Source organism: Cryptomeria japonica, chromosome 3 (genome assembly GCF_030272615.1).
Source record: "Cryptomeria japonica chromosome 3, Sugi_1.0, whole genome shotgun sequence".
NCBI classification, from domain to species: Eukaryota; Viridiplantae; Streptophyta; class Pinopsida; order Cupressales; family Cupressaceae; genus Cryptomeria; species Cryptomeria japonica.
Genome location: NC_081407.1, coordinates 629009324 through 629081412, shown reverse-complemented (window position 1 = coordinate 629081412; position 72089 = coordinate 629009324). Strand labels below are relative to the sequence as shown.

Genomic DNA, 72089 nt, shown 5'->3' with positions numbered 1-72089 from the left:
ATATTTCTACCATGTGGGTATTAAATTAAATTACATATTTGAAAATTAGACTTTGAGTACTACATTTTCTATTACTAAAGTTTTTTGAGATTCAATCTCTAAGTGCATCAAATTTTGATATCAATCAATAGAAAATTTGAAAAACATAGAAAACACTTCCACTTTTTGCCCAAAAGTGGGACTCAACTTATTACAGCCACCCACAATATCCTTTGTTTTATCTCCTTTTTAATTCTAAAAGGCTTATTTCATTACTTTATATTTTCTTTGAGAACAAGTAATATAACAATTCTGTAGGTCCCGGGGACAACTGAGAGGGGGGGGGGGTGAATCAGTTGTCTAATAAATCCAAACCAAAATCTTATTAACCAACTTATTGCTTAGTACTGGTAAGACAGTTAAGTATGTCGGTAATCAATGTTAATAGAAAATTGCTATACCGGTAAGAATTAATGCATGAAACATAAACATAAAATCATCCACAACACATGACACAAATATTTGTACGTGGAAACCCTGTAAGGGGAAAAACCATGGTGGGAAACCTTACCCACAATCAGATGATACTACTGCAGATAGTAAGTGTACACGAGGGGTCTGCACATGCAGAAAGGCCAACAGCCTAGAGCTCACTGCTCAAACACAAATGGGAGTCACACTAACTACAGTTGGATGGTTAAATCCAATGAGAATGTACTGCACAAAATAACATCATATGTTGGATTCAGTACCGGTGTAATGCTGATATGCTTCTACAAAAACCTAACTTCACCTTCAAATGATATCTTCGTGTATATCTCTGCTTGATCTCGCATATACCCTTCCTTAAATCTTTTTTGCATTCCACATTTGATCTTACAAATAAGATCTTACATTTATACCATACCCTAAGACCAATTTTAGTCGGTCGGCTCTACAAGATATTACAATAAAAACCTTTTACAAATAATACAATATCCGATGCAATAATCGATTAAACATGTCGGCTTAATGCATTTACAACAATAATAAATCATCTCCATAGCGTGTCATGCTGATCTGGAAAAAGATAAACCTGTCAGTGTAACCCTATATAACCTGGACCTATTTGTCGGTAAAAGCAAATATGCAAATAAGAATATACCAATGATATTACTACAAGGAAAAGTGTCCACATGATGTCTTCGACATTACCAAGTGTCTTCCATGTCATTGCAAGTACCGATGAACATTATATCCTGTCGATTAACCATACACCGGTGATTGTTTGAACAGTTTACTGATTGCCGGTGAACGTTGTTGGATCTCCAAAGTAGGTGTATTTAGCAGGTGTTGACATCAATGACAAAACCATACCAAAATACCAATAATCTCCCCCTTTGGCATTGATGGCAACACAAGATGGAAAAACCATCAAAGTGCCAAAATAGAAATGCCAAGTACAAAAACCAATTCTCCCCCTGGGAGTAATTTGTGTTTATACAAAGATTTATTTACAATACCAATCTCAAAAAGATAATGCATTTTTTCATATATTTTTCCTTAATGTTTTTCCATACATCTCTCCCCCTTTGACATCAAATGTCAAATTCACAAAAAGGTCAAGTTCATGCAAAATACCAATCAATTCAATATACCAACTACTCCCCCTAAGAAGTAGCTTCCTCATCAAATACCAGAATAAAAGATTTGTCCATTTAATTCTACCGGTTGATGACAATCATCAACGGTCTAAGTCTCTACCGGTGGAGGTAAGACTTCGAGCTGATATCTGAGATACTCAAAAGTTTCCTTAAGCAAAGGTTTTGTAAAAATATCTGCAAGTTGTTCTTTAGTATTCACATAAACCAGTTTTATTTCCTTTTCTTCAACTTTTTCCCTTAGAAAATTCAGTTTGATAGAAACATGTTTTGTTTTAGAATGTAATACTGGATTCTTAGATATATCAATTGCTGCAGTGTTATCACAATATATAGTAATAGGTTCCTTGCATTTTACCTTTATGTCTTTCAACATTTGCTTAAGCCAAAGTACCTATGTACAGTTTGTTTCTGCTGCAACATATTCTAATTTTGCTGTTGATAAAGATGTACAACTCTATTTCTTACTTAACCAAGAAACTAATCTCTTTCCAAGAAAGAATGCTCCTCCAGTGGTGCTCTTTCTATCATCCACATCTCCTACCCAATTTGCATCTATGTATGCATATAGATCAAAATTTTCATCTTTAGGATACCATAATCCAAGATTTGTTGTGCCTTGTAAGTACCGCAAAATCCTTTTTACTGCTGATTCATGATTTTCCTTGGGATTACTCTGAAATCTAGAAACTATACATACTGCATTCATAATATCAGGTCTGGTTTGTGTCAAATACAGTAAACCTCCTATCATAGATTTGTATCTAGTTGGATTAACAGGTGTAGATTCATCCCTTTGAGATAATTTGTCATTTGTAGTCATAGGTGTGCTTACTGGTTTAGAGTTCTCCATCCCAAATTTCTTGAGTAGTTCTTTCAAGTACTTAGATTGACTCAAAAATATGTCTTTATCAGTCTGTAAAATCTGCAATCCTAAAAAGAATTTTATTTCTCCAATCATAGACATTTCAAATTCATCCTGCATTTTAAGAGAAAATTCTTTGCATAATCCATCTTCTCCTCCAAAGATTATATCATCAACAAATACTTCCATAATCAAAATGTCATCATTAGTTACTTTGTAATATAAATTGCTATCTGCATTTCCTTTAGTAAAACCAATTTTTAAAAGATACTTATCCAATCTTGCATACCAGGCTCTTGGAACTTGTTTTAGTCCATACAGAGCTTTTCTTAATCTGCAAACCATATCATTGTTATCTGTCAAAGAAAATCCATCAGGTTGTTCAATATAGACTTCCTCTTCAAGATCTCCATTCAAAAATACACATTTAATATCCATTTGATAAACTTTGTAATCCTTGTGAGCTACAAAGGCCAAGAATAATCTAACTGCCTCAATTTTGGCTACCAGTGCAAAGGTTTCATTGTAATTAACTCCTTCTTTCTAAGAATATCCCTTACACACTAGTCTTGCTTTATTCCTGACAACCTTACCATCTTCATTGAGTTTGTTTCTAAATACCCATTTGGTTCCAATTACATTTTTATTTTCAAGCCAGGGAACTAATGTCCAAGTATTATTTTTCTCAATCTGTCCTAATTCTTCTTCCATAGCTTTAATCCAAAATTTATCTTCACATGCCTCATTGATAGATAATGGTTCAATTTGAGAAATAAGACATACCTCTTCATTTTCCAATCTTCCTCTTGTCATGACTCCTTTAAATTTTCTTCCAATTATCTGATCTTTAGAATGATTCAGTCTTACATACCGGGGTGTCTTAGTCTGTTGTTGTTCTTCAATTACTATAGTATCCCCTGATGATACCGGGGTAACTGGATCATCATTCTGTATTGGTGGATTTACTGTTGGTTCATTTGTCATAATTTCTGTTACCAGTTCAGAGTCTATATACCTTGAAGTTCCTTTGAATTGTTCATCAATTTTTACATTTGTACTCTCAACAATTTTCTGTAATCTTGTATTAAAGCATCTATAAGCTTTACTCTTAGATGAATAACCAAGAAATATTCCTTCATCACTTCTAGGATCAAACTTGCCAATATACTCATCTCTTCTAATATAACATTTACTTCCAAAAATTTTGAAATACTTAAGAGTAGGAGTATTACCAAACCATAGTTCATGAGGGGTCTTACCGGTTTCACCTTTGATGTGAACTTTGTTGAATGTATAGACAGCAGTGCTTACTGCCTCTCTCCAATACACATGTGGTAGATTTGCTTTTGATAACATACTTCTTGCTGCATCCAAAATAGTTTTGTTTTTCCTTTCAACAACTCCATTCTGTTGTGGTGTCCGAGGTGATGATAACTATCTTTTGATTCCATTAACTTCATAGAATGTATTAAAATCTCTAGATGTGAATTCTCCTCCTTGGTCTAATCTTAAACATTTAATTTTCTTACCGGTTTCATTTTCAACCATTGCTTTGAATAGTTTGAACTTCCCAAGTGCTTCTGATTTTTCTCTAAGAAAAGTAACCCAACACATTCTAGAATAATCATCAATAATTAGCATGAAATATCTATCACCTTGTAAACTTTTAGTTCTAACCGGACCACATAAATCAGTGTGAATTAAATCAAGAGCATTATTGGATTTTTCTAGAATACTTTTGAAACTAGCTCTAACTTGTTTTCCAAATTGACATTCCTTGCAAATTGTATTCTGAGGTTTCACAATTTTAGGTAGATCTCTAACTGCCTTAGAAGTACTGATTTTTACCATGCAATCAAAATTTACATGACATAGTCTTTTATTCCATAGCCAACTTTCATCTATATGTGCAATTAAGCATGCCTTTTCACTGTTATTCAAATGAAAGATATTACCTCTAGTCTGATTACTGGTTGCAATTTCCAAACCAGTTCTATTCATGATTTTGCATTTTCCATTTTTAAATTGTAACTGAAAACCTTTCTCAACTAATTGACCAACACTTAAAAGATTATGTTTTAATCCTTCAACATAGTAAACATTGTCAGTGTTATGTTTACCATCAAGAGATATTGAACCCTTACCTTTGATTGAACAGGCTTTGTCATCTCTTAATCTTACTAAACCTCCATTGTATTCTTGAAAGTTCAAGAATTTTCCTTTGTCTCCAGTCATGTGATGTGAGCATCCTGATTCAATAATCCATTCATCCTTTGATTCAACTTTAGCTGCTAGTGCTTGTTCTACCAGTGGAGCAATAGGTACCAGTTGATCTTCTGTTATAGCAACAAAGACCCATCCGTTGTCTGCTGGATCCTCATCAGAATCATCAGTCACACCTTCATCAGCAATGTAACAAGATTTATCTTTGTTTTTCTTAAATTTGTATCTCTGATATTCAGGATTAGGTTTGTATGTCCTTCTAGCTTCTTCTCTTAGTCTAGCATGTCTATCAGGGCATCTTGAAGCCATATGACCAATCTTATTGCAATTGAAACATTTAAAGGGTGCTTTACCTTCATACTTACTTCCAATTGGACCTTTTGGCATTTTTCTTGCAAATAGTGCTTCAAGTTCTTCAAGCTCTTCATTCTCCTTCTTGGTTTCTTCAAGTTCTCTTGCATAAAAGGCTCTCCAATCTGATTTGTCAAAAGATGGAGCAGATGATGTTGATGCTTTGAAGGCCAAATCAGTTTTTATAGTAGCAACAGGACCAAATTCCTCAATTTCAAAAGCTGAAAGTTTTCCAATCAATGTATCCCTAGTTACTGATGTATTAGGCATTGTTCTCAACTCATTAATAGCAGTAACCTTCATTTTATATGCCGGTGGAAAACCTCTTAAGATTTTTGAAACAATCTCATCTTCACTCAAGGTTCCTCCACAACATTTGATACCTAAAACAATTTCATTTACTCTTTCCATTAAAGCAGAAATTCTTTCATCTTCTTCCATTTTTAGATGTTCATACCTAACTCGGAAGCTTTCAAGTTTTGCAATTTTGACTGTGGAATCCCCTTCATTCAGTGTTTCAAAATGATCCCAAATAGCTTTTGCAGTAGATCTATCTGATAATCCCATGATTTGTTGATCTGATAATGCGCTCAAAAGTGCTTCTCTTGCTTTGCAATCATTTTCTTCATCTTTAACTAAAGTAATAGGAGCAGGCTGACCAGCTATAGCAGCAATATAACCATTCTTAGTAACTTCCTAGATGTCTTTACCAATGCAATTTAGATGCATCTCCATTCTGATTTTCCATATTCCATAGTTGGTTCCATCAAGTTTAGGACTATCCTTTCTGAAATAATTAGTAGACACTGGATCTCTTCAAGTTGTTAAACTTCCACAAAAGAGGACTAGGCTCTGATACCAATTGTAGGTCCTGGGGACAACTGAGAGGGGGGGCGTGAATCAGTTGTCTAATAAATCCAAACCAAAATCTTACTAACCAACTTATTGCTTAGTACTGGTAAGACAGTTAAGTATGCCGGTAAATAGTGTTAATAGAAAATTGTTATACCGGTAAGAATTAATGCATGAAACATAAACATAAAGTCATCCACAACACATGACACAAATATTTGTACGTGGAAACCCTGTAAGGGGAAAAACCACGGTGGGAAACCTTACCCACAATCAGATGATACTATTGCAGATAGTAAGTGTACAAGAGGGGTCTGCACATGTAGAAAGGCCAACATCCTAGAGCTCACCACTCAAACACAAATGGGAGTCACACTGACTACAGTTGGATGGTTAAATCCAATAAGAATGTACTGCACAAAATAGCATCTTCATATGTTGGATTCAGTACTGGTGTAATGTTGATATGCTTCTACAAAAACCTAACTTCACCTTCAAATGATGTCTTCATGTATATCTCTGCTTGATCTCGCATATACCCTTCCTTAAATCTTTTTCGCATTCCACATTTGATCTTACAAATAAAATCCTACATTTATACCATACCCTAAGACCAATTTTAGTAGGTCGGCTCTACAAGATATTACAATAAAAACCTTTTACAAATAATACAATATCCGATGCAATAACCGATTAAACATGTCGGCTTAATGCATTTACAACAATAATAAATCATCTCCATAGCGTGTCATGCTAATCTGGAAAAAGATAAACCTACTGGTGTAACCCTAGATAACCTGGACCTATTTGTCGATAAAAGCAAATATGCAAATAAGAATATACCAATGATATTACTTCAAGGAAAAGTTTCCACATGATGTCTTCGACATTACCAAGTGTCTTCCATGTCATTGCAGGTACCGGTGAACATTATATCCTGTCAGTTAACCATATACCGGTGATTGTTTGAACAGTTTATTGATTGCCGGTGAACGTTGTTGGATCTCCAAAGTAGGTGTATTTAGCAAGTGTTGAAATCAATGACAAAACCATACCAAAATACCAACAAATTCTCACCCTATAAGTTAGTGATGTTGGAGCATCCCCGGTTCAGAGCACTCTTGCATCAATCAAACATATTTTCCTTTTTGTTTTTCTTTCTATTTGTAGTTTTAGCATTTCTTTCTATGTGTCCTAGATTTGGATCACCAGATCCTGTGGAGTTATAATCTACTTGAAGACTTGATCATCTTCCTTATTCCCAAACCTTAAAGCATTTGGATCATTTTCTGGCAAGTTATCGCTATCGATTTCCATGACAGTTTCTTGTTATTGGTTGCCTAGACCTATTTGCATTTGTGATCTACTAGACCCATTCTAAATCTTGCTAAGTCCTGAGTGTTGATTCCAATGTTTATTGGTGTGCGTCTGACCTTTTCCCATGATCTACACTTCATCCTTTGGATTTTTCAGAACAATTTCTTGGCAGAGGTTGACCTTGTTGATTTTTTCACGTTAGGCCTTGTTCTTCGGGTTTTGATCCCTTTTTGGATCGACCGAATCCCTTGGATCATATAAATCATTGTATTGAGCATTAGAATGTAAGAATCAAGTAGTTAGACTAAGCATAAAAGACAGATCTTAAGATTGAAGGTCCTGGTTGTGACCTATTATGTACTTTGAGCATGTTTTAGCAGGCCTATGAGCCTGCTTCTATAACTTGGTTGTTACCAGTTGGTTGTAATCAGATTTCATGAAATAAAGTAATATTTCTTGCATTGCCTCCATAATATCTTTGTGTTTCCATTGTGTTTACTCTTGCTGACCGATCCAGATTGATCTCTTTGAGGTCTCTCCTAACTTGTGACTTCTTCAAGTGGTATTAGAGTGAGTTTTCATTCCAGAGGTTATGTGTCCTGATATTTTTTTGTAGGGTGGCAAACTGTGGATCCGACCTATAGCTGCAAAAGACTAGTGTAAATGATGGAATGAAGAGGAACTAGGAATTGTGGAGTGCATGGAAAAGAAGACCCTACTATGATGGAAATGTTGTGAGGGATAGCACCCTGGTTGGAAGCTGTGGAGACAACCTAAAGAAGAGGCCAACATATTGAAGATGTAAGTGAAGATGAAGAAGAAGAAGAAGCCCCGACAGAATAAGTAGGATGAATACTTAACCTCATTTTGCCCAACCAAAATATGATGGAAAGTTGGATTCAGATGAATTGATGGATTGGATCTCAGAGATCGAGAAACATTTTGATATTGAAAATACTGTAGAAGAAAGGAAGGTGAAATATGTTAGGATAACTGGTGAAAAATGGAGAGGGGGAGATGAATTAGTTGTTAATAGATTATCAAACTTTATGCACACAAAACCTTTTACCAGAATGCATAAACCAAATACTGGAATAGCAAATATATCAATTAAGTACAAAAATAAATTATAAACCAAGTACCATGCATCCACAACACAAAACCCCAATATTTGTATGTGGAAAACCCAAAAAAGGGAAAAACCACGTTGGGAAGCCTACCCACAGTCAGATAATACTTCTGCAGTAAGTATCTTATTACAATAAGGGGCCTACACATGCAAGAAAGCCAACAACCTAGAGTGTGATGGACTTGAAAAGAACTAAGAGTTGGGGGGGGTGAATCAATGACAACAAAAATAAAACTACTTCAACTAGTAACCGGTAGATGAACTTAACAAAGATTTTAAATATAATGCATGCAATCAAAAATAATATAGCAACATTCACAATAAGTAAAACATCCACCATAACACAAGTATTTATATGTGGAAAACCCAAATAGGTAAAAACCACGGTGAGATGGAACTCACAAGTTAACTATTTGTAGAAATAGATAATTGACCGGTTAAGGTCTACAAAGTGCTCTGCTAGTAGAGAATCTTGTTAGAGATCCCAAAGCTTGATTAAAAGCTTATACCCTGTGAAAGGTAGTACCCTGTTAGGAGTAACCTTGGTAGATGATTTCTAAATCCAAGCTAATGGATCACCCTATTAGAGGATTTGAACAATGAAGCTTGTTAGAGCTTAACTAGCTAGGGGATTTTAATTCTACTATAATTGTTAGAAGACAATATGATTTGTTTGATCTGTCTGAATAGCACAATACTTTCTTGATTAGATCCTTTTAAGTGTATTCAACACTGCTTCTCAACATACTCTGCAAGTTAACACTTTTGTCTTTTCGCACACAACATATCACTTTCACTCATAAAATAATTCATTGTGATGTCAATATATAGACAATTAGATTTCATGTCAGCCTAAAGAAATCATAACACAATTACCTAGGTGCAATGTATCTAGTCAAGTGATCATAACTCATCACAAAAATATTGCCAAAAATTGGCCGTGGTGATAACTCATCACACAATCTACGAATATCAGTTGGAACACTTAATATTGGTTAGAGTTAAACCACTTGTCCTTGACACTTCTGCGATAGCCTCCGCTCGATCTTCATGTTGATGTTTTTGATTAAGGGAAAATAGGTTTTGATGGGTCCCTGAAACCCAACACATAAGGAAGATTAAGGATGAGCATTAACACATAGCTAAACAAAAGACAAACAACTAAAGAAAAGATAACTGGCATACAAAATGCCAGTAGGAAAAAGATCAGAACAGACTAAAAACCAAAAATGTTTGACAGAAGCCCAGAATTAGGTCAAATTTTGAAGCATCTCCATCGCTTCCAGCTCCAACTAATTCATAGTTTCCATAGCGCACTTGATGTCCTCTATTTCTTTGCTATGGTTCTACATCCTTTTAGTACTGGCTCTAGTTCTTCTTCTGAGCCCAGTTTCCTCATCCTCAGGGGAGTTATCTTTGACCTCAATAATACCCTTCGTAGCCTTATCCCCTTGGTAGCTCTCTATCTTGCAAACAAGGGTTTTCATACTTGCCAAGGCAGCCTTCAGGATCCTGTGGCTCTGCTCCCCAATTTTTTTAAGTGTTTTCTCAATACCATCCAGTCTGTGATCAGTAGCATCTGCTCTGTTTTCCAAGCAAGTAAAACTATTGCGATTGGCATTTATAATCTCCTCCGCATTTCCAATTGCCTTCGTTAGCTCACTAAGACAATCTGGTAGGGAGTTGAATTTCTCAAAATGTAGAGCCTGTAAGGTTTCAATTTTCCCAGCTTCATGGGCTTGATTGACTTTTATGCCCTCGATTTCCTTTTGAATCTAGTTGAGTGCTTGTTTGAAGTTTTGTGTTTCATTATTTATACAAAGGCCTATGTCCACTTGATGCTCTCCTTGGTTCTTGACATCCATGGTATTAAGATTGACCTCCAGGCTAACCTTTCTATCCTCAGTGTTTTGATCATCTTTAGTTGTCGTGTCCTCCTTCATGATGCTCTTCTACTTCAAATCAAACCTATGAGGCAACCTTTCTTCCACCTCCCTGCCTTTTGAATTCTTCTTTTTCTATTTCAGGCTCACCTGAGTTTGAGCCTCCTTGCTTCCAGTATTCATGTCATTGTCAGTCCCTTCCTCCTCCTCATTCAAACTATCATCCTCCCCTCTTTGTTTATTTTTAGCAAGCCCTCTATTTTTTCTCCCCTGTTCTGATTTTTTCTTTTGTCTGCTTGTTCCGACCATTTGGGGGTCATCTTCAGTTGCTGCTTCCGTATGATAGCCATCACCTTCTTCCTCTTCCAACTCGTAAAAATCTTCATCCGAGTCAGAAATATCTTCAATATTCATCTGGACGGTCGTGTTCTTGATATGATTATACAAAATCACCATCAAAACTTCATGCATTGTTGGGTTAATGTGGGGATTGGAAATGGCATCCTTAATCCCCGCATTAAGGGATCAGAAAAGATAGTAGGGAAGAGAAATCTTATCCTTGTGCCTAAAATGATTTACCAGAACAAAGTGGTAGTGTAGCATCCTAAAATTTTGACACTTGCAATTGCGACCGCATTTGGGTCTTCACGATGGCGACGCAACACTGAACCTGAATGGAGACCCCGAAACTTGCTTATGACATCAAAAACTGCATTTTTCCAGCACCCTGGCCTGACCCTCCTTGTACCCTGCTGTCCCGGGAGGTGGGACCAGAGCGCCCAACGCCCTAGTCCTTCAGGACTAGGGTGCCCAGCGCCCTGGTCCCTGGCCCTATTTTGGGCCCGGTCTCCTTTGGGACTTCGGGTCTTTTTGTTTGCAAATTGGAAAATTATCTTTCCTTGTCGGCCCAAGGTCAGAAAAATCAGTCTATTAACCCTAATTGGTAAGTATATAAACTACATTTCCTCTCCCATTTTGGGTAGATGAAAAAGGAGGACATATGTGTACAAGACGTGGAAACAACATTCAAACATTCAAGCATTCCTTCAAGCAATTGATCATTCTAAGTCTCCATTCAAGGCTAAGTGTTGCATTCAAGACAAGGATTCAACCATTGAAGAGGAGACCACATACTACAACATACAACATACAACAAACAACAACATCTATACCTTCGCACATAAGGATACAAACATCCTTACAACAAGGTACTAGTACTTGTTTTACATTACAATCATTTACATTTACAACATTTCTCATTTCTTGGTTAATTCCAAAACTGGGGTTTGACCTAAGGGCAAACCCCTAATCCCTAACCCCCCAATCGTCTTCGCTTTTCTGTGTGTAGGTTACAGGTACGCGACTGAAATTGAAGATCTGGAATCCTTGTGCAGAGACGAACAAATCCCCCTTCGTTTCGCGGATTTTTCGGAGGACCGTGTGCACGCCGGGCACCATCGTCCCGTCAACTTTCGCTCAAATTTGCAGGACAGCGCCATCTCGACATTTTAATGCTAATTCCAGGTCCACAGCTTCATCCTATATCCCTATCTCAGTTTATAAGTGAATCTTTCTCACTTTCTATGCATTCCTAGCTTAATAATTCTATCTACATTCTTTACAAAAGAGGGTAGCCTTGCTGTCTTAACCCTTGAAACTCATTTACAATCCAATCTTGCATTGTGTGGGATTGGATCTTGTGGGTTTCAACCCCTCTTTTGAATGTAAAGTCTCCCCTAAGTGAAAACCGTCAACCCTAGTAACCTCCCTTCTCTCTCCTTGGAGTTGGAAGAGGGGAGAGCAACTAGGGTTCGATTATTTTTCGCTTTACATTTTGGTGAACCAGACGTGAACATCCTTTCTGATTATTTATGGTTAGATCTAAAAATTGATTCCTTGATTACATTTCCATGTTTGATCTTTTGCAAATTTTAGAGGTTGATTGCATAAAAACCCTAAATTTTCTTTTTAGTAATTAAGCTTGCGAAATGTTTAATTGTTAATGCTTGTTTCAGATCTACCCTTCTATTGCAAATTATCAAATCATATTTGTGCTTTAATTTTGAAAATTAAGTGGTTAAGTGTCAAAACCTTAATTTTTGAAACCCTCTTGATTCAACCTTTGTCCGACAATTTCACTGATCAAAACATCTCCAAATCAGCTGTAACTTTGGATTCCGCAACAAAATCATAATATCTTTCATCCCTGAAAATTTGGAAAAAAGTTGCGAGGACCGTGTGCACTCCGAGCGCCATCGTCCCCGACATTTTTTCCGAAATTTCAGGAGCTAGATCTTACTGTATTTTTCTGCTAAAATCCAGAATTTTGGCTGATTTTATCAATTCTAACACTTTCAAAATTACAGTCAAAGTTGGTCTTGTGATTGCTTAGTTTAAGGCTTCTAATCATTCAAAAATTGTTGAAATTGAAATTTTGTGTCAAAATTGTGTTCTTACTATCCTGAATCTGAAAAGTGTGTTAGCATTCATTCAAAATTTCAGTGCTTTATTCAAATTCTTGCAATTTGTGACTTTTGAAATTAAGTGCTTAATTACAACAACTTTGATTTCCGCTTTCAAAATTGAATTTTGCGTGAAATTGAGTCAACTTTCAAATTTTAAAACTTGCATTGCTTTTGGTATTCCCTCTAAAATCATAAAATTCAAAATTTCAGTTTCCCTCTCTTTTTAAAAATTCAAATTTTGCATTTTTTGACAATCTTGGTAGGGTTCAATTTTGAGGTTGCAACTTTAATTTGGCCTATCTACAGATCATAAAATCACTCAATTTTTTCAGGTTAGCTTTAAAATCATCATAACTTTCATCCCTGCAAATTTTGAAAAAAGTTGCGAGGACCGTGTGCACTCCGAGCGCCACGATCCCTGACATTTTTTCTGAAATTTCGGGAGATTGTCGTGATTGCATTTAACAGCTTAAATCTAGGAGATTGGCTGATTTTACTGAAATTTGCTACCTCTAAATTTAAAATCTCCTCTCCCTCTCTAGTGCATGAGTTTTACAACAATAAGCCCTACTTACACTATTCCTGTTAGACGAAGCCTTAGAATTAAGTCTTTCCTAGGTTTAATTACTGAGGAGATGGAACCTAATTTGAATAGCCTTTTTAACGAGGACATGGGTAATTCCTCTAATCCTCCTAATGATGAAGAAGCTCTCCATGAGGTTTCTGTAGAACAACTTGCGAAATTGGATAACCAATTTGACGATTTTCGACAATGGATGTCTCAAGAATACCCCGATAGTCAAACTCTTCCTTTAATTGAGGGTCTAAAACATACGCTTCAAAGTGATAAGAATGGAATTGATATTTTGCATGGTATTGCACACATTGTTGATTCGAATGTGATGCCTATGAAGAGTTGTGCTGAAACTTTAGGTTATACACAACCTCCCAGTCAAGTCAATCATTCTATTCCTTTGACAACTTCTATTGCTAGCATACCTACTTTTACATCCAACATAATGGCTACTTCAATACAAGACATTCCTCCTATGATCACCAGTCATGGGGGCAATCCTTCTTCTTCAATTAACCCTCTTACTTCATTCATTCCTTCAATGAGTGTCCCTATTACATCTCCTCAAATGAACATGACGCTAGGGGGCAATTCATTCAACCATTCCATTCCTCCTTGTAGTGTTCCTCCTTTCCAATCATCTCCTATGACTAACTATCATAGTGTCCCGCCACCTTACTCTTTACCTTCTTTCAATAACATAACACCTCCATCTCAATCTAACACATCTAATATGAACTCTTCGACTGAAGCAACCATTAACAATCTTGCACAAACTGTCTCTTCTTTACAGCAACAAATTGCATCTATGAATCAATCTAAGTTTAGTGTGCCCACATTTGATGTTGCGAGCCCACTTTCTCTTGACATTGTTCGAGCTATCCCTCCTAAACATGTTGAAATACCGCATTTGGAGCTTTATAATGGTAAAGGTGATCCTCTAACACATGTTAAGACTTTTCAAACAATATGTACTGATTTTGCTTATGACCAAAGGTTGCTTGCAAAACTGTTTACTAGAACATTAAGAGATAAAGCCCTACAATGGTATTGCTCGTTGCCTTCTTATTCTATTACTTCTTTCGAACAACTTGCAAATGCTTTCATTCAACAATTTCAAAACAATATAAGTCCTAAAGTTACTTTGATTGATTTAATGCATTGTAAATAAGGTGTTAAAGAAAAAGTGACTGATTTCATTGGTAGATATAAGCATTTGTATGCTCAAATTTCTTTTCCAGTGCCTGACAATGATATTCAAAGAATCTTTATTTCTAATTTACAAAAAGATATTCAAGACAAACTTATGTTTTCTGAGTTTACTTCTTTCCAACAGTTGTGTGCAACTCTTCACAATTATCAACTGACTGTGAGTCAAATGGAACAATCACATCCTATGGCTCCGAGTGATAAGGGTGATAGCAGTCAACAATCATTTGGAAAGTTTAAACCGAACAGAGATTCCATCAAATTCAATGAAAACATCATCAACAACAATGTGAATGCAGCATCAGGTGTGCCTCCTATTTCTAAGTTTTTCAAGAAAGAAAGAAAGTATACTCCTTTGAATGAATCATTGCATAGTATTATGAATAAGTTATTGGAACAAAATGTGCTTACTCTTCCACCTATAAGGCAAATTGATTCTGCAAAGATTAATTCACCTTATTTTGATAACAAATCTTTTTGTCAATTTCATCATCAACCTGGGCATGATACTGAAAAATGTTTTGCTTTAAAGGGTAAAATTCAAGATTTGATTGATAATAATACTATCTCTGTTTCTAGAGTGAATGATAAAGGCAACACATCTGTAGCTCCTCCTAACCAAAATCTTCAGATTTTTACTGATCCATTACCTTCTCATACCTCTAATGCGATTGAGACTAATGATTCCTCTTTCTCATCTGATGGTCTTGTGTCTATGACTCCAAATGTGATTAACTTTGTAGAGCAGCAAGAAAACCCTAAAGAACCTTCCGTCACATTTGATTCTAGTGAAACTATCAGGGCACCTGATGGTCCTTTATATATAGTTGCAAAAGTCAAGAATACACCTTGCCATGGAGTGCTTATTGATCCTTCTTGCATGGTTAATGTTATTACTGAAGAATTTCTTTTTACTTTGCAATTGAATCAAGTGATCTATGACAAAACAGATGTGATTGTGAAATTATTTGATGCATTTTCTTCTCCTGCAATTGGTTCTATTACATTACCTATTGAACTTCATAACAAATCCCTTGATGTGAACTTTGCTATTATTCCTTCATCCGAACAATTTCGTGTGAAGCTTGGCTATCCTTGGCTATCTTCCATGAAAGCTATTGCTTCTCCTATTCATAAATGTTTGAAATTTCCCCATAATGGTGAAGTTGTTACTGTCAATCATAGTCTCTTTAAACCAGCTGAAAGAACTTCTAGTGTTCCTATTGATTATTTTTGGCCTAAACAATTACAATCTCTTCCACCGCGAAGTGATCATCTTTTCAAATCTTATCAAAAGTGGAAAAGAGATATGATCCTATCTTTAAGTGAACCTAGAACACCCAAACTTGATATTCCTATCATTCTTGAGAAGGAAGTTCTTCCTTTGAAAGATAAAACTAATGTCTTTCCTCAAGAAGATTCCCAACCCATCCCTATGGATGTGACTATGTCTATGTCTAACAAATTTTCTAAAGGTAGACCTATACCTCCTCGTCATGATGGACTTGGTCTCCTTCCTAAATCAAAAATTCCTCCTTTATATGGAGCAGTTCCTCCTCCTACCTTTTATAGAGAGAAGAGACCTTCCTCTTCTCCTATTATCCAGCCTAAGAGACCACAACCTAAACACCCAAGTGATAAGGATGAGAACATTCCTCCTCCTCAATCTTCTCCACTTTCTACTAAGACTAGATGAAATCGTTCTGCACGTGAATGCCGATGAAAGCGTCGTCTTAGAGCTCAGGCAGCTGCTTCTCAAACTCTACAACCTCCAAAAACACCTTCAACAAGCATTATTCTATTTTCTCCAAAATCTCCTAAACATAAGATGCATGATGATCTTGATCCTGTGCGAGTTAAAGATCCTATTTTTATAAATCTGGATGATGATATAGATGAAAATGTTATTCATGATGAACATGTTACTCCTCTTTCTTCTGATAGTGAATATGAACTTGTTGATATTGATAACCATTTATCTAACGAATTTTGTAAAGCACTTATCCTAGCTCCTAGACAAGAACAACGTGGCTTGGAACATGAACATAGCCCTTGTTTGGATCTTGTGATAGCTCCATCTGCTATGTTGGATGTTCCTCCTCTAGCGTGTTCCCTACCTTCCCGAAACATTGATCAGCAAGATCGGGGGGTAGATGACGTGCTAGACTAGTTTCATTAGCATAGCAGATTCTCTCCTCCTCTCTTTTGTTACTTCTTCTATGTGTTATCCTCATTCTTCTATTTGTTGTCCTTAGTGTTGTCTACTTGAGGACGATGCAAAGCATTGAGATCTCTTTTGGTCTCTCTCATGTTGACTCAAAAGACACATGTGTTCCCTTCTTCTAGGTGACCTTCCTTGATTGGGGAATGAAGAACAATTATGCATACATACATATGATATATATATATATGAATTATCATACAGCATACTGACCCCGAGGAAAGTGAAGTCACCTCGTGCTTTGTATTTTGTGTCTATTATCCTTGGGTTTATCTCACACTTGGGGGCTAAATCCTTGTGATAACGTGCTCCCTCCCCTTCTTATTTCTTATGTGTATCACTACATTAAAGCAATCACCCCCATTGAGGCGTGTGCGATCGCTTTAACGTAGGGGGGCATACACCCCGTGTATCCCTTCGGGATACTTGAAAATTTCTTGGCAAACTTAGCTTTGCCTTGAAAATTTTTGGTATTTTTTTTCTTACATGACTCATAGTGAGGGAACCTTACTACTGATAGTCATGGTTCTCCCTCGTGATCTTCCCTTTTACTTTGTCAATCGAATTCGTAAGATCCTTAGTCCACTAGGGGCTTGGTGTGTCTTGCCTCCTTGACGTGGTGAAAGCCTTTCAATGTTGTTTCCTTGTACTTTATCGGAAGTATGAGCATACGCTTATACTCCTGCTAAAGTGGGGGCTAAATGTAGCATCCTAAAATTGTGACACTTGCAATTTCGACCGCATTTGGGTCTTCACGATGGTGACGCAACACTAAACCTGAATGGAGACCCCGAAACTTGCTTATGACATCAAAAACTGCATTTTTCCAGCACCCTGGCCTGACCCTCCTTGCACCCTGCTGTCCCGGGAGGTGGGACCAAAGCACCCAGTGCCCTGGTCCTTCAGGACCAGGGCGCCCAGCGCCCTAGTCCCCCAGGACCATGGCGCCCAGTGCCCTGATCCCTGGCCCTATTTTGGGCCCGATCTCCTTTGGGACTCTGGGTCTTTTTGTTTGCAAATTGGAAAATTATCTTTCCTTGTCGGCCCAAGGTTGGAAAAATCAGTCTATTAACCCTAATTCGCAAGTATATAAACTACATTTCCTCTCCCATTTTGGGTAGATGAGAAAGGAGGACATATGTGTACAAGACGTGGAAACAACATTCAAACATTCAAGCATTCCTTCAAGCAATTGATCATTCTAAGTCTCCATTCAAGGCTAAGTGTTGCATTCAAGACAAGGATTCAACCATTGAAGAGGAGATCACATACTACAACATACAACATACAACAAACAACAACATCTATACCTTCGCACATAAGGATACAAACATCCTTACAACAAGGTACTAGTACTTGTTTTACATTACAATCATTTACATTTACAGCATTTCTCATTTCTTGGTTAATTCCAAAACCGGGGTTTGACCTAAGGGAAAACCCCTAATCCCTAACCCCCCAATCATCTTCACTTTTCTGTGTGTAGGTTGCAAGTACACGGCTGAAATTGAAGATCTGGAATCCTTGTGCAGAGACGAACAGATCCCCCTTCGTTTCACGGATTTTTCGGAGGACCGTGTGCACGCCGGGCGCCATCGTCCCGTCAACTTTCGCTCAAATTTGCAGGACAGCACCGTCTCGACATTTTACTGCTAATTCTAGGTCCACAGCTTCATCCTATATCCCTATCTCAGTTTATAAGTGAATCTTTCTCACTTTCTATGCATTCCTAGCTTAATCATTCTATCTACATTCTTTACAAAAGAGGGTAGCCTTGCTGTCTTAACCCTTGAAACTCATTTAGAATCCAATCTTGCATTGTGTGGGATTGGATCTTTTGGGTTTCAACCCCTCTTTTGAATGTAAATTCTCCCCTAAGTGAAAACCGTCAACCCTAGTAACCTCCCTTCTCTCTCCTTGGAGTTGGAAGAGGGGAGAGCAACTAGGGTTCGATTATTTTCTGCTTTACAGGTAGATATAGACCCTAGTATATCTACCATCAAGCATGATAAACTCCATAATAGCAAGTAAAACCTTTCACCAAATTAATTTGATTACCTTAGGCGAAAAGTAGTTGTGGTTGCCCTTCACCAACTTAGCCCTTTCCTCCTCAGTCTTTGGGAACTTCTTCACAGCAGCATCGGAGATTTTTCTCTCCCTACAAAACTTGATGCCCTCCATTGGAATACCAGTGACCTCCACTATCATTGTCTCAGTCACTTTAATCTTCCTATTTTTGATGATGAGAGTCCCTTTGTTCTAGCCCTTCTTGAAAATCTTGGTGATTTCAGGTCGTTTCTCCTGCATTTTTTCCATAAATTCCATCATCTTGGCAGCATGGAGGATGCTCCAGACCTATGGAAGACTCTTCCATTTCTCAATGGTAGTCTCCTCTGTTCTCTTCCTTTTAGCGCCTATGGTTCTGTTAATTTCAATCCGGAGCTTCAAACTGATAACTTTCTTCTTGCCAGAGTCTCTGTGAAAGCCACTTCGAATACTACAGAACTTTCTAATGTAGTTGTTGGGGAGGCTTAAAATTGCCCATAAAGCATGCGAGATTACACTACAATAATAATTGTACTTCCTTCTCGGTAACTTGCAGTGACAATGCCTATTGCCACGACATTGTTTTTCGCTTTGGGAAATTATACTAAATCTATCCCTTCTTACCATGTAACATTTCATAAATAACTACATCACATGCCGCACACGGTAGATCCCTTTTTCCATTCCAAGTAATTATAGTTTTGCTCCATACTACTGCATTGGCCGCCCAGTCTGCACTTCGATTAGCCTCTCTGAAGACATGTGTGATGTGGCATTTCTTAAACCCCTTTATCAAGTCTCTGGCAGAGTCTATGATATTATTGATGGTCCACAAGGGTTGATGATTGCCAATAAGGCAGTTAATTATGTTTTTAGAGTCACCTTCCAACCAAAGAAAATTAACCCCTAACTTGGAGGATAATTTAATAACTTGAAGCGCCCCCATAGCTTCCACTAAATGTTTGGTTTTAATGCCTAAAGGATAGGTGACTGCTCCTATACAAAAGCCAGCTCCATTATGAATGATGCCACCACAACCATTCGGGCCTAGGTTTCCTTTAGCTGCCCCTTCAAAGTTGGCCTTGAACCACTCACTGGGGGGGAAATACCAACATCAAAGACTTCTTTTGATTTGGTTAATGTCAGCGCCCAAAGAGGCAAGGATATTCCATCTTTTGAGAACATCAAAATCTCCCTTGTTGCTACAACACTCTACTCCCCTGATCATCACATTCTCAACACAAATGTTTTTAATTTTGAGCCAAACCACTTTCGAGGTGTTAGTTTCATTCTTGAAAATTCTGTTGTTTCTCTCTTTCCATATCCCTCAGAGGATATGGGCAAAGGAGAACTTCCAAAGATTTCAAATGGTAATGTTATTGGTGGAGAAATGCCAGCTTCCAAAGCAATCCTGCATCTCCTCCTGGAACACCCAATTTAGTCTCCACATCTGAAAAACATCCCCCAAATAGAAGTGGAATAAGGACAGTGTAAGAAGATATGATTCACTGATTCCTCATTATTCAGACAAAGGTAACAAATATTTGGAAGACAAAAGGCCCTCTTTCTCAGGTTGTCAGTAGTCAAAATTTTGTTTTGCAAGAGGATCCACAGAAAGATATTAATTTTGGGAGTCAACCCATGATGCCAAGCCTTGTCCCAATATGGAGTAGGAACTTGGGATTGACCCAATAAAAGGACAGCAGAAGAGACCGAGTAGGTCCCTGACGAATTCCCACTCCACACCATCAGGTTTTTCCTTCTCAAATTTAGGACCACATGGTTGATCATTAAGTTAATTCTCTTGAGTTTGGGATCAATGTGTGAGATCCACCCAAGAATGGTCTCTCCAATAGTCCTCTACTTTTGTGCCTATCTTCTCTTTGCAATTTTGGATGAGTGTATAAGTGGTCATCTTTTTAAGAGGGCCCCCTCCAATCTAGGCATCATCCCAAAAGTTCACCTTCCTTCCATCACCAATGGTCCAGACACTGTCTAGAAGAGCAATATCTTTAGCTTGGGTAACGCTATTCCAAATGAACGAACCCCTTGGAATCTGCTCTGAAGCTAGGAACTCCTCTATGGTGGGAGAATTCCTTAGGTATTTAGCCTTCCAAATTTCATTCCATTCCCCTCTTCCTTGATAAGTCCTACAAATTTGTTTGGTCAGGATAGTTTTGTTCAAAGTTTTGATATTCCTGAGTCCCAATCCTCCCATCTTTTTAGGTTTACAAACATTTTCCCAGGCAATGAGATTCATTTTCTTCTTCTCCTCCACTCCTGACCATAGAAAAGCTTTTTGGATTTTCTCAATGGTATCAAAAAATTTACCAGGGATTTTAAAAAGGCTTAAGGCATAAATTGGAAGGCTCTAGATGGAAGATTTTAAAAGTTGAATTTTCCCTACTTGACTAAGAAGGGTTCCTTTCCATCCTGCCAGCTTTTTTCTTAATCTATCAACAAGAGAATTCCAAAACAACTCCAAAGGTTTCAAACCCAAGGGTAGGCTAAGGTAAACAGTAGGAGACTTACCCAATTGACAACCAAGGATCCAAGCTAATCTATTCATTTTATCTTTAGGGGTATTAAAGAAGAAAACATAATTTTTCTCCTAGTTATTGGTTTGACCCATAGCCATACTGTAGGTGTTAAGAAGGTGTTTAAAATCAGAGGCTTCTTTGATGGTGGAGGTACCCATTAGAATGGTAACATCCACAAACTGCTGGTGGGTACAAGTTCTAAAGCCTGAGGAAGGTGAAAAGCCGTAGAGGAGCCCTTCGAAAATAGAGTTGCTAATAAATTTACCCAAACATTCTGTCAGAATAATGAAGAGAATGGGGGATATAGGATCTCCCTTTTGAATGCCTCTAGAGGATTTAAAGAAGGTGGAAGGGACTCCATTGACAATGACCAAAAAAGAAGGGGTAGAGATGAGCTGGTCGATCAAATTAATGACTTTCACATCAAAACCAAAAGCAGACAACACCTTGCCCAAAAAACTCCAGTCCACCCCGTCATAGGCTTTAGACAGGTCCAGCTTCATCAGAAATCCTTGTTTTTTTTAGTCGACCAACGAATGAATATTTTCATGGATAGCAATGATGGAATCAAGGATTTGTCTTCTAGGAATAAATCCACTCTGCTGGGGTGAAATGTGTAGACATCTAAAAATGGTCAACGCTTGCGGAATCGTACTTTAACATTTGCGCATTGCCTCATTTTAGGTTTTTGCGTAGCATTAACATTTCTCCTATGTCACGCACTTGGTCTTTATCATTTGTGAGCATCGAGTCTTTCTTCTGCATTCTTCATTTGTCTCACTTTCGAATTTGGTCTTGTCGATAACAATCTTTAATCATGATTTTGGTTGATCTTGTCAATCTCTTATCAACTTGTCAATCTTGTCGTTTTACGATCGATTTGTCATTGATCCTTGTCCTCTTCAATCATGTCAATTTGGATCAATTTGTCATTGTTCCTTGGCGCATTTATCAATCAAATCATTTATTAATTCAAAATCATGATCAAATCGATATCAACTATCCTTTGTCAAGACCTAATTGTCATCCTTGCATTTCTAATTCATCTTCCAAGGTTTTATGATTTATTCATTTAACCTAATTTGTCATTTCTTCCTCTAGGTTAAATAATTTATTTATTTATCCTAAAGTCTTCTCATTACAATTAAATATTCATTTAGTTGGCTAATTATTCCTCTTTTTGTGAATTAATTAATAAATGACAAATTATTAATTAATTTACCTAATTTTCTAATTTCCAAGTCATCATTTCCTCAATTTTCTAATTTCTTAATTTATCCAATTTCAATTTCCCTCCTATTTCTCTCCTAAATTCATGGAAATGACATGTCAGCTTGTCATAAATTGTCATAATTGATAATCAATCAATTTTGACATAGAAGTTGTCATAATTTGTCATCAATTATCAATCAATCAAATTGTGCATGGAAAGTGCATAATTTGTCATAATTTGTCATATTGATTTGCAATTTCCATTTGAATTGCATCATGCTAATCTTGTCATTTATCCAATTTATCTATAAATTGGATGATTTTCAATCAAAGCTAATCCGGAATCCCTAATCAAACTATCGAACTTATGCTTCTAGTACTCTTGACCAATAACCAACATCCATCTTGCTTTCAATTGTATGTGTGCACTTGTAGGTGAGATCCACAAATCCATTTGAAGAGGAAAGAAGAACAATGGAGCCGCATGGAAGAAGCATCCAAATCGTCATCTGGTTTGCATGATCTTTTCTTTTGAATGCTTTTTTTTTATGTCTCTATTGAGTGTGCTTAGGATTAGATCATTGCAATGTGTGTTTGGGATTGAGCTAGTAATAATGATTAATATGTCTTTATATATATTGCTTTGATGATTCCTAATTCCGATGCTACAAAATGATCAGGGGAACAATCCTTAATAGCCTGCAGGTAACCACCTTTGAGATGATTTTGTAGAAGGAATTGCATAGACTTATTGGTCAGAACTTATCCATAGAATCTGTACCTGAGCATTTGGGAATGAGAACCAGGAAAGTAACATTAAGCTCCTTTAAGATTCTTCTAGCTCCAAAGAACTCTTGCACACCTTTGACCACATCAGCATTGAGGATGTCCCAAAAAGTTTGAAAGAAGAAAAGCAGAAAGCCATCTGGGCCCGGGGCCTTGTTCCCATCAAAAGAAAACACAACTTTCTTAACTTCTTCCTTAGAGGGGATAGCCACAAGATCCTTGTTTTTCTCCTTGCTAATGATAGGAGGGATGAAGTCAATGATAGTGTTCTGAAATTGACCATTCAAACCATGGTCTGCCGAGAGCATAGAGGTGAAGAAATTATTGGCTTCCTTCCCAATCTCCTCATCCTTCCTAATTTCATTTTCCCCACTTTTTAACTTAGATATTTTGTGAGCTACTTTGTGTTCAACGCAATCATATGGAAGAATCTAGTGTTTTTATCCCCTTCTTTAAGCCATAGGGATCTGGATCTTTGTTTCCGTAATTCTTCCTCTCTTCTAATAATCCTATGGTAATTCATCAGAACTTCATTTTCATCATTGATTGAGACTTCCTTGTATCTGCTACTTTGGATTTTATCCTAGATTTCCTTGAGTCCCATCTGAGTTTTAGTTTTGGCAGCAAACAGGTCACCGAAAATCTCCTTATTCCAATTCTTGATGTTATCCTTTACATTTCTAAGTTTCTTAGAAATTCTATACATAGTTGTACCATTGACCTCAATAGACCACCACTTCTCAATGGCTTTTTCAAGGTTAGGGTGGTCCAGCCACATTTTTCAAATCCGAATGGGAAATTTCTTTTAACAATGGTGTTAGTTGCAGCAAAGATTATAGGGAAGTGGTCAGACCCTATACAAGAGATAGCTGAGAGGGAGAATTGATAGTGGGTAAACCATTCATTAAAGATGAGGGCCCTATCAAGTCTGAGTTGAATGAGATCATCCCCCATCCTTCTGTTCGACCAGGTAAACATGGCACCTTGGAGATCAATGTCATGCGGGCCTTGATTGTTGATAAAGTTCAAAAGATCCATTTTTCTATCCAATTGAGAGGGACCATCTCCAAAATTCTCATCATCATGGAGAGGAGCATTGAAGTCCCCCATAATGATCCACATATCATCCTTGTAAAGGGCCCTAATAGACTCTGGTTTTTTCCAGAATTTGCTTCTGCCAAGTCTATTATTAGGGGCATAAATATTGGTAAGAAGAAAGGATGCGCCATCCCCAATGTGATTAAACCTAATGAAAGCCAGATTGTTGTCTTGCATGACCAACTCCCCTGACACTCGCTTAAGGTTCCAAAAAATAGATATACCCCCAGAGGCACCATCTAAGCTTCCCCCACAAACTTCACCATACCTAAAAAGCTTAATTTTTTCAACTTTCTCTTTACTCATTTTAGTTTCTTGGATAATAATAATGTTCGGTTTGTGATCTCTAACTAATTTTTTTAGCACATCTTGTTTATGTGGGCTATTTAGTCCACATATATTCCATGAGATTATTTTCATTTCTTGAGTAGGGAACATACCTCATGGATGGTCATTTGAGTACCATCTACTATGTTCTTGATGGTCTTTTGGTCTTTGATCGGGCTGGCTCTTTTCCTTCCTAGAGGTGATGGGATGAAACCCGTGTTAGTTTTACTATGGTATCTTGTTTTGACTGAGTTAGCCTAGGGTGTCTCCTTAGGTCCTTTTTTGCTCCCTCTCTTTCTATCTGCTCCTTCATTTGTATAGCAATCTTCTTCTTGAGTAGTTGTCTTCTTGTCCCTAGCATCATCATCTTCCCATTTTCATTTAAGCACTGAGGTCATAGGTGACAGGTGGTTGGTTTCTTGAACTGTATCTCCAAATTGATGAGATCCTAAAAGAGAGATACTTCCAAGGATCAAGCACTGTTGGGCTTCTTCAAAGTCATTGTTGAGGCCCACTCTGTTGGTATTTTTTGCAATGTGGTTTGAATCAGCTTCTTCATTGTTCTATATTACTACTTGTATTTCTCCTTCTTCCAGGTTATCACTCTTTTGATCCTCCTGATTGGTATCATTTTGACCTTTAACACCTTTACCTATTTGGTTCATTTTACCTTTATCATTTAAAGGTATATCTAGTATATCCTCATTACTGTCAATGTGTTTCTCTACTGTACTCTAGTCCTTTTTGAGACTTCTCTCTTTTTCATTATTCTCCATTTGCTTAATAGGGTTTCTAGCTTTCCACTGTAACATCCTCTCTTTCTTTTCTTTCACTATGGCTATCTGTAGAGGGCATTTCCTTGCTATATATCCCGCTTTTTTACAATGAAAGCAGATGAAGGGGATGCTTTTATATTCCAGAGGTTGGTTTCATTTTCCCAGTCGAGAGTTGATTTCAATGGATAGAGGCATATATGTTCCTTGTGTAACTCCAATGCATATTCTGGCTAAAGTAAGTTTTCTTCTAGCCACAGTTATGGGGTCCATAAATAGGAGTTCACCAAATGAGTTAACAATTCCTTTAAACACATCTTCCACCTAGAATTCTAAGGGAAGCCCTGGAAATCTCAACATCTTCATGTTGATGTTGAGACATATATAACCAAGTGGTTATCTCCATGCATATATCAGTTGTCTCCAAGTACCGATTAGAAATAAACCTTTAGTATACCGGTTGAAGTGTAAACAACTTTGAAGTTACACCGATGGACAATATAAACATGTTTGTATGTGTTTCATCAATGACAACATATGATGAATTCATTACAATCATCATCAAGCCAACAATCTCCCCCTTTGGCATTGATGACAACACTTAGAAAATTTTACAACAATACTACTAAGTGATGCTTTAAAAAAAAATTATACACATATACACATACCCCCCCTTACTCCATACATCATACAAAATTTTCAAAAATACACATACTTATTTCTACTCCCCCTTTGACAACAATGCCAAATTGAGAAGAAATATATATATATACATACATATACATACATACATATATACATATATATATATACATATGTATATACATATGTATATGTATATGTATATATATGTATATATATATATATGTATATGTATATATATATGTATATATATGTATATATATATATATATATATATATATATAGAAAATTTCTATCAAAGTGTTCACCATATACAATAACTTGAAAAAACTAAATCAAGAGTCGTGCATATGCTATTCTCATGAAAATAACATTAAAGTTCCTCTTCAACTGTGATATGGCATTTTTCCATGTATCTGGCACGTTCTTAGTGTAATAAAGTTTAGACATAATCTATGTATTGAACTCTTCCATGGAATCTAGTGAACGGGTTTCTGGGGTAGCTAAAATAGCTTCAACATTAGTGTAGGCTCTCTGTAGGATGTCCACTTGTGTTGTAAGTTGACTCTTCAATTCCTTTATTGATCAGAGTCTCTTTGCTTTCTCATGATCATAAGTATCCAATCTGTTGTGAAAATCATCTACAGATTTGCTAAAAGCAAATATAGAGTCCTAAAGTGTGACATATTCATTGCATATCTTTCCTAGCTCTTGCTCTATTTATGTTTGCCTTTTTGTGAAATTAAAATAAAAGAATGAAACATTTGAGGTAGAAGCAAGATATGTTCTTCCTATTTCAATAGATTTTCCCAATAAAGCTTTGTTATGTGATAGAGCCATTTTGTCGATATCAATTTCCTTCATGATCTACTCACCACGTTTTTTCCTATAACTCTTTTTTGCATATGCATGGGCTACTTCTTCAAGTGATGTGAGTTGGTCACATACATTAGTGACTAATTGACCAAGCTTGCTAATAGGGGTTGACAGATGTGTTGTAGAAGTTTCTAGTAGCATATTTGTCAGAATGTCTACTTCTTTCTAAATAGTTTTTGCTTCAATCCTTTACTCCTTGAGTCTCTTTTTGTGTGCTCTATATTGCATAACATTTGCAATATTCATCATTTCAGATGCACTCATGTTGTCAAAATTGATAGGTCCTGAGATGCCTAATGAATCACCATAATCTTCATCTATCTGTTGAGTGACTAATGTTTTTTCCGGTTCAGAAGATGTTACCTTAATGATTGCTTTCTCTTGAATTTTCTATGTTTATTATTCAGAAACCTGTGTGTCAATATTTTCATTAGATTCCTTTTGAGTATTCTATGAGACCAATGGAGATTGGGGTTTCTCAAGTTGACCTTTTACTAATGGAATATCGACTCCTTATTGAGTTGTCAGCTCCTCAACTGAAGTAACCTGTAAGACAATGATCACAGGTGGCTGCATATCAGGTGCAATGATGTCCTTAGATAGATCAATTGTGTCCTAAATATAATCAATAAATTGAATAATGGTGTCATCCTCCTTCTTGATAGGATAGACCTCATTAGCTTGTATAATCTCTTCTTCATCCATTTCAGGTCGATTAGCAGTATCTTGTTCATCCTTAGAAGAATGTATAAGATATTTTGAGTGTTTGACACTACGAACAATCTGATGAGTCTCAGCCTTAACAGTTTGCAATTTACAACTGATCAGCTTCAGTCTTCTTGATTTGTAAGCAAAATGAACTTTATACTTATCAACCAATTCATTTAATTCATCCTTTGACAATTCAGGAAAATATTGCATAAATACAACATCTATGATTCCTTTTTATTTCTTTATTGCTTCCTCCCATTTGTTTAAGAGAATAGTATACAATGAATTAGAGATATCCTTTTCAAGATCATGAGGTAATATATTGTAATGGCACAAATAATTGATTACATGTTGAATGATTTGCTCCTTCTCATCTTCAGTAAAAGAATCAAAATGTCCTTTGACATTGTCAAATCTGTTTCTCCCTAATGTCTTCACTGTTCTTTCAAAGTGGGTTTTGGGCTTGTAAGTTGAAATATCAATAGGCACAGTTGCCTTTAGCACATTTTTCACTTGCTTTGCTACTCTATCGGTAGCTTTCATCTTCTTAGGTTCTTCTTCAGTGTCAATATCCTCAAATTCTTCTTGGAGAATTAGTTTTTGACCTCTCTTCTTTGATGCATTCTCCTTCTTTGTATAAACTTTAGGTGTCAGTTGCTTTTTTGTTAGGACACTCCGTGTCACCCTTGTATTCTTCATCACTGGAGGTGCTTCCTCAACTTTCTTTTTCTTACCTTTCCCACTTGTGGTAGGACCAATACTAGTTTCAACTTGTGTATCCTGAACTACAACAATATCCAATTTTTCCTTCTTTTTATCTTTTGGAGATGCTAATAAGTTATTAGCATAACCAATCAGTAATTCATAGTTAGCCTCATAACTCATATCTTCCTTTTCTTCTTCTCTTGGCTCAATTGCCTGCATTAAACAAAAATCAGTGGTAACTGTGAAAACAATGTCTTTAACAAAATGTCTTACCACATCCTCAGGCAATCTCATTCTTATGCTCATATTCTTCTGAAATTCATTGAAGTATTTTTTCATAGCAGTAGAGAAAGTATTCTTTACACCCTTGATGTTGTTCTTGATTAGAGCGGATGCCGGTAGATCCTTAGACCATTCAAGATCTTCAATTCTTGGTAGGAAATTCTGAAAATAAAAGAATAGCCCGATCAATAACTCTCCATATTTAAACTTTAGGTTGTTGTCCTTCTTGATAGACTAAAGATTTAACACTAATTGGCTCCTTATGGCCTCACATAGGTCATAATTAGCATTTTCAGATATCATTTTATAAGTAGTATGCACCGCTACTGATGGAACACTATTTAGTCTACTAGAATAAAATACCTGGGAGCGTATAACCATAGCTGCTAATTTTACCACTGGGTCCCTGATATTGTTGATAGAAAAAGAATGTTTATCAGATGTTGATCTGGTTAAGGAGTATACTATCTCTTTTGAAATATGCCTCAACACAAGTACTTCACCAGTTGAGTAAAAACCAATTACATCCTGAATGGCTTCCTTGGTTATTGTATGAGTTCTCTCTAAGTACATGTTCTCACCATGAACTCTACTCAAAATAATTCGGATATGCTCTTCTTCAAAATCTTCAAGAAAGTAAGCCACGTTGTGAAAACCTTTCTCAAAAACCCTAATATACTCTAATTTAATTTTCTCGTTCTCATCACAAAGTGATTTCAATTGAGTGTATATAGATAGTCATCGTAGATCCTCAATCATTCAATCAATATAGCTGGACAAATCTCCTTTTACTATAAAACTACTAGGAACTTTTGATAATGCATTATACGACACAATTTCATCTTCTTTTACAGCTTCCATGGGTTCAAACGTGATCATTAATTTCCCTACTGACTTTGAAGACGATGTCATTTCAGATAAACTAGATTCGCAGCAAGAATTTCAAGAAATACCTTATTTTGCATATGTTGCCTTGATTACCAGTTGAATGCCCAAGTGCACACCATTTTTATCCTCTCCAACCTTGAAATCAACTTGAACACACAAATTAGAATGCAACTTTGACAAATATCAACTACCAATCTCTTCTAGGCTCTGCAAGTTCTCAAAAATCTTTTCTCGAATGCATTAGGGTAAAAATAACAAAGTGAAAACTTGCTTTTATCCTTTTTACCCACTGCATTAAATTCTCTCCCATTAGGGTTACGAACCCTAATTACACCATTCAAGGAAAAAATTGGTTGATAACTAAATGATAAAAAGCTACCAAAATTTCATGCTTTCAAATTCTCTTACCACATATTCACTTCAAGGGGTCCGGAGGTGGATTTATCATTATGATCCCCTTAGCCATATGAAAAGGCTTAATTCACCGCTATAGGATTCTCTTCAATGGGTGAAGGAATAATTTTTTCTCCAGGTGAATCATCACTCTTCTTTTTCCACATCCAATTCATTTCTTCTCTTGTTTCTTCAATATGGACCTTCTGCTTGCCTTTCTGATCTTCAGAAGGGTTGACCAGTTTGCTCCTCTTGGATCTATAGAATTTTGCTATATGTCCCAGTTTATGACAGTGATAGCAAGCCATGCCAGTTGATCTCCAAGGTCCTACATTACCTCTCCCAATTATTCTTTTTCAATTCATAGCCACGTGACCAAAGTTGTTACAAATAGTGCAAATGACATTTGTTACCTTTTCCATCTCAAATGGACTAAACTAGTTGTTGTAGGGTCTTTGCCAGTTCATATTTCCCTGGTTATCATAATTTCTCATCCAGTTGCCATTTGGTCTTGGATGCATGTGAGGGACAGGATTATTTGCTCCATATTTGCATTCAACTAATCTATGTCCATAAATTTTGCATGTGAAGCAATGAAATTCAAATTTCTTAGACACATACTTAGAATTAGTATTGTAGCTTGAAATTCTGTTAGGTTTGTCTCTACGAACATTTGTAGTGTGACTAGGTTTATGGCAAAATGGTTTAAAGACCTTCTTAACAGTGGGATTTTTGACCTTATGAGTGTTTCTCTTTGTACAAGATGATTCTCCTTTTGCAAATGTGTTAAAACCAAGTCCAGAGGTATCATATTTCATCCTTTGTGATTGGATTTGTTCATCTAGCAAGGTAGAACTCTTGTTGAACTTTTCCAGTCTCTAATTAGCTTTAGTGAGCTACCTGGTAAGATTTTCATTATATTTTGATAGGCTTTCTCTTAGAGATGATGGTAGTTCAAGATCTAGCTATAGGTTACCTTTTTCTTCTCTTTTTGCAACCAAATGCTCATGCATGGTGACATTTTCCTACTTGATCTTGGCAATCTCTTCATCTCTTTCCTTGATAAGATCTTCAGCTATTCTTCTGGCTTCCAGTTCTTGATTCATGCAGATAGTCAAACTTTCTAACTCTCTCCTTAGATTTAGTTTCTCACCATTTACCTTTTCAACCTCCTCGGCTAAAGCATCAATATTGGCCTCATCTAAAGAACTGTTATCAGATATCTCCAATAGTTGTTTAGTTAGCTCTCTCATTTTGACTTGTGAAGATTTCAGTTTGACCCTAAGGTTTTCAAGCTCTCTAGCCATCTCAAAATAGCTCATGTCCCCCATGGTGGTTTCAAGGCTCCCTTCTAAGTGATTAGGCTTTAAAAAAGTTAGTCTCTGATACCAATTGATGGACTTGAAAAACATTGGGAGGGGGGTGAATCAGTGACACCAAAAATAAAACTACTTCAACTAGTAACTGGTAGATGAAATTAACAAAGCTTTTAAATACAATGTATGCAATCCAAAAGGATATAACAACATCCACCATAACACAAGTATTTATACGTGGAAAACCCAAATAGGTAAAAACCACAGTGAGATAGAACTCACAAGTTAACTATCTGCAAAAATAGATAACTGACTGGTTAAGGTCTACAAAGTGCTCTAGTAGGAGTGACTCTTGTTAGAGATCCCAAAGATTGATTAAAATATTATACCTTATGAAAGGTAGTACCTTGTTAGGAATAACCTTGGTAGAGGATTTCCGAATCCAAACTAATGGATCACCCTATTAGAGGATTTCAACAATGAAGCTTGTTAGAGCTTACCCAGTTAGGGGATTTTAATTCTACTGTAATTGTTAGAAGACAATGGGATTTGTTTGATCTGTTTGAGCAGCACAATACTTGCTTGATCAAATCCTTTTAAGCGTATTCAAAACTACTTCTCAACATACTTTGCAACTTAACACTTTTGTCTTTTCGCACACAACATATCACTTTCACTCATATAAAATAATTCATTGTGATGTCAATATATAGACAATTAGATTTCATGTCGGCCTCAAGAAATCATAACATAATTACCTAGGTGCAGTGTATCTGGTCAAGTGATCATAACTCATCACAAAAATACCACCAAAAATTGTCGGTCGTGATAACTCATCACACAATCTACAAAAAATGGTCGAAACACTTAATGTCGGTTAGAGTTGAACTGCCTGTCCTTGATTCTTCTAAGGTAGTCTCCACTGGATCTTCGTGTTAATATTGAGACATATATAACCAAGTGGTTATCTCCATGCATATATCGGTTGTCTCCAAGTACCTGTTAGAAATAAAACCTTTAGTATACCAATTGAAGTGTAAACAACTTTCAAGTTACACCAGTAGACAATATAAACATGTTTGTGTATGTGTTTTATCAATGACAACATTTGATGAATTCATTACAATCATCATCAAGCCAACAGAGCGCACTGCTCATTACAAAGCATCCTCACTGACTATAAAAGATATCCAAACTATAATCCTGAAATAAGAATGAACTGTAAGAATAGCATCTCCTATGCCTGAGTACAATTTTGGTTAAGCTCAATGCAGGAGGTCTTAAACCTCTTACACAAACCCAATTCGATCACCTATGATCGACCAAAACTTTTTGCATATGATTACAACTTTATTCACACACAGATAGTCCCATAATGATGACCACGATCTACAAAGAGATCTTACATCGTATTTATACCAACCCAAGACCTAAACAATTAGTTCGGCCACTTAAAAGTTAATACAATAAATCCATTACATAAACCAACAAACCAATAATAATCTAGGTTAGCCTAAGACCAAAAAAACATTAACCAAACAATAAATCCAACCAATAACACATCGAGATCATCCACCAACATGTTACATAAATCAGTTCGTAACCTAGAAGAATAAGATCAGACATAAAATAGGTTGCCATAAACCAAATGAAATACCACTGATCAACTAGAACACAAAAAAGATAACCTTCAACATCTTGAAAACCTTCTAGAAGCTGCACCAACACCACTTATCAAATCCATCAAAAGATCTTCAATAAAGCTATGCTGGTAGAACCCTTATCAGTAACCAAAAGGCTTACTAGAACATATGATAGCTTCCAGATCACCAAATTTTGAACCAACTGAATGTGATACGCATCTAAATAACATGAATGATCGAACCAAACTAATTCCACCAATCAAAATATACTAGAGACAAATCTCCAAATCATCATCAAAGTCCAACCACTCTACTGGAATCTGGTAGATAACCAAAAAAGATAGTGTTGACATCAATGACAAACATCAATTCAACACATGATCAATTCCTCGAAATTTCCAAAAATCTCCCCCTTTGGCATTGATGGCAACACTAGATGTGAAAAACATCCAAGTGCCAAGAAGTGCCAAACAAGTCTCCCCCAATGGAAGACATCCAACAAATGATATAACAATGAAGTTCTAAACCAAACCAAACCATAGAACAAACTCCCCCTGTGACTTATATCTATGTTAATATTTTTTCACATGCTTATCTCTCTGACTTTGACATCAATGCCAAAAATATGACACAAACACCAAATAAAAATCATAAAACCTCTGAACCACATAGCTGAATACTCTCCCTAAGTAGTAGCACCAACTCATCAATCCAAAATAAAAGATAGTTTTGATAATTCATATCGAATTGATGCGAATCAGCATCACTCAAGTCTCAACTAGAGGGGCAGAGACCCCCAATCTGTCTCTAAAGTATTCAAATGATTCCTTGGACAAATGTTTAGTGAAGATATCTAGAATCTGCTCTTTAGTGTTCACATAAACCAATCTGACTTCATTTTCTTCCAACTTTTCCTTCAAAAAAATATACTTGATTGATATGTGCTTTGTCTTAGAATGAAATATTGGATTCTTTGATATGTCAATAGCAGCATAGTTATCACAGTGAATAACTACCGATTCATTACAATCTATCCTTATATCTTTTAGTATTTGTTTCATCCATAGAACTTGCATATAGCTAGTAGAAGCAACAACATACTCAGCTTCAGTAGTAGATAAGGAAGTACATGACTACTTCTTGTTGATCCATGAAACAAGTTTCTTTCCAAGAAAGAAAGCTCCACTGGATGTTCTTTTTTGGCCATCTATATCTCTAGCCCAATATGCATCTGTATATGCACATAATGTAAAGTCATCATTTTTAGGATACCACAAACCATATTCAATTGTTCCTTGTAAATATCTGAAAATCCTTTTCACTACACTCTCATGATTCTCTCTAGGAACACTCTGGTATCTTGATACAATACAAACAACATTCATTATATCTAGTCTAGCTTGAGTCAAATATAAAAAATCTCCAATCATAGATTTATACCTTGTAGGATTTACTGAAGCTGATACATCTTCTTTGTCAATTTCTCACTTGTAACCATAGGAGTACCAATTGGTTTAGAATTTTCCATACCAAATTTCTTCAACAACTCTCTAGCATACTTAGTGTGACAGATGAAAATACCTTTATCAGTCTGAGTAATCTGTAAACCTAAGAAAAATCTCATTTCTCCAATCATAGACATTTGAAATTCATTCTTCATATTATTAGAGAATTCCATACATAAGTTTTCCTCACCTCCAAAAATGATATCATTGACAAAGACCTCAACAATCAATATGTCATAACCAGTGATCTTATAATATAAGTTATTGTGAGCATTACCTTTAGTGAAACCAAGCTTCAAAAGATATTTGACCAATCTAGCATACCAAGCTCTAGGTGCTTGCTTCAATCCATATAAAACTTTCTTTAATATGCAAACCATGTTATTGTCATCTGAAAGAGAAAATCTATCAGGTTGTTCAATGTAAACTTCTTCTTCAAAATCTCCATTTAGAAATGCACTTTTAACATCCATCTGATAAACCTTGTATTTCTTATGGGTAGCATAAGCAAGAAATAATCTCACAGCTTCAATCCTAGCTATCGAAGAAAAAATTTCATCATAATCAATTCCTTCCTTCTGATAATATCCTTTACATACCAATCTAGCCTTGTTCCTCACAACTTGTCTATCTTCATTCAATTTATTCCTAAAATCCCATTTAGTTCAAATAAAATTCTTATCTTTAGGTTGGGTAACTAAAGTCGATGTGTTGTTCTTTTCTATCTGATCCAATTCCTCTTCCATATCTTTCATCCAACATTCATCTTTACATGCTTCATCTACTGATGTTAGTTCAATTTGAGAAATTAAACATACCTCTTCAGATGTCAACCATCTCCTTGGCATCACTCATTTTCTCTTGTCTCCAATGATCTAATTTTCTAAATGATTCAACTTGACATACCTAGGAGTCTTCTACCTTTCTGTTTCTCTACCGTGATCTTCAGTTACTGTTGAATTTTTTTATACTTCCAAGGTAACTAGTTCAACATTTTATTCCAATATAGGTGTTCTCAATTCAATTATAGCCATTTCCACTTCCAGTTCTCTCTCATAAGTTTTGATTTGACCTCCGTACTGCTCATCCACCTTGACATTAGTGCTCTCTGCAATCTTTTGTTATAAAACATATATGCTTTGCTTTCATTTGAATAACTAATAAATTTTCCTTCATCACATCTAGGATCAAACTTTCCAATGGAATCATCTCTTTTGATATAGCATTTAATACTAAATATTCTGAAGTACTTAACTTTAGGTGTATGACCGAACCATAACTCATAAGGTGTCTTACCGGTGGCTCTTTTGATATTAAATCTATTGAATGTGTACACCACCATGCTCACAACTTCTCTCCAATAGATATTTGGCAAATTAGCTTCCATCATCATAGATCTAGTTGCATGCAGGATAGTTCTGTTCTTTCTTTCCACAACACCATTCTACTAAGGTGTATGGGGTGTAGACAATTGTCTCCTTATCCCATGTTTCTCATAATAATTGTTAAATTCACCGGATGTGAATTCACCACCATGATTGGATCTCAAGAATTTGATCTTCAATCATGTCTTTGTCTCAACTATAGCTTTAAAGTTCTTGAATTTTTCAAATGCTTCAGATTTCTCCTATAGAAAAGTAACCCACATCATTCTAGAATAGTCATCAATGAATAGCATGAAATATATATCACCCTGAAAATTTCTTATTCTAGTAGGACCACATAAATTAGTATAAACAAGATCAAGAGTATCATTAGATTTTTATTGTATACTCTTAAAAGAAGTTCTGACTTGCTTTCCCATTTGACATTCCTTACATACCGGATTATGAGGCTTCACAATATTAGTTATATCTCTGACCGCCTTAGTTGAATGGATCTTTACAATACAATCAAAATTCACATGATACAACCTCTTATGCCATAGCCAACTCTCATCAATATGTAATCAAACATGTCTTCTCATCGGAGTTGAAATGAAAGATGTTACCTCTACTCTGAGTACTGGTTGCAATCTCTAATCCATATTTGTTGGTGATTTTGCATTTTTCATTCTTGAACTGTAATTGAAATCCCTTATCCACCAACTATCCTACACTCAAAAGATTATGTCTTAAACCTTCAATATAATAAACATTATTAGTATTATTCTTACCATCCAATGATATAGTTCCTCTTCCTCTGATCATGCATGCTTTGTCATCTCCAAATCTGACTAAACCACCATCAAATTCTTGTAAAGATAGAAGATTACGTTTATCTCCAGTCATATGATGTGACACAACCACTGTCTATCACCCATTCATCCTTTTCTTCAACTTTAGCAGCAAGGTCCTTGTTTTCATTATGAATGAGAAGTTCTGGAGCATCTTCCTTGATAGCTAAGAATACCCTTTCCTTTCCATTTCCAGATCCACTAGTTGATCTTTTATCGGTTCATCATCAAAATCATCAGTTACACCTTCCTCATCAACATAGTAGCATGATTTGTCTATGTTCCTCCTATACTTATGGTTGTTTTAATATTCATGGTTAGGCCTAAAAGATCATCTAGATTTTTCTTCAAATCTTGAATTCCTCTCAGGACATCTAGATACAAAATGACCTATCTTATTACATGCAAAATATTTGAAAGGTGATTTCCCTTCATACTTACTTTTGTTGGACCTTTACGTACTCTTCTAGAAAATAGGGCTTCAAGTTCTTCAATATCTTCATGTTATTTCCTTGTATCCTCCAGTTCCTTCGTATATAATGCTTTCCAATCACTCTTCTCAGTTGATGATGTAGATGCCTTGAATGCAAAATCTATCTTTGCAACTCCTTAAGGAGCGAATTCTTCAAGCTCAAAAGAAGATATCTTTCCAATATAAGTATCCCTATTAACATAAGTGTTAGACATTATTCTCATCTAATTAATTGCAATAGTCTTCATCTTGTAAGCTGATGGAAAATCTCTCAATACTCTAGAAACAATTTCATCTTTTCTCAAAGATCCACCAAAACATTGAATTCCCAAAATAATTTCATTAACTCTTTCCATAAAAGCAACAATTTTTTCATCTTCCTCCATTCTCAGGTTCTCATACCTCACCTGATAACCATCAAGTTTAGCAATTTTAATAGTAGGGTCACCTTCATTTAGAGTCTCCAACTTATCCCATATAGCTTTTACAGATGATTTGTCTATTAATCTCATTACCCGTTGATCTGAAAGGGTGCTCAAAAGGGCTTCTCTAGCTCTATAGTCATTTTCAATGTTCTTATCCAAATCTGCCGGAGGAGGGTTTCCAGAAGCCGGATCGTAAGGGGTATAGCCTTTATCAGTGATCTCCCAAATCTCCTTGCTAAGACATCTTAGATGAGTCTCAATCTGAAGCTTCCATACTATAATTTATTCCTTCAACCCTAGGGTTGTCCTTCCCATAAGCAATTGAAGTTGAATGATTACTCACTATAGGATCTTCCTCAAGCAGTTAAGCTTCTGGAGAGAGCACCAAGCTCTAATACCAATTGTTAGGATAACCAATAAACAACTGAGAGGAGGGGGTGAATCAATTATTAAAAAATTATGAAACTTTAAACACACAAAACCTTTTACTGAAATGCATAAACCAAACGTTAGAATAATAGATATATCAATTACGCACAAACATAAAGCATAAACCAAGTACCATGCATCCACAACACATAACACAAAGATTTGTATCTGGAAAACCCGACAAAGGGAAAAACCACATTGGGAATCCTACACGCAGCTAGATGATACTTCTACATTAAGTATGTGATTACAGTAAGGGGTATGCACATGCAAGAAGGCTAACAACCTAGAGCACACTGCTCATTGCAAAGGAGCATCACTGACTATAAAATATATTTAGACTATAATCTAGAAATAAGAATGAGCTGCAAGAATAGCATCTCCTATGCCTGAGTACAGTTCTGGTTAAGCTTAATGGAGGAGGTCTTAAACCTCTTACACAAACCCAATTCAATCACCTATGATCAACCACAACCTTCTGCATATGATTACAACTTTATTCACACACAAATAATCCCATAACCATGACCACGATCTACAAAGAGATCTTACATCATGTATTTATACCAACCCGAGACCTAAACAATTAGGTCAGACACCTAAAAAGATAATACAATAAATCCATTACATAAACCCACAAACCAATGATAATCCAAGTCATCCTAAGACCGAAACAACATTAACCAAACAATAAATCCAACTGGTAATACATTGGGATCATCCACCAACATGTTACATAAACTAGTCCATAACCTAGCAGAATAAGACCGGACCTAAATTAGGTCGCCATAAACCAAATGAAACACCACTGATTAATTGGAACACGAACAAGATAACCTTCAACATCTTGAAAATCTTCTAGTAGCTACACCAACACCACTTATCGTATCCATCAAAATATCTTCAATGAAGCTCTATTAGTAGGACCCTTAATAGTAACCAAAATGCTTACTAGAACATATGATAGCTTTTGGATCACCAAATCTAGAACCAACTGAATGTGATAAGAATCTAAATAAGATGAATGAATTCCACCAATCAAAATATCTCAGAGACAAATCTTTTGATCATCATCAAATTCCAACCACTCTACCGGAATCTCCTAGATAACCAAACAAGCTAGTGTTGACATCAATGACAAACATCAATGAAACACATAATCAATTCCTCCAAATTGCCAACAAAATATGTCTATACCCTGTTGAAAGGTCATGCATCTCTTTGGTGGCAACAGTTGCAGGTTGATAGACAAAGATGAGGTAAAGAGAAGATTAAGACATGGGAGTGGATGATTGCTAAGTTGAAATCAAAATTTATGCCACTTGATTATCAAGCGAATCTGTTTGGAAGTTACAGAATTTGAGACAAAAGGAATTTACTGTGAAGGAATACTCCGAAGCATTTTACAAGTTGAATATCAAATTCGGACATGTTGATGATGAAGTTGAACAAGTTGCAAGATATTTGAATGGATTGTGGGTTTCTATACAAGATAAACTTATTTTGATCAAATTAGAGAGTGTTGAAGAGGCTTACTAGTATGCCCTAAAGGTAGAAGAAAAGATAAATAAAAGACATGAGCAGAGGTAGAGAGGCAAAGGTGGAAGGTTTATGAGAGGAAGATTACAAGGAGGAAAAGGATATACCGGAGGTAGAGGAACCTGTATAGATTAGAATGAGGAAAAGGAAGTAAGAAAAGAAGGTAATTCATACTAAAAAGATGATAGAAATTTCTACTGGAGGAAAGAATCGAATGGCTACCAAAATGACCATTTTGGAAGACCAGACGGGAAAATTTAGAGGAAATTACTTTAAGTGTGGAGGAGAAGGACATCATGCTTTCGAGTGTAAGAAGACAAAGAATATCAAAATAGAAGTAGTGCTGGAAGAAAACACCATCAGATCAGACAATAAACTAGAAGATGGAGAACTATTGATGATGAGGAGAGCTTTGTGTCATATCGAGATAGATGAAGAGCCCCTGCAGAGGAAGAATTTGTACAAGACCAGATGTAAGGTATCTGGTAAGTGTTGTAAAATTGTTATTGATAGTGGTAGTTCAAACAATCTTGTTTCAGAAGAGATGGTGAATAAGTTGAAAGTGGAGAGATTATAAACACCTTAAACCTTATCAAATAGCATGGATTCAAGATGGACATAAGTTGTTATTAAGTGGGCAATGTTTGGTGAAATTGAAAAATGAGAATTATGGTGATGAAGTCTTGTGTGATATTATGCCTATGGATATTTGTCATCTTTTGTTGGGTAGACCTTGGTAGTTTTATAGACAAACAATATATGATGGGAGGAAGAATACATACACTAATGTAGCGAATGGGATGAAGAAAACCTTGTTACCCTTGGAGGAAGCTTTGAAGAGTGAAGTTTGTACAGATACTAGAATCTGTTTGGTAAATGGAAGGAAATTTGTGGATGGATTTAGACATGAGAATGTATGTTTTACCTTAACTCCTAAGAAGACTGAGAATCCAGAGCATGAAGAGGAACAATCGAAAGAGATAAAATATTTGCTGATAGAATATGAAGACATCATTTCAGATAATGTACCTGATGGATTGCCACCTATGAGAAGTATCAGTCATTGCATGGACCTAGTTCCTAGAGCTAGTTTGCCTAACAAAGCTCTACACCAGATGACACCGATAGAGAATGAGGAGCTAAATAGATAAGTGCAGGAATTGTTGAAGAAAGGTTTGATTAGAGAAAGTCTAAGCCCTTGTGTAGTACTAGTAGTATTAGAACCTAAGAAGAATGGAGAGTGGAGAATGTCTACTGATTCCAAAGCAATAAACAACATCATAGTGAAATATCGATTTCCTTTGCCTATGATGGATGACATAATGGGTTGTTTGAGTGGAGCCAAATACTTTACAATGATATATAGATTTGAAGAGTGGATATCATCAGATTAGGATTAGGGAAGGAGATGAGTGAAAGACAACATTCAAGACAAATGAAGGGTTGTATGAATGGTTGGTGATACCTTTTGGGTTAACTAATGCATCGAGTACTTTCATGAGGTTGATGAATGAGCTATTGAAGAAATTATTGGGTAAGTTTGTTATTGTATATTTGGATGAAATTCTGATTTTCAGTAAGACAAAAGAGGAATGTTTGTTGCATTTGAGATAAGTTTTGCAGAGGTTGAGAGAAGAAAAGTTGTTGATAAATATTAAGAAGTGTACTTTCATGAAGGATGAGTTAGTCTATTTCGAATTTGTGATATCTGAGGATGGATTGAAGATGGACCCTAAGAAAGTAAAATCAATTGTTGAGTGGCCTACACTGGAAAGCATTGGAGAGGTAAGATAATTTCATGGATTGGCTAGTTTCTATTGAAAGTTCATCAAAAATTTAAGTTCAGTTTGTAACCCTATGACTAAGACCATAAGGGGAGATCGGAAGGAGTTCAAGTGGACCGCCTGAGAAAACAAAAGTTTTAAACTATTGAAGTAGAAAATGACCAAGCAACTTGTGTTAGTTTTACCAGATTTCAATAAAGTATTTCAAGTGGATTGTGATGCAAGTGGAACAACAATAGGAGCAGTCTTGAGTCAAGAAGGGAGAGCAATAGTTTATTTTAGTGAGAAATTGAATGATGCAATGTATGATCATGAGTTTTATGCCATATTTTAAGCCTTGAAGAAGTGGAGACATTACTTGTTGCCTAAGTAGTTTGTGTTGTATACAGATCATCAAGCTTTGCAGTACTTGAAGAGTCAGAGTAAGTTGAATCGGAGACATATGGGATGGGTAGAATTCTTGCAGAGTTACATCTTTGTGTTGAAGCATAGAACTAGGAAATCTAACAAAGTTGTTGATGCATTGAGTAGGAGAAGAAATTTATTAACGGAGATGAGAGTGATAGTATTAGGATTTGAATAATTGAAGACTTTGTATGATGATGACCCAGATTTTGAAGAACCTTGGAGAGCATGTAGAGAATCGATTATGGTAGATAGAAGCAAGTGGTTGGATTACTTCATTCGGGATGGGAAGTTATTTAGAGGAGTTTAGTTGTGCATACCTAATATTTCTATGAGGGATAATTTGATAAAAGAGAAACACAGTGGAGGATTAGCCGAACATTTTGGTATTGACAAAACAGTAGCATTGGTGAGTGAGTAGTACTTTTGGCCCTAGATTCATCAGGATGTTAAGAAATATGTGCAAAATTATAGAGTTTGTCAAGTTGCAAAGGGTAGTAGTCAGAATGTGGGATTGTATAAACCTTTGACAGTAATGGTAAGACCTTGGGAGGATATAAGCATGGATTTCATACTTGGATTACCTAAAACACCGAGAGGGGTCAATCTATATTTGTGGTAGTGGATAGATTCTTGAAGATGGCTCATTTTATACCTTGTAAGAAGACATCAAATGAATTACATGTAGTAGGCCTATTTTTCAAGGAAGTAGTGAGATTGCATGGATTACCTAAGAACATAGTTTCAGACAGAGACACTATGTTTGTTGGCTATTTTTGGAGAACACTTTGGAAGAAGATGAAGACAAATTTAAAGTTTAGTTCTACTTTTTATCCATAGACTGATGGATAGACTGAATTAGTTAACTAGAGATTGTGAAATTTTTTGAGATGTTTAATTGGAGATAAAACTGGAAGTTGAGATTTGATCCTTGCACAAGCAGAGTTTGCCTACGACAATTCAGTAAACAGGAGTACCAGAAGAACACCTTTTGAGATTATTACTGGAGTGCATCCTAGAGGTATATCAGAATTAAGGGATATTAACAGTGAATACCGAAGAATTTCATAAGTAGAAGACTTTGCATATCACATGGAAGCCTTGCATATTCAAGTTAAGAAGCATTTGGAAGACATGAGAAATAAGTATAAGGATAAGGTAGATGAGAAGAGGAGGCATAAGAAATTTGAAGTTGGTGATGAAATGATGGTATATCTGAGAAAAGAAAGATTCCCAATTAGAAGTTATAACAAATTGCACATGAAAAAGTTTGGAACTTGTGGGATTTTGAGGAAGTTCAGTTCTGGGAATGCATATGAAGTGGAGTTACTAGATAGTCTGAGTATTTCACCTGTGTTTAATATCACACATCTTCATGAGTTTCATGAACTAGAATTCAATAAGGACAATAATGCAGACTTGGAGAAATAGTTTCCCTAGAAAGAACCAGATCAGATTGAAGACATTTTGGATAGTAGGATTGGGCATAGTACCCAAAGCAATCACTATAAGGAGTATCTTGCGAAGTGGAAGGATAGACCAGTTGAAGATTCATCTTGGATTTCTTGAGTAGAGGTAGACCACCTTGGTTTTCCTTTGACTCCAAAAAAGTGAGAGACTCACTTTGTCAATAACCTTGGATGTCTGATGTTGGAGCATACCTGGTTCATAGCAATCTTGCATCAACCATTAATATTTTCCTTTTTGTTTTGCTTTATGTTTGCAATTTCAGCATTTCTTTTTGTGTGTCTCGGATTTGCCCCACTGAATCCTTTGGAGTTGGATTATACTTGAAGACTTAACCATCTTCCTTATTCCTAAACTGCAAAGAATTTGGATCATTTTTTGACAAGTTATCGCTATCGGTTTCCATAACAGTTTCTTGTTACTAGTTGACAGTTTCCTGTTCCTAGTTGCCTGGACCTATTTGCATTTATTATCTACCAGACCCCTTCCAAAGCTTGTGAAGCCCTGAGCATTGATTATAATTTTCCTTGGCATGTGGCCGACCTTTTCCCATGATCTACACTTCATCCTTTGGATTTTTTGGAGGAATCTCTTTGCGAAGGTCGACCTTGTTGATTTTTTTGCGTTAGGTCTTGTTCTTAGGGTTTTGATCCCTTTTTGGGCCGAACGGATTCCTTGGATCGTATAAATCATTTTATTGAGCATTAGAATGTAACAATCAAGTAGTTAGACTACGCGTAGAAGATAGATCTTAAGATTGAAGGTCCCGGTTGTGACCTATTTTGTATTTTGAGCATGTTTTAGCAGGCTTCTGAGCCGATTTCTGTAACCCGGTTGGTTGTAATCAGTTTTGATGAATTAAAGAAATCTGTTCTACATTGCCTCCATCATATCTTTGTGTTTCTATTGTGTTTACTCTTGTTGACCAGTTCGGATTGATCTCTTTGAGGTCCCTCCTAACCAATGACTACTTCAATTAGCTGAACATTGCCCATAGTAGAATGAGATGTATCTATATCACAAATCAAACAAATGCATATTCAATATTCAAAGATGCCAACATTGAACATTTATTTTCATCTACATTTTTTTCTTCTTTTAATTCATAGATCTCTTTTACCTTGATTTTATTTTCACAAGTATCTTCACTAAAAATATTTATCTTTCTTTTAGTTTACTATCATGCAACATATTTATTTGATATAGATGTTCGAATATTTTACATGTAACTTCAACATTAAATTTAGAAAAAATATTATCATGTGTTCACATCTCACAAAATACTCATCATTATATACTCGAAATATATTCCTAGATGATATTCATGCATTCTAGACTATATGAGTATCCTCTTTTTAACAAAATCAAGTATAAATGTAAACTTTTCAAGAATCATAGTCCTATAAAATAAAGTGCATGTATAAGGTTATTGGGTTGATCAAGTTTAATAACAAAGTTCAATAACAAATTACAATAGGTAAAGATAGTACAAAAAACAATTCTAGCATTTTAAAAGAAAACAATTGTACATTATGGCCACTCAAAAAACACTTCATAGTAAACAATTCTAACCTTTCTTTTGTTTAAGCAACTAAGGTAATTGAATTGAATTTTTAATTTAATGAAACTAATCTATTCAAACATAATAAAAATTTAAAAGTGGTGTATTCCCCTATAATATAGCATACCCTCATGTTTGGCATTGAAATTTCTATTTGCCTTCATATCTTATAAATTTGTTTTGTTGATTTCACCAACTCATTCCAACCACAGTGTGATTTATTCAACTTTAATATGTGAATCCAAGGACTTGTGGGTTATGATCCATAATATAACTTACATTTAATCAAATCTTGATGTTGATTTCAAATAAACATGATAACCATAGTAAAATCACTCAAATGGACCCAAAAACAAATGTCTAAAAATCAGTATGGATAAATGTCACCCTAAAATATTGATTCACTAACATTATTGCAAATAAAAGTTCTTTTTGTTTTGGACGATAATAATGAGTTTTGTATTAATATTAAAAACACTCTTACATTATCCATTATCCATTGTCCATACTTCCAATAAAAAACACAAACCCCCGTACCATGCACTTACAAACCTCAATTATATTCTGAAACCCCTCCCGCCCAACAAAACCCAAGCTGCCCCTAAAACTTATATGCCAAAAATTGGTTTGGCCAGCCAAGAGGCCATAACCAATTGAACATTTATAGACCATGCTATAACATATATAATTTATGCAAACAAAACCTCTTCAAATTCAAAGATACAATACTATCACTTCTTCCTTGTGGCCTTAAATGGCCCATTATTCCATTAGTACTTCAACTCGAACCTCGACCATGCACTTGACTTTGCTTCAACAACACCTTTCCCTTTCCTTCACACCAACTCCTCACATAGGAAGAATTTCAAGGACTCCCAACCAAGTAGGCCTCCACCCTCCTTTCCTCATGATTCATTCCCTTTGGCTAGTAAATAAATGGCATGAGTAATTTCAGATTATCCTCCTTTGCACCCTACTCCTCTTCTTCAAGAAGAAGCCTAGCCCTTCCATAGTTCGAACAATTACAGGTTGTGGACCGTACAACCCTTCCTCCTCAACACAACCTTTCACCACCCATTGCACCTCTTCCTTCTTCCCTACTTCCGGAACCTACGCCACCAACATAGACACAATGTCAATGTTGGGGCGATATCTCTGTTTGGTTTTCATAACACCTCTCCGAAAATCACCTCCAAAATTTGCAAGAGAGTTTCCTCCTCATGCTTGAACAACCCTCACAGCCTCCTCTCTGAAATCTGCCCCATGAACACAAGTTGTTGTCATGGGGTAATGAGAGAAAACCATTGTTATCCCCACTCACCACCTTCTACAACAATCGAACTTCACCACCCATTTCTTCCACAATACACCACCTTGCATAGTAGAAAAAGGTTTAAACAAAGCACATACCCCTCGTCACATCTATATGTCGCCATCCCATCTCATAAATGTCATTCTGCAAATAGCGAGACCAACGCTTTCCATGCACTAAATCCAAGGATCGTGTGAATTCTCAATCAAATATGATGTCATTAAAAGCCTCCATTGTACTTCGCCCTTCCTCATCAAAAGAAATCAAGTGCCCAGTTTGAGAGTCTATCTACCAGCTCATTGCTTGCTTGCGCTACATGACAAATTTCATAATCCTCAAAGGTTGCCTAAATTGAGTTTGCAAAGGTCACATATTTGTTCAATTTCCAAGCGTGTATCTCACCTTTATTTATTGCATTAATTATAATTTGGGAGTCCCCTTCAAGCTCAATTTTATTAAGCCCCACACCCTTAGCCATCTTCAATGCTTCAATCACCGCCTGAGCATCGGCTTCGTTATTTGTTCCTACCACCAACCTGGTCATGCCCAATGCAATAATGTTGCCCTCTCAATCGCACGCAACAACGTGATGGCTCTGGTTTGCCCTTGAAAGCCCCATTGAAATTTGCCTCATACCAACCGGGCCTTGGTTTAGACCACACCACATCCTTCTTTGCACTCAAACTCGGATTAACCCGAGAAGGCTCATTAACAGGCCTGCAAAGAAAAGTTCTTATATAAGAAGATACTAAATAAATAAAAATATGTAACTTTGCATTGCTAAGATATGGATTACTTGTATCTGGTTATACTATTCTTTAAGTTAGAGATATGGTAAATGATCTCTATCATCCATTCATATGATACTTCAAGAAAGTATTAGAGCTTGTGAGTAGACTACACGTATGTATTTCTACAAGGCAATTGAACAAGACAAGTAAGCGAATTGTTACTAAAACTTTGGTGACAATGTGGAATTTGTGATGTAGAGAAAATGTTTTTGTCTGGTAAACTAATATACGATTAGTCTTTGTGGATTAGTATGAAGTCCTTAACAAATCCTTGTTTAAAGCCTTAGATTATAAGACAAAAGCAAAGAAATTTTTTTCACAATAAGCATGCAAAATCAATCGAAGCCCTACATTCATATATTTTCTTTTAATACGTACAAATTTTCAATCTTGTTTACAGAACATTTGATCAGTAATCATGTTGATTGATATATAGGTACAATACAATAGCAGACGTGGAATAGAAAGACTATAAAAACTATGAATTCTAACCACGAATGTGAGAACAATTTTGCAAAGAACTTCAGATATTTCTTTGATCTTTCTGTAAGTGAACAATTTTGTAAAGAACTTCAGATATTTCTTTGATCTTTCTGTAAGTGCTGCAAGCCAGGAGTTGGAATAATATTGCATTAACTAACTATGTTGACAAACAGTTTGATCATCTACTTGCTGGACATGATATCATATTGCAAGATCTTTACTCCAAACGAGACCATGAAGCAAACGGCCAACAAGTCGTTTCATTAGTATGAAGAAAGGGATCATTGTGTGTGAGGAAAAAGAAAGATCAGAGAAAAGAAGTCAAACCCTAAAAACCAAATGTCATTGATTCTAAACAAAGGCATAAAAAATGAAACGAACTTGTGAAGGATTGTTATAGGATATGAAACATAAAACACAAGATATTGCTAATATACACTTTAGAATGAGTGGAAGACTTTTAGTAATAATGTGCTACTTGTTTTCAATGTGTAATGTATATTGTTGCAATGCATATCACAGATATCAAGGAAAACGTTTAGGAGCATAACAAACACTTCTATGGGATTTTTAGCACCAATACTTCAGCAAAATGCTCTAGCATGCTTAGAAATGATTTTTCATAAGATATGACATAAGATTTTGTTGATGGGGATTGATAAAAGCTAGATGTATGTGAACAGATAGAGAAGTGAAGAAGATATTGAAGAATATGAAAATGACAGATTTTTTTGCTTGCAAAAATTTCTCCCTACATATCGACCTTCATCTTCCAGCTCTTCGACTTACTTTGATAACAGATTTGGAAAACACATAAAGCACGATGAATTTGTTTGAGGATCCCGACTATAAACCATGTTCTTTTAATGAATTTTGGCAGTTTTTAATAGAGATGTCGACTTATAAGTAAGTTTCCATCTTTCTAATCCACATCGAAACATTTGATTAGATGCATCCTTGTAGAGAGACATGACCTATGTTGCAAGAGGTCTCGACCTTTTCAAATAAGATACATGTTTCTCTAGTGAAGGGGAATATAGATTATTTACAATTAATCAACAACTTTAGAGACCAATCATTATGAATTAGAGACCAATCATTATGAATTTGAATATAAAGTTTACATTTATCTAGGGAGACATAGAATCTGCATTTTGTTAATCTCTTGAATTTTTTTTTGAATTTCCATATCAATCAGGGCAAAATCCTTATTGGTAAATTATAAGCCCTAGACCTTTTTGTCTTGTTGTCTCTGGGGTCTTATTTTTCAATGTCATTGACTGTCATTAGTCAGTTATCAGTTCTTTAAGTTGCAACTTAAGTTCATTGTTATCATGTTTTGAAGAGCCACTTATGTCAATGCTATTACCTATAACCTACGGAGTATTTTATTTTTATCTATGTATATCGCTTCTTCAATTAGTCATACATTCAACATGAGAAAATTAGAATAATTTAAGTTAGCCGCTCCTCATGTTCCTACAAGCCACTTATCATTTAGACTTTGGCCCTTGTGGGCGAGTAGGACTCCCTTTTTCCTTCTACCATTGGGTTTGTTAGCCTCTTCCTTTAAGTCTCCGACACCCCTGAGAACCATTTGGCCTTTGTATTTTAGCCCTTGCAGGCAGGCGAGAAAATCTAATCTGTCCAACTTCTATGTTCCTCACAACCCCACAGGCTAAGTCAAATTAGACCCTTAGATGGATGCAAGCTTGCGGGATAGTATTCATTCCAAACCATTAGGCATTCCCCGCACCCTTTGGACTACCAAGAATGCAAGTGATTGACCACTACGAGATTTTGGGTAGCATCAAAATGATGAATTAATGTCTCCCCGTGCATGCATGTGGGAGACATGGTGGGACTCAAGGTACGTCGCAAGCTTGTGGGAAAGCTTAATTTCAATGATATGGATACACACACGAAAAGGTAGATGTTGATGTGGTTTATTTTGACTCGTCCCATTAAATTCAAACATAAAGTTATGGTAGAGGAACTAATCTCTATACTAATCTAATCTCCAGAGAGTGTAATGCAAAACTTATACAATAGTTTAGAAACTTAATAGAAATAAACATAAATAACATGCATATCATAACATAGCGATTTAGTGCAAAAAAATTCTTTGGGAGAAAAACCACATACTCAAAAAGTCACCCACTATATTATTCAAAAATCAACAATAGATTGTAATTTACTCACAAAGCAAGCTTTTCACAAGAGTATCATAAATGGAGATGTAGAGATAACCCAACAACTGTCAAACTCTCAGAATACATCACAATACATAGTTATAATACAATGTTTTCCTAATATAGGGTTGTTTTCTAGGAAAAATAAAGTACACAAAATATCCACCATTAGATCTATGACGTAATGATAAATGGTCAAGATTTACAATAATAAATTGTACATGAAATGTTGCTTTATCAACCATTGATCACTCTAGATGCACTTTCATAGAATACAAAATACACTAGTAGGAAAAATCCAACAAGTTCATGATGGTGGCATGGAAAACTAAGATAAAATCAAGTATTTTCTTTATTATTTTACTCTTATTAAGCTTGAAGTTATTTCATTTTTCTCAATCCACACAAAAAGAAAGAAAAAAGTTCCTAAAATCATATCCTGAGATTCATGGAGTGTCCAGAGCTAAATTCTCTATTTAAATGCTAATTGAGAGATGTCAAGAGTTATGTAGAGTTGTCTGAAGTAGCTATAAAAAAGTGAATTTAATGAATTTGAAGGCTCATTATGAGTTGCAAAGGGACATGAAACATCATAGGTGTGGGAGAGATGATGAGACCATAATTTGTCTCATACTTTATCCATAAATTTATCTATTTTTTCCTAATGCATTGATGTTAAAGTGGATTTCAATAATGATTGAAAGTTCTTTAGCTTGTTTAGGGTGGAATATAAAATAGATATTTGATTTATTTTGAGTAACATATATGATCTAAAATGATTTTAATATTTCTTCATGAGTATGCAAGATGTTACAATGTAGCTAAATGAGTTATTGAATAACTCATGACAAGAAGACTCAAAAACATTTGCAGTAGAGAGCTCCAAACATTACCATTAGACAACTCTGGATATATTTCAAAGGCTTTGAAGACATAATGAGAAGATAGATGAGAGTCTTTCAAACTTTGAATTTATATTCCAACATTCATGCAAAATCATGGAGCATGAGTCATTCCCAAATCAATTGGCAAAGTATATGCTTCATACATGCTCCAAGAGATCTCTTGTGTCACATGTTATCTCTCTCCACCAAGGATAACTCAAGTTTTCACAATAGTCAAGTGTCATTACATGATAATATCATTTTTTCATGATGATAAGATATAATTTTGTCAAGATAATTGATGAGTAATTCCTTCATTCACATTGAGAACTTGAATATTTTCTAAAAATCAAGCACCTAGAAAGTGAAAAACCTAGTCTTAGTTAAATAGTGATGTCTCCCTTGTTTCCTAATGAAATTCAAAACTTCAAAATTATCTAGAAATATAAAATCAAAGGCTACCAACCCATTAAATATTTTGGCAAGATTCACAACACGTAAGAAGTAGTAAATGACAGAAAATGACTGAGATGCAAGTTATGTGATGGATAGTAGTTTCAGTTTACTTAAAGTTTTGTAAACACTACCTTAAAAGTAGGTGTTGAAAACACCATAGGATTGAGAGGGAGTCAATTTGGACTTTAAACTAATTTATCTTTAAGCTCTTAAATCTCAAACAACAATTTTTTTATCTCCGCAATAATGAAACATGAAACCTAAAAACACAATACACAAGAGAATACAAGAATTACAAGGAAAAACCATAGTGAGAATCACACTCACAATATGAATAATTGAGTACAATGTTTTAGGCCCAAGGCCAAGGTAGATCACTGCTCTTGATTTTGACTTGCAATACTAAGGCAAAAATCCTTAGGGCAAGATGCAATGGACTTGCATTACTGAGATACATAATCTTGAGGCAAGATACAATGGACTTGCATTACTAAAGCTCACTACTCCAAAGCAAGAAACAAATTTGCACAAGCTACCAAAATGAAACAGTACCTTTTGAAAGGCACAAATAAATGATGAACTCAAATGAACAAGATCTCATGATCATGAAACTATCCTTGAACCACTATGTCAAGCAAACAATATCATGACAAACAAAACTCACATTTATTATCTCAATACTCTATCATACTAAAAGATATGATCATCAAAGCTCAATGCAAACATAAATTTGCACTTCTACTTCTCCACATATGCTTGTGCATCATGCATAACTAATCCATCACAAAATCCACACATCTAGATATCTATATATACTAGGTTATTCATTGAAAAATTCAACTAGATCGTCCACAAATTGAATATACATGAATTATATAAAGTTGGCCACAAATAGAAATTACACCAAATCTAGTGCACTCCAGGAGATAAAGGGGGTCCAAATACATCACAACAATTCTTCCTAAGTTGATTCCAATGAACCGCATACTTCAACACATCCTCCAAAGTCAACATCAAATGTAATGTGTAGATAAACTATAACACCTCTCTAACCCTAACATTGTAAAGCAAGTATTATGATAGTGAACCTACACTTAATGTCGATGATGTAAGTATTGAAATGATAATCAAAGTAGATAGAGATATTTGTTATATCTAGAGGTCACTACGATGAAAATGTTTCTACTAATATAGTTAATAATTGGAATTAGCATGGATATGTGTATGGATGTTAGATGGAAAGGGATGATATCACATCATTTGAATAGATGAGAATGCATGTGATGTTAAATTCTCTTCCAATGAATTTAATATTTTGGCCATTTATATGTATATGAGGATTCCTAGGTATAATGTGAAAATATACTGACTATGTTGATTAGGAGGTGGTCATTTAATGATACTTTGTAAATGATGTAATGAGTCGCTAACAAGTGGGTTTTCTAACCATGTTTGTTTTGTGATCTATTTTGAGGAAATGAGCTATAATCTAGGGTTTATGGTTACAATTATGATTTCCTAATGATTTTGGTATTGATGGGGATATAACGATGATAGTAGGGTTTACTGCTCATGGTTTCTTAATGACCTTGATATGAAGTAATGTATTATGATTATAATGGATCACGATGTACTAACATGTATTTTAGGTGATCTTATTGGAGGATTGATTATGATTATTGATGCTAAATTGTTATATGTATATGGATATATATATGTTGTATAGGTGTTTTGGGTTTTGGTTGATATAAGTACAAGGCATTGACTCCACCTGGCTTCACGGGTATGAGCGTGTCTAAACAATCCATGATGGTAGTATATCAAGATATCATTAAGGCTCAAGTGACCTAAGCCTAACCATTGTCCCAAATTAGGGCAATAACCTTGGTCTTGAGTTTACCTATTTGGATTTTCATAGAGGCAATGCCTGTGTACCCATGTAAGTGATCTTTTATTTGTGTGGTGTTTGATGGATTTAATCTTGGAAATGTTTATTAGCATTTATCTGTTATATTATTATTATTATTTAAGCTATTAGTAGTATTATTAATGATATAAATATTTCCCATCCATATTCCTATTATTATTATTAAATATTATTATTTTTATTTTTAACATCTTTTATGTGATATAAATTGTTAATGTGAATATTGTAGTATTTAACCTCTTTTTGTGTAAATATGAGCATAAATAGTATGTGTAGATATATTTATTGTGTGGAATAATTAATAAATAACCTCTTTACTTGTGTAATTATATTTGGGTGGAGGTAAATAATCTTAATTTATTATAATTTTCATTTTTTGTGGGAGTTGGTTGTGTTTTGGGAATAATTATATAAGTTATTTGTTAAATAAAATTGGATTTGTATAGTTTGGTTTTCTTGGTGGTTTTTTTTCCCATACATGTTTGGAGAGGGAAATATTATTTTTGTTTTTTTGGTTGTGTAGAGACAGTTCCTACAAATTTTTTTGAGAGGAGGTTTTTGAGAGTGATTTTGTGGGAGATTCTTTCTATTTTGTTGTGAAATTTGAAGGATATCTGTGGTGATTAATTGTGTGGTTTGGATTGAGAATTGGGCTGGATATTATCTTTCTTTCAATTTATTTTTGGCTGGTTGGATTCGTTGTTGTTCCCTGGAGTATTGTTTTGCAAGCTTCTTCATTCATTCTCCTCGTTTTCTCATGTCTTGAGGTAGGGTTCATTATCCTTTCTTCTTTTCATTTAATTTTATTTATTTGAAATGTAAAATTGATATGTTTAGAATATTTTATTTCAATCAAGAATTGGATTTAATGTATTTTTTTGATTATATAGTTGTATGTTGAAATGCTTTCATTTCCATTGAGAAATTTGGGGTTGTTTTTAGGTTTTGAGGTCTTGTTTTCTATTTGTGTCTTGGGATCAAATTGATGGTTTTTTTGGAAGGAAAATGGGTCTTAATCTAATTGTGCCTCTGAAGTCAATTTGATTCCTAATTAAGCACCCCTAGTTGTCCATGTGCAATTGCACAACTACAGGTGCAATTTCACAACTTTAGCCCAAAATTGCATAGCTTTGGCCCACAATTGGACATATGTAGCCCACAAATGTGCAAATTTAGACCACAATTTCATAAATTAAGCTTGCAAGTGTCCGGGTTTACAATTTAGCCATATCTGGCCCTGTTTGATCAACTTAGGTTCCCTAGAGCATTCCAAAGGCTTGAATTGGTCTTGTACCCTATCGATCTCATGTTTTGGGGTTTTTATGATTTGTATTAAATTGATTTATTTTTGTATGTTCTTCCCTATGCATAATTATAAAATAATATATTTGTTGTAGCATTTGGGAATGGTTCCATTATTGAATCCTTAATAGTTAAGGTCTAAAGAGATTTGTGTGTATGATTTATGATTCAGTTTCCTGATTATGAATTCATGTATTATCTATGTGATATATATATATATATATATATATATATATATATATATATATATATATATATATATATATATATATATATATATATATATATAAAAGCTTATCATTCCTTAGCTTGAACCCTAGGGTAAGGGTGTCCAAATATAATATAGGGGGATTGGCTCTCGATGGGGGTTGAGGCCCTAAAGAGGTTGCCAAGATAACCCATTGTGAGTTTCTTGATCAAGTGATAACCTAATAAATGAACTAGGGTAAAACACATTAACAAGATAATATGGCACCCTACCCATGGCCTTGAGTGCTTGTATAGACTAAGGATGGGATTGGGAAGGCCTAGACATTAGTAGGGCATTGATCTGGCATGATCAAACCTTGTTGTCTTCATGAATGGATTGCATAGAGGCTTCACTGGATAGGAAATATTATATCATGTACATTCATATTGGGTGGTTTAATATCCCAAAAATGAGGGTGCAATATATTTCCTATCGGTGAAAATAAGGGGGTTTTTAATTCTAGCTATAAAAAAATACAATATTTGTTGAAAATAGTGGGGCTTTTAATTTGGGAAGTGTATTTGGAGAGGTTAACAAAAAATGACTTTAACACAATATTTTTAAAAAATAGGGGGATTTTTTAGTATGTCATGAACGCACGTGCTATAACCCAGGATTACTAAGTGAATCCCCTGTGATGGATTGTTTGGTTTCGCCTGAGATGTCAAATGGCATATGGGGCCTAGAGAGGCTACCAGGATAATCCATGTTGAGGCTCTGTGATGACACTCTTTCCTTCTTGTACTCTAGATCCCTATCCTATATGGTTGTGTATAGAAGCCTCTGGTGGAACCTTGTTATGCATCGTATATGTCCTTGTGCATACCTTGTGTTCCCTTGGATGTTGTTGTTGTGCTTGTGAGTTTGGGGCCTTGTGTCTATCTCTTAAGAATGGTGGGGAAAAGTTCCACATGGCTGTGTTTTTGTTTCCAACATCCATTAAGTACCGGTGGACTTGTCTGTGTGCGTTGGAAGGATCTTGTATTTTTCATTCCACTATCTTTTCATTCAAGTTGCAAGTTGTTCCGTTATTATAATTATTATTTAATATGTATCTTTGGACATCATTAAACTTGTATTGCTATTGTAACTTGAACACTCTATAAGGAGTATGATTTAGATTGGATTAATGTAATTAGTACTAATGTAATTCTATAATAGTGTTTAGGTAGTTCGGTGTTGGTACCGACTACTCATAAGTGGATGTAGGATCTAACTTATCTTTTGATAAAAGGTTATCATAGGAACATTTGTTTTCGTGCTTAAAATGAATGTAGTTGTAGATGGTTTTATTCTATGTAATGTTGTAATTATTTTATTAATGATTATTGTATCATAGATCTTTTTTAGGAGTGTTGCATAGTGGCAACATTAGGGAACCCATAGAGGACATAGTTTATAATGTATATTTATCTTCTGCATGTGCATTGTAATGGTTAAAATTACAAAGGATTGGGGAAATAAAAAAGGTTCTTCAACATTATTACATTAAAAAAGATATCAACACAAGGTTCATGTCTTCAAAATATAAGATAGAGTCCCAAAATAACTTAAAACATTTGAAATAAAATATCATAAAATGGGGCTCATCACTCCCAAAATAATGTTTTTTGCACCCATGGAGATAGAAAACATTAGAAAATCAAGATGAGAATATCCCATGGATAACTTGATGTTGTGGCATTTCATAGAAAAACTAACAATACCATCATCCAAAATTAAGACCTAAAACTCTGGAGGTAGATATATAAAGTAGTTTAGATGAGTAGCCATTTTTTTTGTTGATAAAATTATTAGTACAACACTATTATTCTCATCTTCATTAAGAAACCCCCGACTTTAAGAGTTTGTGAGGCACTAACTCCTGCAAGAGCATGACAAAAAATGATTAGGCATTAAACTTGATTCTTCATCCATCTCATTTCCTCCATCAAATGTTAACTCCTCTTCTTCTTCCTCATTTGGACCTTCAATGTAGAATAATTTATTTTCAACACATTTATGACCATGACTATGATTTCTATCACAATTAAAACAATACCTTTTTTTCTTTCTTCTTAATTTTTTGTGGAGTCAACTTGATAAGCTACAAAAATGAATGTGTAGGAGGGCTTCTTTGTCTTATGTTTACAAACCCTTGTTGCCTATTGGCCAAAAAAAAATTCTCAACTTGCCTTTCCTTACTTATTTCTTGGGACAAGGATTATGGTTGGAACAAACACACCTCATATTTTATGTGCTCCTTTAAACCTCCTAAAAATAATGACTTCAAATTTCTTTTGTAACATTCTCCACTCTTAGACACAAGGTTTGAGATTGATGGGTATCATCCTTAACTATACATTTTTTTGTAATTTGGTGAGTTGATGGAACTAGCTATCCATAAAAATATCTCCATAATGGGTATCAAGTTCCTCTTGAAAAATTAACCATGTGACCACACAAACCTTCTTTCTATTTTGATTGCACAACCAATGATACCAAATGAATCAGTTTGGTTTTGAGTATAATGATGTCATATTCACCTTTTATTGACTCAAAACACGGTGAAGATCAAAGTATTGCTCCATTTGGAAAATCCAATTGGTTGGATCCTTGACATAAAACTTTCATATATCCAACTTTGGTATGAAATACCTATACATAGGGTTATTTGAGAGTTGACCCTTCTTAAATTCTGAAATAGACCAAAAAAAATCATGTCTTGTGAAATCATTATCTTCCTTCCTATGATGTGAATCTTCACACTTACAATTCATTCTATAAATAAGTGAATTTAAATTCATTCATATATATTTGCATGTCCTTCTTCATTGACAAAATTTATTTAATCACCTCCTTAAATTGCATGTCCTTTAAAAAAATTCCTCAATCATCTCCTTCTCGAATAATGAAATTTATTCCTTAATCTTGTATATTTCTTCATTAGGAGTAATATCCTCAATTTTTACATCCTTATTTGATGTTTTCCCAAGAGTGACAACATTCCTTTTTGCCTCTTATTGTAAGCCATGCCATTATGGAAATATAATAATTTTGCAAATCGTACAAATCAAATAAAAGCAATTTAAAAATTTTACTAAAACTTATCAAAGCCTAGATGTCACTTTCCTAGAAAAAAACTTCAATAAATTATCTAATTTACAACCATGAGAGTGGCTTTGTTCAAAAACCTATTTAATCAAAATATCACTTAATTTGGCTCCAACACTTTTCCAATTTGAATTATAGGCGCCCTAGTTAGGTCTTGAAAAAAAAAATTAAAAATAGGAATTTTTTTTTCAATATTTGAGACATGCACTTTGAAATAAATATAGAAAAAAGCTAATTATACATTATATCGATTAATTTTGCTCCAATTCCTCTAAAATATAGAGTATAGATGCTTCGATATGTTCTCCAAAAACTCTTTATAAATAAAAAATATTGTTTTCAAAATGACCTCTAAATAGAAAAAAATGACTTGCCTTCACAATGCAAATCGTGCTTAGCTACCATTTATAATGTAATGCCTTGCATAATAGAAGCATATAATATGAAATACGCTGAAAATATGTGCTAATAGCTAGGAATAACAAGCCGCTTCAAGAGGGAAAAGACTATCTCCTATATATACCCTACTTGTGCCTATAATATAACCCAAGCCAACTTAGTCCCATATAATCTCTACAATGATCTAAATAACTAAATAACAATATAATAATGATAAGCTGACTTAATTAAGATTTAAATGGTAGCCATAAATTCACTACTCATAACATTATGTGTACACTAAAATTAAGAACAAAAAACTTCAAACTTTATAATAAAAATTTGAACTAACCATGAGGTAAGCATACATCACCTTGGGTATCATGCTACCAAGTGCACAATTTATCTTTATTGTAAATTAATGAAAAATCCTTCCAAATATTTTTTTTCTATAAAAGCTCAGCAACCGCCCAAATCAAGGAGAATTAATGAAAGATCAATCCCAAATCTATTATAAATAGGTAGCTAGAAAACTTTGTTGCTATATTTTCATGATAGAATGCCTTGTCAATGTATTTTATCAAGCTTTAAGAGCACTAAAATCAAGGTCAATATATTGAAAGGACTTCACAAGTAGGGAAGGTGATATGTACCTATATGTGCACCTTGGCAAAAGGAATGAGGAGATGGTATTTATGATGCCCTACCTTGCCCAAAAATGCATTTTCTCCCAACAAAATAGATTGTCTAGTGAAGAAATGTAGGATAGTGAATAGAAACCAATTACATGTGTAGGAAAATAGTTTCAAAGTGTAAAACCAATTTGGTTGGGGTAGAGGAGAAATTGGCATGTGCAAACTACTATGGGAGTGAAAAAGAAAGTGTACACATTGCAAGTTTGACAACCATAGATGCAAAAGATTAAAGTTGACTCGCTAAATTATATGCTTAATAGACTTATGGGGAATCAATATTTGGAGGTAAGCATACAAAGAGAAAAAATTGTGTGAGCACATGCAATATCTACAACTCTGATGCTTTAGGTACTAGGGAGATATGAAATAAATAAAAAACAAGCAAGCTTTGGATAATGTGCATCATTGTGCATAAGGTCCACAATTTTGATAGACTCAATAGAGTTTTGGTTTTGTCATGTCAAACCAAATTGTACACAACTTTAATTTATGTAGAAATATAGGGAATAGAAGTCAAAAGACAATTTGCAACATTTAACAGCATGTGCAAGTGTAGCACAAATCCGCGTGACAAATTAGTATTTTACTAGGTTTCATAGTCTTTTAGAGAGTGGTGTAAGCTAGGTTAGCATCATTTGTATGCAATTGTTAAAGAACTCCATGATATCAATGTAGTATAAGTATTTTTTAGACTATAGAAATCAAGTAACCCACCTATAAACTACAATGCCTCAAATAAACCTGTTTAACGTGACCAATGATTCATGCACGACACACCCTCTAGAACATTGGTGTAGTATAAGTTAGCAAATTAATCAAGCTAATGAGAAAGAATGCATAAACTTAGGATTTCACAATTATCTTAAACTTTAATGTATAGATAATATGAACTACCTCAAATAGCAATAATTTCAAAGATGTATATTTAAACACTACTAAACAAGATAGGGAAGTAAAACCTACATTGAGGAACTTTAATCATAGACAATGACAAATGCATGACAAACTTGAAGACTTGAAGAATGAGTATGATCGGAGTGATAGGACAGTAGCACTAAAATGTGAATGCTTGCCAACTCAAAGTAGGATCATGATAGTCTATAATCAACGAAACAATGACCTTTTTTAGCATAAATTTATCAAATGTGGTTTTAAACACAATCAATGATTATTGACACTCAAAATGTAGATGTAAAGCAAAGAAACTTCTAAACATCAAAATTTTGCCAATTCACTCTTATGAGTATAGAGTTATATTCATGCATCAATTCACTTATATAGGCATAAAGATTAGACTTGTAGACATTAATTTGCACCAGAGTAAAGCATCATTAATAAGTAGGTTTTGAAATGGTCATTTGATCAAGTGCACAAAATGCAACATCTTCCTCAATTTTTAAAATCTTTCATAATATATATTTGCATCATCAAATCTAAAGCAAATATCACGATTAATTTACTTAATTTTTTCATTTAATTTCATTATCAAATCTTGCTTACTATCCTGAGTCAAATTTATTTATCATTGTATTTTAATTAGTTTACATTGTCAAAAGGTCCTTGATCTATGTTTAAGTTGAATAGTTTTAATGAGCTTAGATAGAATCAAGTCTTGTTGAATGCAAGACCATAAGGAATGAAGTTGGAATCATTGTTCTAGACACCCATCAGTCCTTGAATCTAAACTCAAAAAACTTCTAATCCTAAACTCTTAACCAAAAAGATATCAGCTTTGACTTTATTCAAATTGAATCACAAAAATAATTTAAACTTAACATTAGAAAAAAAACTTTTTAATTTATGTAGTAAGTGATTAATTCCCCTCCAAAGATTTTAAAACGGCTCTTGGTCAAAAAGACATGCATCAAGCATTCTAGAAACATTGCAAACACTCATAAAATTTAAATCTAGAAAGCGAAAGCAAAGATCTGAAATTTATCCTGTATGAACCAACCACCACTAACCAGAAAAGATTGGGATAAGGAAATGGAGGGACACTTTTCCACCTGATGTTTCATTACTTACTGAAAATTGTTAAGATTGTCCACACGCAAACGAAGTTAGTTTGTGTAAGATGGTGTCCACTCATTCTGAACTGTCAGCACTATAAAAGAATAGCATCTACCGACTGATAGATTATTTTCTAGTTTATGAAGCATATTATCAAAGTCAAGTAAAATTAGAGTACAGGAATTAGTCCTTTATGCTATTATCCACTGTGTAATTACTAGTGAGAATCAAACAATAAAATGGGGCGTAATCCCCATGAATGATAGAGAAGATATTATAATTGTAGGCATGTGAGGGCATGACTTTTTTACAATGTATAAATGTTGCTGAAGGATATACACAATTTTTTCGCATTGATATTTTAGATTGACTCAACAATCCATCATAAAAGGAAGAAGAAGAATATAAAAAATTATAATCCTATCCTTCGATGGAAAAGAGAGCATAATTCTTAACTTCTCAGAAGTAAAGAGATTGATTCCTCCAGTAATTTGAAAACAATAAGATTTATAAGCATGGTGAAGACAGGTGAGTCATTATAGTGGCTCCAGTGTTGGATTTTACATCATTCAACTAATTAATCTACAGTATTTTCAGACACCCATTATTTTAAAAAGCTAGCTAGTATCTGCCGACTGTAGATTATTCCATGACCCCTTAAGGAAGAAAGGAATAACTTTGCTTACTTTTGATTACTTTCTCATGAGTGGAGAACGAATGTTTGGAAAGAATATCGTTTATATTTGATCAGGTGCTTGTGCGTAGTTAAAATAAAAAGCTGCTATTTAAGAGTTTAAGATATTTGTATGTTACACATTGTAGATTCAATACGTAACTTGTGAGAAATCTAGGGTCCTTAAGATGTCTGTGTATGAAGTATTGGAAGGCTTTAATTTTCCAAAGGGCATTCTACCTGCAAATGCCAAAGGATATGTCTTACATCCAAATGGTAGTTTTCAGGCTTTTCTGGATGGAGTATGCAATATGAAGGTTGAAGGGCTAGGGTACCAGATCAGGTATGAGAAGAAAATCATGGGGAATATTAATGCAGGATCATTGAGGAATTTAAAGGGTGTGAAGGTCAAAGTGTCATTTCTGTGGTTGCCTGTATCTGCAGTAAAAGTGAGCGATGGGAAGTTGACATTCTATGTTGGACCCTTCTCTCTTACCTTTGATGCTTCAAGTTTTGATGAGATCCCAGAATGTGAATAGGCCTGTCTAGTTCAAATTAAATAAAGAAATGAAAAACTGAAGGGATTTTTCAAATCTGAAATAGCATGTAATTGTTTGCAAATACAGATTGAATATAAAATGGACTTACTGTTTTTCTAAATATATTGAATATGGATTACTGTGTATATCACACAGTTGTATAATATTTTGCTCTGTTTAGCTATATTTTTCAGAATTTTTCAAAAAATGATATATTAGTTTGCAATCATAAGGTAAGATTTGTTTAGGCTTGTTGTCATGCGATTGGTTTCAAGTCTAACAATTGTGCAGAATTCTTTGCTTTGTCCTTTGGTTTGGATATGGCTATATCTTTGGGAATTAAGGACTTGATAATTGAGGGTGATTCTATGGTTATTATTCAAAGTGTCATGAAAAAAAAGTCGAATTGTTGGCAATTACAATATATACTTGATCATATTTTGCAAAAATTAGATTTTTTTGATTCCTTTTTGATTTCTCACTGTTATAGGGAAGTGAATAAGATTGCAGATTTCTTGGCTAACTTAGCCATTGACAGTGAAGCTAATATGCAGGAGGTAAGTGTGGATGAGATCCCTTCCTCGGTTTTGGAATATTTGCAGTAAAGATCAACCTCCTTATTTGGTGTGGCTTTTCTTTGGTGTGGGTTATGCTATGCTTGATCACATGTTTATTTTGACAGGCTCTCTGATTATGGTTTCATTTCTGCTATGTGGTATCATTCTAACCAATGGTTTGGAGAATTGTGTTTCATAGACAGGGGTGGTTCAGACTGGTGTTTTTTGGCAGCAATGGATATGCATCCTTCGGTGATCATACTTTAATCTTCCTTCTATATGCTTCTGTTGGCGGCTTCCTTTATATCTAATGCGGCTTATGTAATTGGGATGGGTTTTTTGATGTACTATGCCAATGGGCATTTGGTATTGGGTAGAACAGGCTTGTGTTACTTAAGCAACACTGAAGGGTTTTCTTACTGGTTCTTTCCTTTCAGTACTTTTTGAACCAGACACTGTAAAAAAACTTTTAAAATTTAATATAGTTCAGTGGTTCTATCCACTTTTATCAAAAGAAAAAATAAATAAATAAAATTAAAATGAAACCTAGCTAATTTATGTATAATAAAATCTCCTTCCACTGGACACTAAAGGAGAAGGAAAAAGAACATAGATATAATGAGGAAGAAGGAAAAAGAACATAGATATAATGAGGAAGAAAATAAAGAAAAAAAGTTAAGGTGAAAAAGAACATAGATATAAGAGGAAGAAAAGAAAGAAAAAAAGTAAGGTATGGCCCTGTAATGTCCCCATCCAAATCGGAAATACAAGATTGTTACATCACACGCTATCATCATCTCCTTCATCAAGATTGTTACGAAGGAACTCTGTCATCTTCAAGTATTTAACTTGCCGATTTTATAGAAGACAACAAATAGAAATGCAAAAACGATATGTCAAGAATACTGATACTACATAACCACTAATCGATAATATGAGTGAATATAAGAGTATGGAGAGTGGTTATGATTGTTTCCGTTGGGTTATGAAGAGACACGATTTATAATAACAAAAGGAAGCGGTTACCATAAGAAAGAGGTACGATTTGTATAAGAAAGAAAGCAATTATGAACAAACATGAGTCATGTCCTTTACAACATAACTTATCATTTCGATTGGAAGATATCTGGAGGCATTCATTTCCACTTCAGTAATCATCAATGGTGTTTTTTATATTATTTCTTATTCTAGTTGGTACGTCGAAGGCCCAATATCGTGTGCAGAATCCAGTGAGCGATATATAAGGGACAACACCCTTATTGCATGGGTTTCAAATAACAATCAGAGAGCTTTAAATCCAATCGATATCCTTCATCAGCATTGGTAAAAGGAGGGGTTCAAAGAGATATTATTCACTCGGCATTCATATATTATATCAATTAGGTAGAGCAAGTGACGTTGAAAGGATCATCATCTATATATGATTTGTGTCCATACTATTGATTATGGTAAATCAAGAGCACAGAGTCTTGTAAAAGGGATGCAAGTGGATGAAAATGATTCTGGCCGTTCGCCATCGTCAGTCTTCTTTATCCTTCCGCGTGTTTCCCTGAGTTTAATTATTGTTGTTTTATTACGTGTTTGAGCGATGAACATGCCATAACCGAATCTACAATTTTGTTCAGTTCTTTTTCGACTCTGAAGGCATCTCTCTTGTCTTTTCATGGCCGTCAATTGCAGCTTCGGAAATAAATAAACTACCAATCGCACCTTGGTGTGCATTGGGTACGCCGAAAAGGTTTCAAAGGTCAATGAGGACAAAAATCAATATATTTTTTTTCATACATTTGTGTGCTATATGAGATCAATTGGTAGATCACTCAGAAAGTGAAAGTTTTTTTTTGGAATAAAGGTCTCAATAGAGAAGTAGCAGGAAGTTATAGCTTCAAGTCAATTATGCGTCCACTTATAGGTTCCTAAATGATTAAAATAAAATATTTGAATCAAGAAGATAATCAAGCCCCATTATGAATAGGCTTATGTTATGTTTGCAATAGAAAGAAAGATGGAGATATAAGAGATACATATACAAAGAGGGGGAGAGAGGGTTAGAGGGAGATATGGAAGAACAAATATGGAGAGATAGAGATAGAGGGAAAAAAATACAAATATAGAGGTCTAGGAAGATGCAGAGGGAGAGGGAGAGTGAGAGGGGAAGAGATGCATGCACATAGAGGAGATGTGAGACACAGATGGATAGAGAGAGGGAGGCATGTCTATAGATAGAGGAGGGGAGAGGACAATAGAGGTAGAGATGAAGACGGTGCAGGAGAAGAAGAGGGAGACAAATAAATAGAGAGATAGAGAAAGGTATAGGAAGAGATATAAAGAGAGAGAGAGAGAGAGAGAGAGAGAGAGAGAGAGAGAGAGAGAGAGAGAGAGGTGGGGGGGATTGAGATGGGTCAAGAGTGGGAGAGATGGGAAGAGATAGAAAGAGGGAGGGAGAGAAAGGGAGGGAGATAAGTAGAGGGGGACAATAGAAGAGGGAGAGAGAAGAGGGGGAGAGAGGGGGAGAGAGATGTAAAGGGAGAGATGGCTCAATATACAAAGGGGGAGGGATAGATGGCTAGTTATATATGGAAGGTGATATGGAGAGATAGAAAGGGATATAGAAAGAGATGTAGAAAGAACCTCTTGAGTTGAGATTAGAGAAGCTAGGGAAAGAGACAATAACCACGGGTTTTGAAGGGCTACCTAAAACCTTTTTCTAGTAGAACCATGATGAACTGAGACATTCATAGACATGAAGTGGGAACACAAAGAGCTCAAAAACAATAGAGAAGAGAACCAACTGGTAGTAGAGGCAAGCAAAGAAATGCAACTCAATGGGTTTTCAAAGGTCCCTCATAACCTTTAATAGTAGAACCACCATATGGGGCAAAAACAAGCCCAAAAACAACATAGAAGATGACTTGAATGAAGAAGCATATGACCACAATAAGAGAAGAGTGATAATAATCTAAAGCCAAGAGGTCCTCATACACTAACTTTTAACTTGAAACATGCCTATAGCCAAGTAATTGTTGTTGAATGGGTTTCTCAACCCTCCTCACCATCCTAACCTCTTTGGTGGTTCTCTCACTAATAGTTTGAGCTTTTGATGTAGTGGTAGTCGATTTGTATTAGCAAAATTGGTGACTCTACTCAGGAGGGTTGAACTCCCACTAGCAATAACTTACTTGCCTCATGGTCGATTGTATCTAGAATGGGCCTCTCGGTTCGGGGGGATAAACTATTGTTGCATGGGACCCCCAACCCTCCTCAACACCCTAACATCTCTAGTGGTGCTCTCTGTCATGTTCCCAATTTTTGCCCATAGTGACAACATTTCTATTAGGGTTGGTCTATTATCTGGTTCCCGTAGGGAAGTAGAGCATGGAGGGAACCAACTCGAGGGCTTAGAGATTCATGCATGAGCCTTTCAGGAAGTTTGGAGCAGTTGACAGCAATTTCCTAAGATTTAGGAGGGATCCCTATTTTTTAGGGATTGACTGGGAGGGGTCTAGGGGGTATCCAGAGACCTCTAGGAATGTTTAAGAGACTTTGAGTGTATCTCCTATTTTTTTGGAGGCACTCCTATTTTTTAGGATGAACTCCCAGTTTAATGATAGACCTTCTAGAGGTGCACACAGTAGAGGAGGACCATTGGGGTTCAGTTTCAAGTTGACAGGGTCAATATCCTACTTTTTAGGAGCATCCCTAGATTTTAAGGGAGAACTACCAGTTGGCCTATGAGGTTCAAGCATCCTTCACAATCAACTGGCTACAAGCAGTTTTCAGTTTTGAGCTCATTTGAGCATTTTATGAATAAATTAGGAAATATTAAATATTTCCTAAGTTGGATTAAATAAATAATAATAAAGTGAAATAATATATAATCACTTTATATTATAATAAAGTGGCCCCTTGGCACATGTCCACATAATTTATAACTTAAAGGTTATAACTTAATAATATGGCCACTTTCAATGAGGAATTAGACCCTCAATGGGTCAAACCACTTAGGGAAAGTTAGTTTTTAGTAAAAAGAAACATTTTAACATGTTTTATGATGCCAAAAGTACAACCCTAACCCCAAATTCGAAAAGGGGGCTGAGACATGTTTAAAAAAAATTGGGAGCAGCATTTTATTCATTATTCAAGTTATTGGAAACAAGAAAACTTGCAGTTTGAGCTCTGGAATACAGGGTTTCAGCATAGTTTGGGCCTCAAGGACGAAAACCCTTGTGCCAGGACAGCTGGATGTCCACCCAGCTACATTATTCCTTCATATTTTGAGGAGTTGGTTCGATCTTTGCATCATTTTTAGTAGTTTCTTGGTAAGAAATTGCATATAAGTACCATTCAAGGGCAAATTGGTGTCTCTTTATAGTAGATCGGGTATAATAATAGTGAGTTGGTCATTTTCCAGTCTAGTCGTACTTTCTATAAGCTTTCCCACCAGTTGTACCAAACTTTTGAGCTAGGGTTTCATGAATCATTTGCAGAATGAGTGCTTTGGAGGACTTCCATTACATATTTCAGGCTTAATCAAACCTATAGCAGTGAATTAATTGGTGATTAGAGACCAGCTAGGCCATCTTCTTACTATAGCTAAGAATTAATTCTTGACCTGATCATATGTAACTGATTGGGGGTCATACTTAGCCAATTGAATGAACAATAAACTCTTATCAACTACCTTATAACTTTTGAGTATGAGATTTATGCCCTAGATGTGTACATTTGTCTTTTTCATCAATTAATCAATCACTGGTAAAACAAATCAGAATTATGGAAATGCAAATCAATCAATAAAAATTAGTTCCATTATTGACATTTTTCCTAGGAAATTGTTCTATTGCATTGTCCTTTCATTTCCACTTATTGTGCTTCCTTTGGCATTCAAAGCTCTTGCAAGAAAACATCAAAACCAAATTTGTTGTCAAAGGCATTACAAGAAACCCAGTCAGAAAATTACATCAGATCTCTACTAGGGATCTTTCACTCTCACTAATAATTTCAGCTTTTGGTACAATGGTAGGCAGTCTATGTTAACAGTAACTTCATTTCATATTTGAATCCTCAACACACTCTACTTCAAACATTGCCTCAATAGGATCAGCAATAGGATAACCCTCCAAAGGGTCCACCTCGATAGGAATAGGAATAAAACAAACTATAGAGTCCACTTCTATAGGTCCCACATTCAAAAGGCCTACTGTGGAGTCCACCTCCATAGGACCTATAATAGAAAAGGCAAAGAGACTGGTGGAAAAATTCCCTTCTAAGTAATCAAACAATAAAAAGATCCCTGCATTACAAACACCTGAGGTAGTGAACATGTTCAAAAAATCCAAAAACCTCCATCTAAGGGACACATTGAATCTCGCTCTGCAAGGAGAGACAACAAAAATTAACCCAACATTCAACCATTGTGGGACAACCCCAAGAGGGACCCAGGTCCACTCCAAAATAAATAGAAGGAGAAGAACCATGCTAGGAGGGACTGCAAAAATACCTCTCCACCTACAATAGTGAACCACAATAGTAATATCATTAAAGGCCAAAATAGCCCCAAGAATAGCACCAACCATAGAACCAACATACAGTCCAAAGCCCAAAATAACCCAATGCTAACATCAAACATAGGCTCTCTTACACTGCAAACATAGGCTCTCTTACACTGCCATCGAATTTTAAAATGACCATTTATATAACCAGTGAGATTTATGGTTTTGTAGAATGGAGTTCAAAGCTTGTCCTCTTGTCACCCTATAATAATAATAGTGGATAGGGTTTGGAGGAAAAGGGACTAGTAGCAATGCTTTGAACCTGAAGGGATTCAAGTCAATTACCTATTTGTTTCTCTTTCTATCCTAAATAATGTTATGTATTGTAGTTATGTGTGTAAAAGTGCAGTCTTAGATCAAAGTTGCTATGTTTGGGGGGCATGTTTATTTATTTGTTTTTTTACCCTTGATTCATTTTCAAGTGGTCTTGGGGGATTTGAACCTTGGATTTGGTTGTTCTGTAATGCCCATTTGGTTCTCTAAAGCATCCTACTGAATTTGAAGCCACCTTTATGGGTTAAAGGCTAGGATGTATGGTTCACCTATGCTAGGCACTGGTTCTAGTCAGGTTTGACCTCGGTCCTGATTCGAGACCGATTTGATGGTGGATCTGGACAAGGTCTGTGACCACAGGGCTTGGTTCGAATTGGTCAGACCAAGTTCAAACCTAGGCAAACCAAGATGAATTTTAGCAGACTACAGGCGAACCAAGTAGAAAAGTCTGCCAAAAAAGTTTGTTTTTTTTTTTTTTGCAAATTTAATAGTTTTTTGACATCCACAACCCTACAAATTGCTTTTATAATAACTTATGTTGGGTTTTATGTCTCATTTTGTGTGCAAATGGATTGTTTCCCTTGAGCTAGAGAAAATAAGTGATTGAACAAAAGTTTGGTTCAATAAGAGGGAGTTGGAAGATCGATTGTGAATCTTGATGAAGTGTTTGTGCTTCATTCCTACTCCTTTAAAAGCTTCTATTGGGGGAAAGAGGTAAGCGTTTTTTCATTTTATTTTGTTTTTGTTTAATTTCTTTAATTTTTTTCATTTCTCTTTGATTCATAATTGTCCAAAACTAAAAGATCTGCCTATTTTTCTTTCCAATCCCTTGTTTTTATATTGAATGTGTATAACATTTCTTCCCATGGGAATGCAACGGCATCTACCTCTTCCTCCATAGGCAATGTCAATAATGAACAACCAAATTTTGATTCTCCTTTGTGGAAGTATGTTGATATCATAAGACCCCTTCTAGGAGGTGAGGGATTTCGATTGGAAATGATGGGGTTGTGATAAAGGGGTAAGTGCACAAAGATGGTGGTCAAAAAGGGGGATATAAGTGGACACTTTTTTTTCTGAAATCAGGTGAACCTGAACTTGGAGGCAAAATTTGAAACATCCACTCAAGATATGAAGATAATCAGAGAACAAATATTGTAGTACTCTGAATCTAGTTTCCAAACTACTAAACTTTTTAAAAATTGGATAAGATTAAGGGGGTCAAATCCTTCACGCATGAAAAATAGACCCTGATTTTTTCAGAAAAACATAACATAGTGTCTTACGTGCACATCAAAAAAGTCATATTTAGATTTAGTATTTTGAAAAATCCTTTGGCAGAAAGATAGTTAAGAGTGAGCACTAGAAGATGTGTATTTTTTTGTAATTTTTTGTTTAGTATTTTTTTTTTTTTTTTTTTTCCAATAGAGCACATCCTGAAAAATTAGGTACCTATTCGTGCGCGAAGCATAAGTTGCACTAAAAAATTCAAAAATGCAATTTTATTTTTTTTAAATTGTAAAGAATCAAGTTCACTACAATAATATATAAATTTTTTTAAATTTGGATAATTATATCAAAAGTTATTAAAAAAATGGTGCACATATGTTTGTGAGAACTATGGAGACACTGGTAAAAGAAATTCAATAATAATATGTTATTGTTGTTCAAATTTTAAAAAAATTATATGGTTAGAAAGGTCAGAAGATGGGTGAAAATATGGTGGAAATTTTAGAAATACCCACTTGATGATGTGCAAACCTGATGATGACAAAGTTGAGAAACCAAGTTGATAAAATAAAACACGCCAAAAAAGAGGGAAATGGAGGGAAATCAAACTTCCAAAACGTAGCTTTGTCATCCAGACCTATTTCCAAGCCTAAACAGACAAAAGCGCGTACGGGGCACCTATGGTATAAAAAGCGCATACGAGGTACTTATGGTGTAAGAAGCGCATACATTCTATCTTTACTATAAAAAGCGCGTATGAGCTATTTCTACTATAAAAAGCATGTACGCGCTATTTGTACTATAAAAAGCGTGTACGCGCTATTTGTACTATAAAAAGTGCATACGCACTATTTTTACTATAAATAGCACGTACGGGCTAAGTTTGTTAAATTTTGGGAGTGTGTATAATATGCTATTGTATATGTATAATATAAAAAATAAAAAATATATAATATTTATATATATATATATGTATGTATATGTATCTATATATATATATAATATATTAAATATATATACATATGTGTGTGTGTGTGTATTGTGTCCCTCTCTCCCCCTCTCAAGTGCATACAAGGTGTCTCTCTCTCTCTCTCTCTCTCTCTCTCTCTCTCTCTCTCTCTCTCTCTCTCTCTTCCTCCATACCCCATCTCTCTCTCTCTCTCTCTCTCTCTCTCTCTCTCTCTCTCTCTCTCTCTCTCTCTCTCTCTCTCTCTCTCTCTCTCTCTCTCTTCCTCTCCCTCCAATATATCTTCTTTTTGTTTGCATATATATAAGGTGATAAGAAGATTGACAAGGTGGAAGAAGATAGGATATAAAGTAGAATGTTTGAAGAAAATGAACATATTGGTTGGATAATATTTATGGGTCGTATGGTGTACTAAGGGGTCATATGGTGTATTATGACCCCTTAGGTGTGGTTATGGGTCATATGGTGTTCTATGATCCTTTAGGACACCATATGACCCCTTAGGACTCCATATGGTGTCCTAAAGGGTCATATGGTATTCTATGACCCCTTAGGATACCATATGATCCCTTACATGTCATTAGAGGTCATATTGTTTCCTAAGAGGTCATATGGTGTCTTATGACCCCTTAGGACACCATATGACTCCTTAACACACCATACGACCCATACCAACACCATATGGTGTCCTAAGGGATCATAGGATGCCATATGACCCTCCAGGACACCATACAACCCATAACAACACCATATGGTGTCCTAAAGGGTCATTTGGTGTTTTATGACCCCTTAGGACACTATTTGGCATCATTATAGGTCCTATGGTGTGCTAAGGGATCATATAGTGTCCTATGACCCCTTAGAATATCATATGCCCCCTTAGATGTTGTTAGGGGTCGTATTATGTTCTAAGGACCTCATATGGTGTCCTATGAGCCATTAGGACATCATATTGTATCATTATGTGTCTTATGTTGTCGTATGACCCCTAGGACACCTTATGACCACTTAGGACACCATATGTTGTCCTAAGTCATCATAAGGTCTCCTACGACCCCTTAGGACACTATTTGATCCCTTAGGACTCCATATGGTGTGATTATGGGTCGTATGGTGTCCTAAGAGGTCATATAGTGTTTTATGATCCCTTAGGACACCATTTGGTGTCATTATGGGTTGTATGGTGTGCTAAGGGGTCATATGGTGTCTTATGACCCCTTAGGACTCCATATGACTTCTTGCGTGTCGTTATGAGTCATATGGTGTCCTAACGGGTCATATGGTATTCTATGATCCCTTAGGACTCCATATGGTGTCGTTATGGGTTGTATGGTGTCCTAAAGGGTCATATGGTATTCTATGACCTCTTATGACACCATATGATCCCTTAGGTGTCATTAGAGGTCACATGGTGTCCTATGACCCCTTTGGACACCATATGACCCCTTAAGACACCATACGAGCCATAAAGACATCATATGGTGTCCTAAGGGGTCATAGGATGCCATATGACCCCTCAAGATACCATACGACCCATAACAACACCATATGGTGCCCTAAAGGGTCATATGGTGTTCTATGACCCCTTAGGATACTATTTGGCATCATTATAGGTCATATGGTGTTCTAATGGATCATATAGTGTCATATGACCCCTCAGGATACCATATGACCCCTTAGATGTTGTTAGGGGTCGTATTGTGTTCTAAGGGTCATATGGTGTCCTATGAGCCATTAGAACACCATATGGTATCATTATATGTCTTATGTTGTCATA

The 72089-nt window shown here is 35.4% G+C and overlaps 1 protein-coding gene across 1 annotated transcript; it reads left to right on the top strand.

Moving 5' to 3' along the window:
* The first annotated feature begins 19045 nt into the window (after nucleotides 1–19045).
* Nucleotides 19046–61733, top strand: LOC131033034 (uncharacterized). Its single transcript, XM_059217586.1, has 2 exons — nucleotides 19046–19222; nucleotides 61344–61733. The coding sequence occupies exons 1-2, from the start codon at nucleotides 19046–19048 to the stop codon at nucleotides 61731–61733; spliced, it is 567 nt and encodes a 188-aa protein (XP_059073569.1).
* The last annotated feature ends 10356 nt before the right edge of the window (nucleotides 61734–72089 follow it).

Excerpts from the sequence above, each read along its gene's own strand:
- LOC131033034 (XM_059217586.1), top strand. The coding sequence starts at position 19,046 with ATGGAGGATGCTCCAGACCTATGGAAGACTCTTCCATTTCTCAATGGT. Across the intron at positions 19,223-61,343 it reads ATACTACAGAACTTTCTAAT|ATTCAATACGTAACTTGTGA; the intron begins GTAGTTGTTGGG and ends TACACATTGTAG.